The sequence below is a fragment of the Haliotis rubra genome, unplaced genomic scaffold (genome assembly GCF_003918875.1).
Source record: "Haliotis rubra isolate DU_JTF1 unplaced genomic scaffold, ASM391887v1 Scf616, whole genome shotgun sequence".
Taxonomy (NCBI): domain Eukaryota; kingdom Metazoa; phylum Mollusca; class Gastropoda; order Lepetellida; family Haliotidae; genus Haliotis; species Haliotis rubra.
In genome coordinates this window covers 590,345-662,433 of record NW_025767320.1, presented here as the reverse complement: position 1 = coordinate 662,433, position 72,089 = coordinate 590,345, and the positions used below count along the sequence as shown (strand labels likewise).

Below are 72,089 nucleotides of genomic sequence, written 5' to 3'. Positions count from 1 at the left end.
TAGGTTAACCATTTTCAAGATTACAGAAGTGGCTGGTCGAAATTACGTTCCGCATGCCCAGTACCGTCAATCCCTACTGGCAAGGATGCAGAACATTTGCCCAGTGAAGCCATGCTAACAAACGAATTCAACGTATCACCATCCCTCATGGCACCATTCAGGACGGAGACTTTCCCCGACAAAGATGTTATCCATCACGGGGTCGCGAGTGTCGCGCAGGCGCTGGTGTAGTGACGGGATACAGAGGCAGCCGGTTGCGCAGAGCGCAGTCAGTCACGCAGCGAGCCATCACGCGACGACCAAGAATAACATGCAGCAGATAGGCGTCAAAGTTTTGGTGCGCAGGCCTCGCCATGCTATGAAGGGTCATACGTTGCCGCCAGGTGGAAATGATATTGCTGCATTCACGGGTCACAGCTGATCTAATGCACGATGCTCGGCCTTCACGTCTTCTGCCATCACGTCGCTGAGCGAACGCGATTATCGACAAACATATAGGTCGCGTCGTTTGGTTGCATACCAGCATAGGCAGTACTGGAAATCGCCATATTGCCAGCAGTTTGCCAGACCGACATCATTTGCTGGCAAGCGGCAATCGACGGTTGAGCGTCGGGCGATATTCGGAGAAGACAGTGAGGTGATGTCGTTGGTTTGGTTAAGTAGCAGCTTTGGTATCGAAGAAACACAGTCCTCGCTTCAACAACCAGTTCATGATCCAGTTGGTTCAAGTCATGAAATAAGCGTCTTCAGCACCGCTGCGTGAAAGATCATGACGTCCTTCAGCCGTTCATCCGGAAGTTTCGATGATTGTGTTTTCGCCTAACGAGATCGAATACTGTTCAGCAACTCGAATGTGGAGAACAAGTTCATCGAGTTGGTGAAAGGCATTCATCGCCCGGTCATGAATATACGACTACAAAATATCAGACTAATAATACTACATGTATCGCGATCAGCCTGGATGGTTAATAAACCGATATTTCAGCAGTAAAGATTACACGATGTCTGTTCAATCGTCAAATAAACATCATTTCTTCTTCCCTCAACTGGTAACTGTTGGAAGATCAGATACGGCGAACGATGTGTTTGCGGAAGATACCGAAGATTATGGAATTACGGGCCACCAAATAGCCCTAAAACAGCTCCTTAAACATACAACCATTGTTTGCCTCGTTATTGCTGATAATAGATTATCGGCAGAGTCGAAGTTGAAGGCTGGCGCATCATTCCATCACAGCCATTCAATGGTCGTCAGTTGATTACGTCAATTACGCATAGCCATATCCATTATTTAACATTGCGCCGATGACGATGCAAATACACGTAAGGACAGAGGGTATGATGTCGCCGTAATTATCGTTACTCACGGTTCAGATAAAAACAGCCGCTATTAAATATTCGCTCAGGTTGAGTTGAATAACGCTTGTTCGTGCGTACCGTGAGCGAATTCCAGAATAACGCCGATTTAATAGTACTAAATTCACTGATAAATGAGTTTAATCCTTCACGAGCAGCAGCCCGTTGGTGATTGATAGTGATCGTCTGACTTTGTTGAACCAAACCGCAGGAAGATTCCGAACCGATAGATCGTCATCAACTACGTTCAGCCATCGTCACCGGTCGTCCTCATCTTTTTAACAAAGTTATCATGGTAGCGTCACTGGTCATTCCGCCGGTACCGTTCATACCGTTCTATCATATTTATCGCCAGATTGAACTTCAGGTCACAGGTTTACGAAGTTCCCCGCACTTCTGTTCCGTTGATGCTCGATTGTCGAAATGCGAATTCGATGATGCGTTAAAACGGTTATATTTTAACCAGACACTTTATCGATCAATCCTCCGTTTCGGGCAGAAAGCAACAATCAATATCAGCTTCTTTACTATAAGCAACCCTCAACACGACCGTCGGTTAATCCAACAGAATTATTGTTAAAATCAGCATCGGAAATAATCCAGCGGCGCACAATATTTAGTTCAGAAGCCGTAGGTCACGGAAAGCAAGCGGGAGTTTGCCGCAGCCGAAGTCAATACGCAGCCGACAGCGTCAGCAGCGATTACGTTGATCCGTTTAGTTGCAAAATGAGCGAAAGGAGTTCATCGCTAACATCCCAGTAATGGTGCGAATAGATCATTGAAATTGATCATCAATATTGCCTACGGGGAACAGGGTCGCCAACTCAGCATTGCGCCGAGCGTCTTCGAATCGTATTCACGATAAAGTCAGGTTAATGGGGAGACGAATACGGTTATACCGTGTTCGACCGCCGAAACAGTTTATCATCGCATGCCGTTACAAACCGAAAACATCATGTTCGGTGAAATCAGTGTCGCAAAACCGTGCGCATTCATCACACCATTGGCATATCGTCGCCGTCCAGATTCCGGAGATCAGGCGTCAATACAACAATCTTCAATGTCCGATGAAGCGTAACCGTCTGACAAAATCAAAACAATTTTTGTGAAAATCTTCAACCCAACAGCTTATGAAATTGAATAATCGTCCTCATCGCGTATCCGCCCGACGTTACACCATACCGGGAATTAGCGTATCTAGTCCCGATCAAGATATCGTTCAATGATCACCGATACGGCAGCCGAATATATCTCGCGATTCCAACAGATTTACCACATTATTCTTCGAAACACCAGCGTCGTTACCAAACATCAGATCCTCAGCTCGCGCTACCTCGAAGAACCGGTTAGACCGACCAGTAACCTCGATGCACGTTCACGGGATCAATCAGTCACCATTGGTCGATCAATATGCCTAACGTTGTTGATCACCGGATTATTTTTAGACGTCATCATATACACAGCACCAATCATCACCAGTTCCGCTGCAGCGTTCGACATCATTTTAGTTTCAACTCACCAGTTCAACCCGATCAATGCCAGACCGATACCGTAAAAGAAAGAAACATTATTTGTGGGCCATCAAAGATTCACATTGAAGCAAAGGTGGGGTAGAGCAAAGATACGCTAATGCGAGTACCGCAATAAAGCCGTTGCCCGGCGTAAATGCAAATCATTGACCAAAGAGTCCATAACGCCACCACATTATGACGATGTAACAGTAACATAATAAACACCAGTCATCAATGAACAAAACGTAAAACATCACGAAAACGACCGACATCGCCGTTCAAACAGCAACGACGCAGACTTCGGCCGGCTTCGACGGACCGCGGCATGTATCACGTTTAATCTACAAATTCCGGCCTGTAATTATATAATTAAAGCGGCTGAAATGGTTTGTTTTTCCCTTACGGTACTAGTCCTCATTTAATGAAATTCATATTTTACCATTTGAATGTATTCGTCAATAAAGCGCAAAGAACATTTACTTCGAAAAGAAGCGCTACGCCTGACCACTTTCGAATGTATCGGCGCACAGTCGGTCATTAGACGTCAAAACGCACCTCGTTTGTTGGTATTCATTGTCAGTGCGGTTAAGGAAAGCGTAACATTCGTTAGTCCGTCGTTTCCGCGGTAAGGAGTGACACGTGAAGAAATGGACTTTACTGGCGAGATTAGCGTAGAAGCACGCCATTTGGAACAAGCATCGACGTTTTTATGCAAAATCGTAAGTGCGAGATTATCATCGTTAAAGAACACCAACCACCAGCTCGAAACAGATTCCCAGCTTCATTATAACGAGCTGAACGATGCCAAATGACAACTCCAATAATGAAACTGATAGCAGTTCATTACGCACGCAACCACAACTTTGCAAATCAAAAAATGCAAATAAACTAGGCAGTTCCATGAGCCGTCAGCGCGAAACTGAAAGTTCGCTGATCTTCGAAAAATCGCTTCAACAGTTACCGGGTAACAGGAGCGACCGCGCAAAGTGAACAGGTTCGCGCAATTGGAAGCGGGTTTACCGGCGAGGTTTTGGCGTGAGTTTTCCCACGTTACGACATCTTCGCTATTTCATATATTATCAACAAACCGTTTGATAGGTTCTTCATTTCAACACGTTCTTTTCACGCAAACAGTTTCAGTTCGGTCGTTTTCAGCAATGTCAGTTATTTAGCGCCGACAGACTTTCATCCGGTGATAATGTTAAACAATAGCATCAAACTGGACGTTTTATCACCACCGTTCGTTCGAGGTCACACAAAGCCGTTATCAATCATTGTTTGAACTTCATCGTTGTTCTGTTAAAATGCATTGATTATAGTCGATTCGGTCATTAATATTAGCAGGTGACATTTCGAACAAGCGACGTTCGCTGACTTGTTATGTCAAAAATGGTTACGTATCAGAAACCATGGCGACATCGACATTAGTCGAGCTCTTACGCCCCGCCCAACCGTCACCCCGAAAGCCGACAAAGTCGCCGTTTCGGGAGCCTGCAACTTTTGATTTCCAGATTGCGCCTGAGTGCTCGCGTAAGCCTTTTTCATTACCGTTGGCATATGAATGCGATAATTTCGTTTTACCATCGATTTTGCCGTACGCATCTTTAAGCGATGGTTGGCCCCGGAAAGTCTGGTCCATCACCATGTTAAAACTGGGGAGGTCGCGCTAAACAGACGGCACGGTGTCAGTCGGCCGGCACCGATAACGAAGAATTACAATATTTAGCACCGGGCATGTCTACAACAAATTGTCAGTCGGTCATCCGCCGGTGGTTCCATGCCACCTGGCGAAGTATTTCGAGCATCATTTTTGTCGTTTTAGGCACGATTTGCCCTTCTGGCCTAGTCATCATACTCTTCACGAAGAATCTTTGTTGAAAGAACATCAAGACGTTAATCAATGTGATTTATAGTCGTGCCATAAATATCTGGATGGTCCCCGTAACATGCATGCCGAAATTGGTTTAATTCAATGTCACCATTACCGAGGTGAAACGTACGACGAGCTCGTTCAATACAATTCCAATTCAAAGTCCACCTCACCATCTACTCACACTTTGCTTCAAAGCGCACCACCCGTCGCCTCTTTACCGCCAAAACGACTCCAAGTGGCGATCTGCCATATTTTCATCGAGCCTCTATTTCATTTATCATGCTTTCGAATACCCCTTGAACATGACCACCGAATCAAGTTGTCGCGGATACGTCAATTGCACCGCGACAAGAACGTTTCTTCTTCTAAAGTCAGACGGAAACGGTTAGCCAGACACCATTTCGATTTAAACCAAAGATTACACTCGTACTTCGGCAAGTTTCAACTGTCATTCAGCCGTCGCCGAACACGTCATCGGTCGCCGACGAACCAGCCCGACCTTCCTCAGATGTTCCCGATAAACAAAGTTCCGGAGCATTTACCTTTTCTCAGCTCAGCGAAAGCCATTCATCTCGTGCCACCACCGTCATCACCAGCCGAGCTCATTGCCCAGCATGTTTTCTTCAACATGATGCCACAGCGTGACCGTGAAGATCCGGCACCAGCAACTCACGGCGACTGTCGTAATAGGCACTGGTGCTGCCGACTTTGCCGAATACGTCAAAGTCTCGATTGCGCAGATGCTGCCGCGACCGAATGTGGTCTGCGACCGACATAACACGCCGAGCGCGGCGTAAACCAAAGTCAACACCACCGCCATCAGCGCGCCAGCCCGCATTAGCACCAGTCGGGGAGCAATCAAAACCATACCAGTTGAATAATGAAAGAATGCGACCACCTATCGCACTGAAGTTACCGACTACAACATCAAATAATAACAAACAATTACCGGGCCTGAACAGAATGAGATCCAGCAAGGATGGATCTTACTATCGATAAACAGCAACAGACTGTGAATGCCACCATTCGACAAGACAAAACCAATACCGCCAGCATAAGCCTTTTCAGCTATTCGTCTACTAGCGGAAAACAAAAATGTTACGTAACAAGTACTATTTCAAACCGGAAGTCGCAACGTCCAGTTCGCAGCGGGGACTCAGGTTTTGGCACCAGTTTTCGCGTTATAGCCGAATCTCCGCGTAAGAACCATAGTTGGGAAATCATATAAACCGGAAGCCTGTAGTAAAGCAGTCAACCCAGTCGATGACGCGGGTGCGGAAAGTCGTTTCAAAGTATCTCCTTCCGATGCATAGCACCCAGCATCATGGAGATCGCAGGGTTTCAATATCATCGCGGTCTGGCGGCGAAACGCGTCATCATAAACCTTATTGTCGATCGACGAAGAAAGCTCGCTTCATCATACCGATTCAACCATTATAGTCAGCTTCGATTCGTTCTCCTCATGGACGATACGTATCAGTTCACTTTCGAACTGTTGGTATATGTCGCGCGTCAATTCCTCATGCGTTGACATTCCGCATCAGCCATACGGGCTTCATCACGAAGCGTCGTATCGTAAAACCGGTAATACACCAGATCGACAGAAATCGCCTGCGACGTTAACACTTCTTCAATTCCTTTGAGAAAACAATCGTTACGACAAGCGAGCAGTCAAAGATCGACGAAGTCGACAGCGTTGATCATATCGACAGGACCTTACTTCCCACGCGATATCAACGCGCTTCAGGCGGGTCGATCATTCATCTTTGATACTAATTCACGGTTAATCCAATAATTTCTTAACCGGTTTGTTTACCACATCAGTCATTGTTACCGATATTGACGGTTTACCAGATATCGCCATCCGACGAGGGTATCCGGTAAGTCGGTTATTTATGCCCGGTGTATTTCCGAGCGTTCCACATCGTCTTTGCACGCGTTTGTTTCGACAATATTGTTACCGTATATATGTTCATGTTCGGCAGTATAAAAGCACTTGAACTTGCAGACACGCACATACATAACATTAAATATTTTGCAACGGTAATACGAGGTTCGCAGGTTGGTATTGAACAATGCGAACGTAAACACAGCTGTTGTCACTGGACAAAATACGTCAATAAAGATGGCTGTTGTGACGCCAGTCGTTGAAGCCGGCGCATGAAAGGGTAACCGCGATTGACGAGCGGTGAAAGCCTGACTGGTTCAGCAATCAAACAAGACGCGCCGTCATAATATATCGCTATCAGTTCTTTAACCGAAGTGTTCATCGTCGATTCACCAAAGTTCATCGCCACCGGTTTCCTTCCAATACGAGTTGTATGACCAATTGTCGCGATCAGCGTCGGTATCATCGTCCGAGTTATTTTCTACAGCAGTTTTCGTAGCGCCGAACGCGAAAGCGATGAAAGACGAACAGTAATAACGTTTGCATTGCGTATCATTGCGCATAACATAATAGTGAATGCACGCGAATCCGCCCATATGCGACATATTCGGCGAGCCCGTGCCACCGCGCTATCAGCGGCATTTATCAATACGGTTTAGCCGCAAACCGGCACATATGAAATGAAGAGTAAAAATCGTAACAATATTTTCAGTCGCGAAAAGTCATTACGCGACAGCGAATTCCGGAATACAGGTTAGATTGCGCGACCAAACGAGCATCATTGCGTTGTAACCAGCCGATTTACATTTCGAAAGAATATTGGTAAAGATCGGTCACAACAATAAAAACGGGCCGAGAATCGTTGAAGCCGCGTCATCAACATACCGTAGTGACCATGATTACAGTGCCGCAGGACTCCCCAGTCGATTAATCATCCTCCGGCTTCGACGATATCGCACTCAACGTTCCCCGTTAAATTCAGTGCTACCGATTAAAAACCTGCCGATAATAACGACTTCGAGGTTTGACCCGGCATGTCCGTTAGTTTGTACGTTTCCAGAAAATATACAACACCATTGGTGAATGAATTTTAACGAAAATGCCCATTATTTAAACGACCAGACGACATCTTATCGTTAACGAACAACGCCATTAATCGTGCGATTATAGTAACGGATAGAGCCGCCATTCGATGTATTGGTATCGCATCATTAAATCGCTTTGCGAATATCATTATTCACCTAATATTAGTGGGATTTTACATCGTCAGTCATACTTTAGAACAGGTCGCTGGTCACCTTCCGACAACGCCCGAACGCTAACAGAACAAGAGCCAGCACAATCAGCCGATTGGGGATCTGTGGAAGCTCGTGTGTTACAAAACAGCCACGACCGCGCGAAGTCCTTCGGTGGCTTCCGCAGTGATATTGCCAACATTACTAAAGCGTAACACATCATCTTCCTTCAATTTTGAAGCAGAAATAATACCATTCGCCGTGACGATCACTGCTCGTTATTATCCAGTTGTTAACCTTCGATCATATGTTGCTTTTCCTCTCCATAGGGAACGAATGCATAACCGTATAGTTCAATACGTTACCAGTCCACACCATAGCAGCCGAAAGCAATGGTCCCCGTAGCTCAACATGTTAAATCTTCAGTTCATATGTACCGAAGTTACACCCTTTGTTGTTCACCTTCACCGATGCCGTTCTTCCAGTCCTCCCTATCAGATATACCGAAAGTTGGTTGTCTCGTCAACCTTCCACCATGCCGTCTTCTCTTCTTTCAGTCTCCATCACCATGGGGTACGAAGTTATCGAGCCATTGTGTCACCTTCAATATGCCGTTCTTCCAGTCTCCTCATCATTGTGGCAAGCCTATCGTCAACCTTCACTACGCAAGCCGTTCTTCCCCTCAGTTCCACTAGTGGGGTGTTCGAGCCAGCCTTACCGATGCGCTCCTTCTTCCATCTCCGTCACCAGGGTGCGCCGAAAGTTGTTTTCATTGTCAACCTTCCGTATTTTCCTTCAGCTCTCCATACCATGTAAGTGCTCGCTGGCCTTGTTGTCAACCTTCACCATGCGGTCTTCAGTTCAATACCAGTAGTGTTCGAAAGCCATTATTGTCACACTACGTGCTTCAGCGCCGGTTCAACTTTGCGCCGTCACCAATTACGCGCCGTACCGAGTTAACAACGAGCGTTGTTCATCATGCTCGGCATATCCACAATGCCCATTCCAGCATAGATCGGCAGACAAATTTCGTAATATATACATGCTCTTTTTCGGCATACACAAAATATCCTCCATTTCAATGCACCATAGCCTGCAAAAGTATAATGCAAGATGGAGAGAACTGCCTGACAAACTATCATTAAACATCGATATTTTGTACCGTTTAGGGCAAAGTTATCGTTCAGTTAATGCGCAGAAGTTATCGAAATAGCCGATTCATTTTGTTCAGTACAGTCCTTTTCAACTCGCCCGTTCCCGCCCTTCTTTTCACCCAGCCCGCCTTTACCAGACAGCGGGGAAAACCATATCCGACAGATCAGCGTTCATTGGTATTCCATATTGGTTGCTTGTATTCATCGAAGTGTCGACCATGCGCATCACAGACTGGCGCACCGCCCAAAATGAACACGTCACCGTTCGCACAAAATAACAATAAAATTTTGAACGCCTGGTGCTGGTCCTCTCCAACCGTCAATTTCGTCGAATTGTTCCGAGTCATAAATTTCAGAATCACGTCGCAGAATTGTTGTCCATTACCTCTGTTTGCGTCACAATATTTTTCGTAGCGACAGCCAGGTTGTAGCATATTCAACCGATGAAGACCAAGAATGGTGATGCCGTCGTAAGGCAACCAACGGGGATCGGGTGGTTGCCGACATCAGTTCACCGTTGTCGATTTCACCGGATTGTTCGCCCGTATTTACCGACACCGCCATAGCGCGTATGCAAAAACCAACCAATTCACCTAAAGCCACTACGATCACCGCGAAGTTTCATCATGTCCAGACGTTCGTTCCGTTTGTTCATACTTAATCTTCAGTAGAATAACGAACGCACCGTTCGAAGACGCAACATTTACGTTCGCGCATTTTCTGGTCCGAAATCATTATCGTCATTTAAAGCTTCTGCTTCAAAATGACGATTTAACGGAGCGCATTGTACCGCGAAGACGGGGTCAAAGACGTTCTTCCATCACTCCAGAGTTGGTGGGGATGCCTTTTCATTACTCACCAGCCACAAATATATATCTTACTGCGTAGTGTATGGGTAGTCTTAGTCGATTCCCATTACGGGCACAATGCATTCATTTTCGTCTTCTATATTGCCGAATATGCCAAAAGCGGCGTAAAAATCCAACCAAACAGCGGTATTGTGGAGTCCCCGCACAGGAATCGTACTGTCTTGAAATGCTTCTGAAATACTGATAATTCAAAGTCTCAATAGTTTTCTTCAATGATTTTTTTTACCGATGCCGATATTAACACACAGAAAAGACTTCACATCGTTATGTTATCAGTTTAGCGCATAATCATTCATTACAGTCCGCGCACGGTTAAACCGCATAAAAATGGGAAAATAACCCTGTAACAAACATGTTAATTTCGCGCTTAGCCTTATGTCATGTATCGCGCTTGCTAATGCAGTTTTGTGTCAATGAATTACCACTTTTTCCGCAAGAACCGACTTGTTATCACAAACCGAGCTCGACACTTGAATGTTAAGTAGTTTTTAACCAGCCGCATAAAGTTCAAACAATTCAAGTAATTCAATCATCAAACCAAATTTCACTGGCGCTTCAGCAATATTGATTCAGTTCATCTCTGGAAATGAGTTCGTGCCAAGCTACTGAAATAAAGAACGTTGATACCGCTCGGTTGTTCGTCGTGAAAACCACTGGCCCCAACAGCGGCAACATGTTGTTTGTCAACAAAACAGCCGCCGCCAAAGTTGCTTTAGCAGGTAGGCCGATTTGGTTTCCGTCACTTACATGGCGACATTCATCAGTCAATATTTTGCCCGAACTGACCAAAGCGCCAATCGATATTTCAACAGTTTCGCTGATGCTTCATGCGTCAATGAGCAATACGATTCGCCTATAACACAATACCATTCCTTCCTTCCATCGATCGAATATCCCGAAAGCGGCCGGTCAAATCGTTAACCTTCCTCAAAGAAATTTGCACAATTTCGCAATTAACATTGCGCGCCGAATAGCCGCTCTTCAGAGAATGTGATCAATAATTCGACAGTTGGGATCAAGAAGACCGGAAGAAAGCACAATTTCGAGCGATGTCATCAAGCCTTCACCGCTGAAAGAATGACCGACAAAGAGCACATGAACATCGGCATGTGCTGAAGTCTTCGATGAAATGCCTTTAACGAGTCACCGCAGTTATGGAAACCGAAATTCCTCCAACGGAGCGAAACAGACCGTCACCTGCGCTCGAAAAGCAAACATCTTTAGTTCGGCATGAAATGCACGTGACCCGTTTTGTAACATTCAATGACTGTCGCAACGGATGTTTTGTCAGATAGAACATATTGAATACCGATTTATTTAGCTTTAGTGACTCAATAATATCATTAAATTAGTAGAACGGGTAGTGTTGTAGAGCTGGAATATACAGTAAGAGAAGAGCCTGTGCACCGCACAGTGATAATCGTCGGGGTGAGTGAGTGAGTTAAAATTAACGTCACATCAGCAAATATTTCAGCCACACGTGACGAGAACAATCAATTTTATGCATAGTAAACAATGGAAACTATAAAGCCTGTCAACGATCCTACTGTGCAAAATAACTAGATTATCACAGATTCGAATTTAAACCAGCAACTGACCTTAAAACAGTCTTACTATATAACCAAGGTAAAACATCATATCTGTTATTATTGTGCCAAATTTGTGACTCTCTGTCTTAAATAACTGTGGTCGTCCTCAAAACTTCTGACCAAAATCTCTAAAATACAGGGGTTATGTTTCTTTTGACACAGAGTTTACATATAAATCCTTATTTACAGATGGGTCCAAGGATGGTGGCGCGGTGGCTTGTGCCAATTGTCATTGGATCCAGAACAATCTCCTCCTCGTTTACCAGTAGATAACAGCTCTGCCTTTACAGCAGAAGCAAAACGTCATATCAACAGCCTGTCAATATATTAAAAACTCCCTAACCATCAACAACAATATACTCATACCTTCCGACTCCACTTTCTGCCTTCAGGCTAATAAAACCATTTCTGTAAAACATCCAATTTTTATTAGAAATTCATTTAACAGAATAATAGAGCTTGCTACTTGCCAATGCGACATCGTCTTTTGTTGGTTACCCAGCCATGTTGGCATTTCTGGGAATTACACGTGCACGCTCAAAGGTAGCACTCAACAAATCTGTGGACACCACTCCCCACTCCATACACTCTGATTACAAAGCTAGCATTAGAACTTACATCCGTGATCTGATGTAGAAGAAGTAATAACCCCTAAGGAAGTATCAATAAATAACACGAAATAAAACCCTATATCGGTTACACTTACTTGGCTAAGTCAGTCCAGATTTGAAGAGAGGTCATCATGCGACGATGTCGTATTGGCTACACTAGATACACTCACGCATACACCCATTGGAAAGGTGAGGATCCTCTTGTTTTGTATCCCTTTGTGATGAGGAGAACGCCGGACAAGTGCAAGTCCCTGCTTGGACTGTGTTGAATTCTCTCCATCATAAGGGATAAATACTTCCAATGTGAAAACAGTTCAGGATCTTTTTAACACAGCTAATTTCTTCATTTAATTATTGGCTTTTTAAAAGAAATTGATTTAATGAATGAATATTGAATAATATGTTCTGCGGCTATATATGTATTTTAATTATTGGTAGATTTGATTAGTAGCTTAGATTGTTAGTGGCAGTGCCCTCAAAGGGGGTTGAAGTACCAGAAAATTATTGTCCTCCTGAGAGGGTACGTAAGTCCCAAAATTTTCAAAGTCAATTTAAACCTACTACTCTTTTAATCGTAGAATATATGTTCGTTCAATTTTTGGCTAGATTATCTAACATTGCTAATAGCTGAGGGGATGGTGTAAATCCAGCTAGGGTCCATGCAGGAAGCAAATGTACTATAAGTCCCCATGGTCCCTAGTATGGTGATCTACCTTCAGTTGTTGGCAATATATAGCCTGTTTTTTACCTTGGATTGTCCTATAGTAAGACTGTTTTAGATTTGATTGCTAGTTTTAAATTCGAATCTGTGATAATCTAGTTATTTTACTGTCCGTCGTTGACAGGCTTTTATAGTTTACCATTGTTTACTATGCATAAAATTGATTGTTCTCGTCACGATATGGCTGAAATATTGCTGATGACGTTAAATTTTAACCACTCACTCACACCCAAACGGTTCATCACTGTGCAGTGCACAGGTAACTATCATGAACTGCTCGTGTATTCTCTTTATGACCCAACACTGCCGCTGTTGCAGGTCATTGGCTCCTCCCTCTGCAAGACATTCTGCGTTCTGCTGTTTATTTTGTTGACAGTTACATAGACAGATTCCTTAAACAAATGCATAAAATCGGTGATTTTATTACAATGTGATTAGGTTGTCTCGACAAAACATCCAGGCTGCACAGTTTCAGATCGATTGGGCTCATTGGATGAAGAGATATTTACAAAAAAAAACGGGTCCACATGCATTTCATGCCAAACTATAAGATGTTTTACTTCAGGGTATAGGTGGCAATTCACTGTTTCTCCGGAGAATACAGTTTGTACAGGTTGGAGGAGACTTCTTCCGGGGTATTTTCCTCTTGCGCAGTGACTCGTTCGATGTCAAAAGGCATTTCTTCCAAGACTTCTTTGCCGAATGATTTCATGTGGTGATTTGTCAGGTTAGGATCATTCTTCTTATGAGGTAGAGGCTGATGGCTTATCTCTCAAAGGGTAATAGCTCTTCTCAGATCTTCTTGATAAGTCTAACAGTGTGTCAGGTGGTGATCACATTCTTCTAGAGAGCAGCTTATTGGTCATACGCAGGGTGAGGATGTTTGAATTGCAGAAATTGGCTTTGTAGGGCTGTTTCTTTGAGGAGGTTAGCAAGGTTCCAGTTTGTTATTACTTCAAGGATGGTGTTCTGATGAGGGAATATAGGTCGCCGGATGTTCCCGTGGAGGAGGAATGGAAATTGTATCCCCGAATTGTGGTACCAAAATTATTTCGAAATCATGTACTTTCATTGGCATTTGGAAGTCCCGTGCACGTCATCTGGGTGTAAGCAAAACTTGTGAGAAAATATCAATTGGCACATTTCTTTTGGTCCAGTTCGAGACAAAATGTGGCTGAATTTTGGAAGACCTGTCATGCATGCCAAATTGTTGGAAAACCAAATCAGAAAATTCCTACCGCTCCTAAAACCTATACCGGCTTTTGAGGAACTCACAGCCAGAAGCTGATTTTCTGTTAGCCGTGGCATGGCGTACGCGCAGTTTAGGTTGAAATGTTTCTCCACAACAGACTTAAGCAAACGAATATCAACTGTTCTTCAATTTAATTTCAAAATCTGCGCTTGAGAAAGCGCAGGAAAAATGCATTTCCCAGAATGAACTGAAATCAATATTACACTCAAAACATAGTAGAAATTTGAGTTTGGTGGTTAGATTACTTAAGTTGTTTGGGCTTTTTTATTTTAAAAATGCAGCTGAGTTAAAAATTCTGCTGTTTCAAATTGTCAAACTCAGTTTGAAACTTGAGTAAAACTTAAGTTTGTTTCGAGAAATCGGGGCCAGATATCAAAACGCACGGAAAAAAGTGAGTAAGTTCATTGTGCATTAAAGTACACGTGCCAAGCGCGATACATGACATAAAATTTCATGCAAAGTGCTTTGCTACATGTTTATTTAGGGTTATTTTATTTTATGCAGTTTTAACCGATGCACAGCTTTTATGTGATGAGATTATGCACTAAACTGGTACAAGTGTGCTTTATAACGTGTAAATTCTTTCTGTATTGACAATATCAATTTTATCAGTAAAAAATCAGATTTGGGAGAAAACTATTAAGCAAAGCCGGAGACAGTTTTATCGGTCACGTGGCTCCTAATTTGCTACAAGTATGTTCATTTGGAATTGCCAAAATACAAAGAGACTAAATATATAGAGACCGGAATTATCCAAGTGTATACTATAGAGAGACATTTCACCTGAGACACAAATTCAGCCTGATTGTATTGCAGGGCTTCCTGCAATACACTACACTGACTGACTGAGTTTAGTTTTACGCCGCTTTTAGCAATATTCCAGCAATATCACGGCGGGGACACGAGAAATGGGCTTAACACATTGTGCCCATGTGGGGAATCGAACCTGGCCTTCGCGTGACGAGCCAACGCTTTAACCACTAGGCTACCCCACCGCCCATACACTACACAGTAAGATCTCTCATTTGTGAGCTGAAGTTATTGATTTAATCAAGATGTAAGAAAACTCATCCCATTCCAACTCTAAAGGTGAAGAAATTGGAAGAATTGTCTTATTGTCTTGCAGAACACAATGCGCGTCCATTCAATTCTGTCAATCAGGAAGCAATTTTGAAGCAAAACTAAGTATGACAATAATAGTTCTAGTTAAGATACACAGACATAAGTATATTTACTGTCCTTGAGCAGACGTTATAGCACGTTCGGTTATTTATTGCACGTTCCTACTGAGATTAAAAGTGCCAGAAACAGAACCGTGATGTAGTTGAGAGACCACTGTCGGGAGAGCGGAACGTCTGGACATATGATATGAAACTTCTGGTGATCATGGAAGTGGGTTTGGCGGCTTTAGTTTAGAGTGAGTGAGTTTAGTTTTACGCCACACTCAGTAATATCCCAGCTATATGGCGGTGGTCGGTAAATAATCGAGTCTGGACGAGACAATCCAGTGATCAAACAGCAGGAGCATCGAACTGCGCAATTGGGAACCGATGACATGTGTCAGCCAAGCCAGCGAGCCTAACCACCCGATCCCGTTAGTTGCCTCTTACGACAAGCATGGGTTACTGAAGGTTCATTCTAACGCGGATCTTCACGTGTCCTTCAGTTTAGATGTAGAATGGGCCCTTCTTTTCTAACCTAACAATCACTACAAAAATATTGTAACAAATTTTTAAGTGAAATAGTTAATAGTCTCGACATGTTCTAAGTGTTCGCAGGTCAGATTGAAGCAAATTCCGGAACCAAGACAGAAGTGACAGTTTGGAAAGGAGAGTTAGCGCACTTGAGAATTAGACGTTCACTTAACAAAAGAGGAAATTTTATTGGTATTTTATTTTGAACAATTGACGATGTTCATTTTTTAGACAGTGCATGAATACCATGATACGCATGTTGACCGATGAATTGCTGTCTCACTCTAAAACTAATAAATATAGAATACTCAATGAAACGCTGATCACAATCAAAACATCAGACCAACTCTGTGAGGTTTTTTTCCAGAATTTATGTCCTAAAGATAAAAAAGGTGTGAACAAGATTGAAAAAGAAAAAAGACAGGAACAGACAGGGGTGCCAGAAAGGATGGAGACGGCACAGCACAGGTAAATGAATCAATAACTTTGTCGGCACTTCTGCACGTGCTTCGTGTACACCTGGCTGTTCCTCTCTTTTGCACCCCTCCCTCGTAACAAATAGTGAATTGTATCAATATTTTAATGATAGTTTGTCAAACAGTTCTCTCCATCTTGCATTATATACTTTGCAAACTATGAATTACGACCTTGAAATGGAGATGAAATTTTGTGTATATGTGCTATTGAAAAACATACAACATATATATACAAATTGCGTGCAATGCCAGTCCAATGTTAATGTTCAAAGTATATGTTGTACACGAAGTTAGTGCTTTCGAACACACTATAGTGTGGGGAGACTGGAGGAAGACAACGCATGGTGAGAGGTTGACAATAAAGTTATGCATTCGAACACCCTATAGTGTGGGAGACTGGAGGAAGACAACGCATGGTGAGAGGTTGACAATAAAGTTATGCTTTCCGAACACCCCATAGTGTGGGAGACTGAAAGAAGACAACGCATGGTGAGAGGTTGACAATAAAGTTAGGCTTTCGAACACCCCATAGTGTGGGAGACTGAAAGAAGACAACGCATGGTGAGAGGTTGACAATAAAGTAATGCTTTCGAACACCCTATAGTGTGGGAGACTGGGGGAAGACAACGCATGGTGAGAGGTTGACAATAAAGTTATGCTTTTGAACACCCTATAGTATGGGAGACTGGAGGAAGACAACGCATGGTGAGAGGTTGACAATAAAGTAATGCTTTCGAACACCCTATAGTGTGGGAGAGTGGAAGAAGACAACGCATGGTGAGAGGTTGACAATAAGGTAATGCTTTCGAACACCCTATAGTGTGGGAGACTGGGGAAGACAACGCATGGTGAGAGGTTGACAATAAAGTAATGCTTTCTGAACACCCTATAGTGTGGGGGAGACTGGAAGAAGACAACGCATGGTGAGAGGTTGACAATAAAGTAATGCTTTCGAAGACACCCCATAGTGTGGGGAGACTGAAAAGAAGACAACGCATGGTGAGAGGTTGACAATAAAGTTATAAGCTTTCGAACACACTATAGTGTGGGAGACTGGAAAGAAGACAACGCATGGTGAGAGGTTGACAATAAAGTTATGCTTTCGAACACACTATAGTATGGGAGACTGAAAGAAGACAACGCATGGTGAGAGGTTGACAATACAGTTATAAAGCTTTCGAACACACTATAGTGTGGGAGACTGGAGGAAGACAACGCATGGTGAGAGGTTGACAATACAGTTATGCATTCGAACACCCTATAGTGTGGGAGAGTGGAGGAAAACAACGCATGATGAGAGGTTAACAATAAAGTTATGCTCTGCAGGCAAGTGATCGTCACAGCAAAATGAGCATTATTATTTCTACTTCAAGGATAGAGAGTGAGTGAGTAAGTATAGTGTTACGCCGCTTTTAGTAATATTCCAGCAATATCACTGCGGGGGACACCAGAAGTGGACTTCGCGCATTCTACCTATGTGGGGAATCGAACCCGAGTCGTAACAACGCTTTAACCACAAGGCTATCCCACCGTCCCCGAGAATTGAGAGAAATCAACAGTTGTGCAATACATTTCTGTTAGAAAGCTGTTCATAATGGGCGTTGGATTCGACTAACGGATCCGAGGTGTGCCAGATGTCTGACCCTGTTCCCACCAGTATATGTGTCAAGAATAATGATGTGTGCCGTCCACTAATATTAGAGTCGGTGTGTATTGTCAGTATTTCAACAAGCATTTAATGATACAGTACTTGTTGTCTAATACATCAAGATACAGCGCTCTATCCGTTACTATATTTGTCCTTACACGATAATGAAAGCGTTGTCTCTTATTATACGTTAACGATAAGATGTCGTATTCTGTCATTTAATGTTACGGTGCGTGTCGCCTGTCACTGATAGGGCGTGTTTTCTATGATTCCACGATAATTCCTGTCGTTGTTCATTCTTCATATTTTCTAAGGGGGAAAATAACACAAACATACAAACAAAATACAAGGACATGCCAAAAGGTCCTAACCATGACCCTCAAGGAATGTTTGTATCAACCAGGTTTTTAATCGAAGTATACTTGTTCTTTTAAGAGACGGCTGAATTAGAGTACAATCGTCAGAGGCTGAAGGGATGGTGTAAATCGAGCTAGGGTCCATGCAGGTAGCAAAGGCACTGTAAGTCCCCATGGTCTCTAGTATGGTGATGTACCTTCAGTTGCTGGAGATCTATAGCCCATTTTTACAATGTGTATTGTTTACCAATATATTCTTTCAAATGCCATCAGCTAGTTTTAACTTATACCTGTGGTACTCTAGTAATTCTACTGTCCATCGCTGACAGATTTCCTAATCCTAATATATTAGCTATTTATATTCAAATTCTTGTCGCGATGTGGCTTTTCGCGATGTGGCTGAAATATTGTTACAGTTTTACTCGCTCGCTCACTCACTAACTCTTAACCATGTGCGGTTTATTTCGTGTTGTAATTGTCATGCCACTTTATGGGATTTTACGTGCGCAGTTAACGAATGCCAGTGCGTGGCGATAACGAATTAAAGATATGATTCGCGACACGTTCACTATTATGTATACTTTTTACAATGTCCCCACTGGTCTAAACGTTATATTACCTGTTCAGTGTGTACCTGCTCTTTCACGTTCAACCCCGAAATACCTTAAAATATTTGCACTTCAGTTTTTTAGATGAAGCCTCGATGTGGTACTGATCACATGACAAAAACACGTGGGTCATACAAGTGTGAAGACTCCATATTGGAAGAGGATGGAGATGATGAACGGGCAGATGAACGGGCAGATAATCAACGAGTAAGTAGATTCATTACTTCGGATACAATTAAAGGCTTGAATGTATAAAGCTGCTTAGTTATATTATATAATAAATAAATATATTTGTTGAATGCTGAAACCAAGGTGGAGCTTTTCGTAGGTTTTATGAATCTCAGTAATCGCGAAGTTGCCCTTCGTATAATATTTTGTACCAACCTCTAACGACAACATCCTATGCTGAATAACCGGGTGTGTTTGTATCTATGTATTATTTCGATATATTTTGTCCAAGTTATCTGTAACCTTGTATGTTTACGTTCTGTATTGTTCAATACCAACCTGCAGAGGCCTCGTAACCACGATTGCAAATATTAATGTATATATGTACGTGTCTACAAGTTCAAATTCATACTTTATACACCCGAACGCCCAGGCACCTATATACAAGTGTAATATGTATCAAAGTAAACACGCATTGCACAAAAGACAAATGTATATCCATGGAACGCTCGAAATTACACGAGGCACCCGCTAGTGGCCGACTTACCGGATACTACGCTCGACCGGGATTTAAGCAATATCTAGTAAAACAAATAATATCATCGAATAACAAAAGATGTATGGTGATAGGTAAACAAACCGGTTAGAAATTATTAGATTCTTTCATGGAATTAGTATCCAAAGAATGAATGTCATTGCCTGAAATACACGTTGTCACGTAGGAGAGTATATAAAGGTCCACAATGATCTATATTCAACGATGCAGACAGACTGTCGGTAAATTCGGAATGTCCTTCGTCGAATCTTTTTTATTTCTCACTTGGTCGTAACGGATTGTTTCCTCAAAACATTAAGAAGTGGAAAAAATTCAAGAAAGGATAGGGATCTGTTAACACCATCGCAGAACGGTTTCTGTCAGTCTTGTTCGAGGTATGTACAACATTCTGGTACTTCGTGATAGGGCCCATGCTAATGCTGTCGCAGAGAGTGTCAAAAGCACATATGAAACTGAGGAATTGACACTGACCACTGCTACCAACAGTTCAAAGTGAACTTGTGGTGCCACGGCCATCCGTCCATAATCAGGTCGGGGAGAACCGTCAAACGACCTATAATAGTTAGATCGAGCTATAGTAGTTCAAACGAGCTTTATGCCTATAGGTCGATCGAGCTATAATAGGGCTATGGTGGTAAAAGCGTTGGCTCGCCACGCCGAAGACCCGGGTTCGAATCCCCACATGGGTACAATGTGTGAAGCCCATTTCTGGTGTCCCCCCGCCGTGATGTTGCTGGAATATTGCTAAAAGCGGCGTAAAAACCAAATTCAGGTCAGGTCGAGCCATAATAGCATATACATGGAAGAGGCCCTTTAAGAACAACTTTCCGCACCGCGGTCATCGCATTGCTCCACTCGACTGGAATCGTCTGACCCATATTTGAAGCTACTTGCACCACAAACCCGAGCGTTTGTGATATATGAGCTGCTAAACTACCTAACCCTATGGACATTTACACTTGGGAGACAATATAACACACCTGAAAACTGAAAATATACCCCAAAACCTGGAGTCCCACTTCGTGAACAGCTGAACTGGACGATTGCATGACTTCCGGTTTGGAAATAGTACTTGTTACACATGTATTTTTTGTTTTCCACTAGAGTTAGACGAATAAACAAAAAAAAACTATGCAAGCCCAGTGTGGGACACATGTATCCGTCGTGCGAATTCTGAATCTGTTGCGTATTTATCAATAAATAAGGTCTATCCTTGTTTTGGATCGCATTTGGATGTGTTGTTGTGAAATTGTTTGTGTATTTAGTGGTATGGTCATTGCAACTCTTCGGAAGTACTTGTCATTGGTCACATTCACTCATTATTCAACTATTATAGGTCGTTTTACGGTTCTCCCCGACCTGATAATCTCACTGGATCACATGGCTATTGTTAGGAGTGCTAATGCAGACTGAAGACAGCACTGAATTTTGTGTTTACGATAGCAGTGAGTGAGTGACTTTAGTTTTACGCCGCACTCAGCAATATTCCAGCTATATGGCGGCGGTCTGTAAATAATCGAGTCTGGACCAGACATTCCAGTGATCAACAGCATGAGCATCGATCTGCGCAATCGGGAACTGATGACATGTGTCAACCAAGTCAGCAAGCCTGACCACCCGATCCCGTTAGTCGCCTATTACGACAAGCACAGTCGCCTTTTATAGCAAGCATGGGTTGCTGAAGACCTATTCTACCCCAGATCTTCACGGGTCCCGAACCCTGTGAAAAACATCATGGTAGAAAACATACTGGGGGGCAATGGGCTGTGAACATTGGCAGTGAAATTTGGCTGGATGTGATGGGCTTTCCTTGAAGCTGAGAAAAAAATCATCTCCAGAATTGATCAGTACGCTGTTTATCAGGAACAGCACAGGAGATCAGACTGGTTTCGTCAACACGTTGTAACATTACGTGGCATGATTGATTGCGATTGATTGTCTGGCGGTTGAAGCAGATGTCTGGATTAAACTTACCAAAGTACAAATTCTAGCAATCTTTGGGTTGAGTCCCATCCAGCTTCTGCAAAAATGGATGTCTAACAACCGGTCGTTTTGACCACTTACTTTTTGTCTCCATCTGACTAAAGTACTGTCTGAAATAGAAAAAAAACTGTTCTGTATCCCTAAAATTTACACAATTGCAATTGGCATATGTCGAAATCGGCCCACGGCCTAACTTGGCGTTCAGTGTTATGTTTAAAGGGGTATTCAGAAAAGCATGTTTACTCGTAAAATCTGGCAGAACATTGAAAAAATATGTATAGCTGCTTAAAGCAATAGATCATACTATAGTCTGTTTGCAGTAAAAACGTACCGGTGAATTGCACTTTAAACAAAAATGTAAATAGAATAAAGTGAAATTAAGATTGCGCTTTAGGTAAAATTATGAGGATTCGCAATCTTAATTTCACTTTATTTGATTTACTTTTTTGTTTAAAGTGAAACTCATCGGTACGTTTTCACCGCAAACAGACTATATGGATGGCAATTAGGTCGCTCAGGCAGGTATGACGACGGACCGTCGACTCACCAGGCATGAAATGCATGAGGTACAAGGGACCATCTCAAAGATATTTATGCTTTTTAATTCTCATCTATTGATTAACATCTTGTGTTTCTTTCTTTCATAAGGTCTTCGTGAAAGAGTATGATATTCGTAGAAAAGTCTAAATCAGCCTTCGTATTAAATGTCTCAAAATATATAGGTGGCATGACCACCCGAAGATCGACTGGATGTTATTTGTAATTTGTTATGACATGCCGTTTACTTTCCCAGTTTAATTCCTCTAAAGGATTATCTTATCTTAGATGGTATCTCTATCCAGATTTCTACCCAGCCCCGACCCCAACCACCGTCTGCGACACCCGTCCTGGTTTTGCTTTTGAGACGACCCCTCCTACCAGTTTCTTTTTATAGTGATAGTTAGACTCCAGGGTAGCTACATCCTTAAAGGTCACATGCAACCAAAAAATCAATCATAATTAAAACAGAATTATCACTTATTCATGACATATAATATACATTGCTGGTAATGAAAAAACACACAAACAAAATTATAAGCGTACAATCGCAAATCAAAAGTGCAAAATTGTGTACTTCGGTTTACTTCCCAAGAAACGAAGCAGCCGGGATACCGAACCCAGTCAGAGCGGGTGGGTGTGCACTCAAGTGTAACGGCTGGTTCATTTGCAGATGCCTTCACGGCTCATTGTGTGTGTATATATAGAGATGTTGGGTTTTGTAAATACATGCTCATTTTTTGTGTATAACATTTCGCAATCAACAGACATCATAACATGTCATGTGTTCAAGTATCACACCTGCCTGTCTGTGTAATTACATAATGTGATAGAGACCGAACTCGGGCCATAAATCAATGCATTTTGTTTCTGGTGTATAGCCTGATTGGTGTTAAGTTCAAATTGCATGTGGTCAGTGATAGCAGCTGTGTATTGAATATTGTCAGACAGGCAGGCAGACACACAGGTGTCAATAAAACAAGACATTGAGTTTTGTCTGTGACAACGACATATCTTTATCACAGTTAGAAATTCTGTCAACGCTAAATAATGACATTGCTTTTAAGTATTGAACTGAGAAAGTGACACGGTAAGAAGAACGTGTGGTGAAATAGACAAATGAAATTATATAAACAGTTTATTTACTGTCATAATATATAAAAAGCTCGCGCCTGTGAGATATCAACAAAACATTAGGAAAATAGCTCACACCAAAGCCTTCACCGAGTATTCACCGGACAGCCCGCTTCCAAGTTGCGCGAACCTATTTCACTGCGCAGTGCTATGAGCGCAGCCCAGCTGTTGAAACCAGTTTTTTCCCGAAAAGTCGGGGAAAATTAGTGAATCGTTTGAACTCGGATTTCGCGCGGTTTTTTTCATCGCGTTATTTTTCAACTTTATAAGTTTAATTTGCATTTTTGACGATTTGTTTCGGTAAGTCCATACCGGGATTGCAAAGTTGTGTTTTACGTTGCATGTGACCTTTAATAGTTTCATTATTAAGGTTATCATTACAACATCAGTTATCGTTTATAATGAAGCTAAGTCTAATTTCAAACTGGGCATTTACAGTGTTCTTTTTGTAATACAATGTCATCTCACACTGATTTGCATAAAGCCATCGTCTGTTCCAAATAACCGCATTGCTCATTTCTACACTAATCTCGCCTCAGTAAAGTCCATTTCTTACGTGTCCTCCTTACCACTGAGACTGTAGTTAGGCCGAACTTAGTTTAACAGATATTTCACACTTTCACATAACCACACTAATTGTAGATATAAATGTGAAAAAAACAACAGGGTTTTTTTAATTACTGTGTTTATTTGCACGGCTCCCATGGCCGATAGCTATGAATACGCAATGCAATTCAGAAAGTAGTCAAACGTAACATATCTTATAAGTAAATATTCTTGCACTTTTGTGGCAGAATCTATCCCGCATTCAAACCCAAACTGAGTGAAGTAAAATATAAGATTTTCATTCATGGGGATACAAATTGAATTACCATGGGAAAAACAAACTATTTCTAGCCACTTTGAAATTATATAATTACAAACCAAAAATTTGTGATTAAACAGTGATACATACCCTGACATCCGGTCATGCGCAGTTACCGTCGAAGAAGTCGGCCAGCCAAGAGTGCATCGTTTATGTTTGGAACGTAATGTCCAGTGTTTCGTGAGTATGTTTTTACATTTTGTGCATTGATGGTGTATTGTGACGTATATTACTTGTTATCTGTCGACAATATGTATGTGCATTGGCGATATGGAATGCACAGATATGAATTTGCATTTCTGTTCCACACACGCCAGACAACAGCTGTGCAGAGTACACATTAAAAGCACACTGTCTTGCTTCCTCTACCCCACCTTGCTTGTGACAGTGTCATAGTATCTAATGTGATCACTGATAGCCTAAATAATATTTTGTTTCTCTTTTTACGGGTATCCCAGTCCTGGCATTGATCAGGTTGGGCAGGGCAGGTTGAAACTAAAATGATATCAGGTTACTATAAGCGGAACTGAGTGAGTGAGTGAGTTTAGTTTTACGCTGCACACAGCAATATTCCAACTATATGGTGGCGGTCTGTAAATAATCGAGTCTGGGCCACAATCCAGTGATCAACAACATAAGCATCGATCTGCGCAATTGGGAACCGATGACATGTGTCAACCAAGTGAGCGAGCCTGACCCCCCGATCCCGTAGGTCGTCTCTTACGACATGCATGGGTTACTGAAGATCAATTCTAACCGGATCTTCACGGGTAAGCAGAGCTGAGGATCCTGATGTTTTGAAAGTATGTGCTGAAGAACAGCTGGAATTGACAAGGAATATGTAGTAAAATCTGTTGGGATCATACAGAGAATGCATATGTCCAACTGCTACATCGCCGCAATTGCGTCACAGTGAACGTCGCGATGTCCTAAGGGTTCGTCACGCTGAAAGTCCTTGTTCCATTCCCAATATGGGTATAACGTGGGAAGCCCGTTTCTGGTGTACCCGTGATATTCCTGGATTACTGCAATAGGGGACAGTTAAATCATTCTCCCTCATTCCAATATAAAGGCATTTAGATTTAAGATTTTCCCAAAATTGTTTTGGTTTGTAAAAGATTGAGATTATTCTTACACTTCATGGACGACAGAACCATTGTATTGGTAGCACCTGAATCTCCGGAATCTGTGTTGACAGCGACTGTTTGTCGCGTGTCTCTCCAATGGGTGTGTTCGAAACTGTGTCGTCATTAATAAGTACACGTGAACACGGCCGCAGTTATATGTGCAGAGTTATTCCCCTTGGCTTCACCAGACACCCGAGATCGAATATTTTTCTCGGTTTGTAAGCAACATACGTGGTCGCTTGTTTCAGCAGGGTGGTAAACGTCTTAGACCACAGTATAACCACATGTTCGTCTCCCACATTAACCTGACACATCGTGATGGAACTGGGATACAGTTCAAAGAGGCCTTAAACTCAGCCTTTTAATACTGAGTTAGCTACTGCAAACCAGGGGCGGTGGGGTGGCCTTGAGGACAAAGCGTTCGCTCCTCACGCCGACGACCCGGAGTCGATTCCCCACATGGGCACAATGTGTGAATCCAATTTCTAGTGTCCCCAACCGTTTTATTACTGGAATATTGCTAATGATGAGTAAAACCATACTCACTCACTCATTGCTGCAAAATAAACGGATCTTTATAATCCGCGCACTTTCTGGCTTGCTGTGGGCCATTTGGCTGCATATTAAGGCCACATTGACCAGTATACGTAAAACTCCACTTGCTCCACGTGACCCTGCAGCCCTGTTCAATAGAAATGTGTACACTACACGCGGATTGATATTGTCGCAAAACAGTTTAACAATGCAGATTTATATTCTGTTCGTTAAACGACCGACCCGGTCGGTTGTTGGGGTCCTTGCCGTGTCATATAGAAGGAAATTAAAAGCTGATAATTGTTGTTACTCTGCCCAGAACTTTGGAAGGGATGCAACAATGACTGATCAGTAAAGACCGTGTCTGAGTTAAATATAACCATTTTAAACTGCCGCATCGTACCGGGAGGGTCTCCGCATAGTGCAGGCACATTTTATTCATAGTTACTGAAGCAATCAGGCATGTCAAATAGCAGAACAAAGGGATTACCAGGGGGCGTATCAGTATAAACCTGTGACACAAAGTTCAATCTAACTTTTATTCTTCAATCGTCATGATATAGGGCAGGCATGGGCCTGGTGTCAGACTTGACTATGTGTTTCATATTGGCAAGGAATGATAGTGACTATACATTTTCCTGTGTATTATTATGCTGTTAAAAAGATGAAGTTTATTCAGTGACATTAACTGAACATGGATAATTGGTGAGTTGATATCAGTCTGACGATCTATCAGTTTGGAATCTCTCCCTCTTGAGTTTAGTTCAACAAAGTCATGAGACGATCCCTTTCCTCATAACATCATTACTAAACCTAATCCTGTACAGGCTGCCTGCACAGTGAGAGGATAAACTCGTATTGTAGTGGGCTAGTACTATTAAATCGGCGTTAGTACCGATTAATACGAGCACGCACAGGCGTTTAAAACACGTTATTTATCAACTCAACTTGTTCCACAAACGGAAATATTTAATAGCAGCTGTCTTTATCTGAACCATTTTGAATTGTAAAAACGATATAAGTTACTTTATCTGCAAACCCTTCCCCGTCCCCTTCTGTGCCCATATAAGTATTTACATGTCCAAGGTTGTCATCAGCACCCACAATGTTAAATAATGGATATAAACATGCATGAGTGGCCTTTATTATTAACGGCTTGACAGAAACCTACATTGAATGTATGATAGGTGTCACATAACTAACTTCAGGTAACATCTGCCGATGTCTAGTATCGCAGCAACCAACCAAGCAGGCCATATATTAAATGTCGTTCAATATTTTAGAATATTTTAGAATTTTAATTTGTATGAATTATAATGTAGTTGTGGCTGTTGATAAATAGAAGCGGCATTATCTTCCCACAAACACATCTAACGTTCACGCCAGCAGTTGTCTACGGTCTGCCTTAACGGGTTACCTTTGGATGAGGAAGAAGAAATAGTGTTTAATTTATTTGATTGGATACTGAACATCGGTATGAAATCTCTGCTGAAATGAGTTTGTGGCACCCATCCGAAACGATCACGGTATGTAGGTGTGTGAATCACAATGAACTATGAATCAGTATGTGTCTGTTGGGTGTCGTCTGCTCATTCCACCCAACTCAATGAACTCGTTCTCCACATTCAGGAGTTTACACTGAACACAAGTGGTGTCTGTGTTAAAGTAAACTGTATATTTAGCTTCAGTGAAAAAAACCCTGATAATCTCATCCAGAAGCCCTTGATAGACAGCTGGTTAGAAGGACAGTCGTATGATCTTTCCACACCTTGAGTGCTGTACTTTACGAGACATGTATAACGGATAACAAGATCACATAATTGGGTTGTTGAGAGCAGGGACTGGTGTTTGCTCGCCGATACAAAACTGCTCGCCTAAGCTAGATAGCTGACCTTGTATCACCCCTCATCTTTATCTTCTCAAGGAATATCGCAACAGCCTTCAAACCGTGAGTATGTTCTGCCTTGTATTAGCCGATGATCTGTATCTGTCGGTCCTAATCTGGCTTAAACCTACTGTAATTATGGCGGTCCTAGTGGACCTATGTCACAAATGCAAATAGCGTGACACGATGTATGCTTGTCGATGGAAGTCGCGTTTCTATGCGCTCAAGCTGACTACGTGATGTAGGACAGTGAGAAGGCCGAAGGCGAAATCAGTGCATTAGATATGTATTGTGAGATACAACAAATATCATTTCCACTGTAATAGCATGTGATTGTATCACTGTATATATGGATAGCGAGCCTCACTTTTAAAAAAACTGACATATATCGTCTCTCTTGCATGGTATTCACTAGATCGTCACGTGATATGTCACTGCGACCTGTTTGTTTCTGCACTCGTGTACGTGACTGAAGTCCACACTCAGCGTATCTGTACACAATGGCTGCCGCACTATCTAACGCCCCTTTTTCGCTATCCATGCATCCGCTACACAAACATATACGCGACCGCCTCCTTGGTTGTGTGGATAAAGCATCTTGTCAGAATGCAGTGGTCACAGGTTCGATCTCCGTCCGGGTTTATCAAGGGACATGAGATGACACCGGCACGTCAATATAGGGATGAAGAGTGGTCTGTTCGATTGGATTCGGTTTTGTGCTTCATAGTGGGGCTTCCTTGTTAAAACATGTTCTGCCCACGTCCTTGCGAAATGCAATTATAGGAATTAACCCGGAAGTGTACAAGCACAGGCATGCGTACATGAATTTCGATATACAGTTCTGTAATCTTGAAAGAATAGTTAAACTTAATTCACCGATATCTAAATAGACCCTCCCACTACGGTAGCCGAATGGTTAACGTGTTCGCTCGTCACACCGAGGGCCTGGTTCGATTTCCCACAAGGGTACACTGTTTGACGTTTATGTTTGGTGCATCCCTGCAATAACCTAAACGCGGCATAAAACCCTACATACTCATGAGTCATTACACACCCCAGTGATGCGGTGTTAATATAGTTTATAATTATCTGTACTGGTTCTCGTCATAAACTTGCAACATTGCTGAATGTGGCATTAAAGGCACAGTGTCACATATTTTCGACAATATGTTAGCCTATATAATATATATATATATATATATATATATTGGGGCAAATGCACTCACTTTAGCTTCGTATTGATTCAATAAAATACTTATTTTCCCTTATATTATACCGCCGCCATATAGCTCGAATATTGCTGAGTGCGGCGTAAAACTAAACTCACTCACTCACTCCTTGTATTAAAACTCTCGCACGCGCACGTCGGTGTTATCCAAACTGGTTTCAATCACAATTTGTGCGTAGGATATTCGTATGAGCGTTCCAAGGGACATAACTATGGGGTTCGCTTGAAATAATGTTTTTTTTAAAAATAAGTTATATGGTAGGTTCCCTGAGAACTGATAGTATTATTGAGGGAAATGCATTATTTTTTTTGAGACTAGTGTAGTATGAAATAGTGCCTTTAAACAACAAACACATTCATCCATGTCTGTGCTCAATCTAATGTCGGCCGACCGCCTCCGTGGTGTAGTGGTTAGAGCGTCCGCCCGGAGAGCGGAAGGTCGCGGGTTCGATCCCCGACCACGTCATACCAAAAGACGTTAAAATATGGTACATGTTGGTCCCTGCCTGGCGCTCGGCATTAGTGGGTACAACAAGGACTGGTCGGCTCGGAGTCAGTATAATGTGTCTGAGTGGGGTATTCATGCTTCACTGCGGCATGGTATCTCAGTGGGCTAGCACTATAAAACCAGCTTAAGTCTGGGCTAGTACAAGCAGCCGCACATACACATACACACGCATGCACGTCGTCATATGAGCGAAATATTCTCAAGCACGACGTAAAACCCAATTTCACCTCACCTCTAATGTCGGCCTGGCATTGAATATTCCACGTACTAGGTACCGCTGGAAATGCATCTGCCACTATTAAATTTTGTCCAACAGATCAATATCAGGTTTTGATGTGATCATGAATTTCGTGCGACTGTGTTACTTGGGTGAAGTATCGTAGCGCATCACAAATGCTTAGAACGATGCTCATGATGTCAATCACTAGATTGTCTGGTCAAGCCTCGTTTCCTTATACAGACTGACATCATATCTCAGGAATGTTGTTGAGTTCGGAGAGCAACAAATAAAAACAATCTAAAACCCAAAAATATCCTGTGCTCATGGTATGCGTAGGTATGTGTATTTACTGAGGTTCTGTTAACCCGTGAAGATCCAGGTTAGAATTGGTCTTCAGAAACCCATGCTTGTCATAAGAGGCGACTAACGGGATCGAGTGGTCAGGCTCGCTGACTTGTTTGACACATGTCATCGTATTCCATTTGCGTAGATCGATGCTCATGTTGCTGATCACTGGATTGTCTGGTCCAGCCTCGATTATTTACAGACCCAGCCATATGGCTTGAATACTGATGATTGCAGCATAACTAAACTCACTCACTGAAGTTCTGTTTCCGCACGCACAGGCGGGATCTATGCACTGGGGCACTTGGACAGCTTCAAGTAATTGTCCATTACCAAATTCATGGTTGTTTCCAGCAGTTGATCGACATGACTAAAGCCCTTTTAAATTTAACATAGCATTTCTTTCCAGAGCTGAATATTCTGCTCTATTGACCACTTGTTATTAACACCACGTCAATGTGTTTTGATTCATTTTTTCTGTGTAGACTGATGATGTCTGACAAGGGTTCCCCTCGGAAGGACGCACCTCTAGGTAGGAGAGACCCTGTATACCGGAAGCTGCGTGAAGTACATGACCTTGCAGAGGAGAAGAACATCGACGAAGCTATCACAAAGGAACTGGGGGGAGGCAATCGGAATAGCCGAACGACGTGAGCTGTACATTGACAAGCACTGTTCCATTGAAAGCGATACATTGAGGGAGATCAGGATTTTCACCCAGCAGAAGGACTGGACCGAGCCTGAGAAACAGGGACTCTGTGGGAGGATGGGGCCCGGGATGATGACGGGGAAGGTGGAAGGTAAACCTGATTGGCAGAAACATTGCATATAATCTGCATCCTTCCAAAGGAAAGTTGCCCTCTAGCCAATATCAGGGCCGGTGGGACCCGTGAAGATCCGGGGTAGAATGGGTCTTCAGCAACCCATGCTTGTCACAAAAGGCTACTATCCTTGTCGTAATAGGCGACTAACGGGATCGGGTGGTCAGGCTCGCTGACTTGGTTGACACATGTCATCGGTTCCTAATTGCGCAGTACGATGCTCATGCTGTTGATCACTGGTTGGTCTTGTCCAGACTCGATTATTTACAGACCGCGGCCATCTAGCTGGAATATTGCTGGGTGCGACGTAAAGCTAAACTCACTCACTCAGGGCCGGTGGGGTAGCCTAGTGTTCAAGCATTCGCTCGCCACGCCGAAAACTCGGGTTCGGTTCCCCACATGGGTACAATGTGTAATGCCCATTTATGGTGTCATATTGCTGGAACATTGCTGACAGCAGCGTAAAGCTATACTCACTGACTCTAGCAATATCAAACACTACTCTCCACCCTAGCCTATATCATAGTCTAGTTTCAAGCCTATCGCGCGTATTGATCAGAGTTCAATCAGAGAATCCAATACAAAATCAACATCCGGTTTCCAAAAACATTGTGGCTGCTCTTGATACATGCATCGCCCGCCTAATTTGCGCTCTTCCTATTCCAGTAAATAGGCCTTGACAAATATTTAGAAGTGGTTCAAAAGTTTCAACCAACTGGCCCAAGTGGTTTCAAAGAAGGCTATGGTATGGGCAAGTGAATGTTTGTACACATTCCAACAAGTCAGGCTAATACAAGTCAAAACATTGATTACACAACAGTCTCGCTTCCTGCTGACTGGGCTCCGTCCTATTGCGCAACTTGGTACAATAAACAGTCCAGAATTCATTCGAGTGGATATATAAATATTAATGTGTATTATTTGATACATCTAAGCACTTGTATATTGCAACACTGCGCTCCTTGTCTCTCCTAATCCTTGCAAACACGTCGTGCATCGTGCTCTATCTTACAGCATGCTATGACAAACGGAAATCTAGAAATCTCAAAACGAGGCTCGGCCGCTAGAAAAGTTTGGCGGTCTGGTACGGACTTTATCATATCAATCACAGTGCACGTTTCACAAGTACATTGAATAAGCGCAAAAAACACATAACAGGTGTAACCAGTGAGCCAGATGAATTGTGAATCATTGGACGACCTCTTTAAACGGGGGCAGTCTGCGGCGTCTTAGTTGCCTAAACCTCGCCATAAAATCTAAATCTAAATTTGTTTAAAGTTTAAAATAAAATTTCATTTGTAAATGCCATTTTCTTATGTAACAAGGAATTGGAATTCAGTCTAACCATAGTTGTTTGTAGTGTCTCTTTTCACTTTCACACGAGAAAATTGGGATCGGCTAAAAAGTAGGTCATTGTCTGAATTGGTTAATGAGAATCATTTTGTTATAAGACCTCCTAAATATAACATAGCAAACAAAGCCAATTGTGCCAGTATGATGGCATAAACAATTGTCCTTCGGCTCTTCACGTAGTCATAGGCGACGCCGCGCAATAAGTATCTGTGTCGTCATCATGCGTAGGACATTACACTTAGCGACATTAGAGGGAGACGTAAACTTTAGTCATTATGAGGTAACAAATACCCCCAACCCACACCCCTTGTGTGCGTGCGTGCGCAGATGTTTCACTTATTCTTACTTTTCCTCTTGCTAGGCGAATTCCTCAAATTTCTGGTAAGCATGCAACAGGCTAAGCGTATCCTGGATGTTGGCATGTTTACCGGGTACAGCGCCCTGGCCATGGCGGAAGCTATTCCACCAGAGGGCGTGGTGATCACGTGCGACACTGAGCAGTACCTGGAGCAAATCAACCGTAAAAAAGTTGGACGAGTCTCCTCATGGGCAAAAGATCGACATCAGAATAGGTCTGTGGTTTTCAATTCTTTGCGGGGTCAGTTCGTGGTTGTCCGTTATTTTCGCTAGTATTGTACATTCATCAAAATGCCGATAGGAGTTGCCTAGGTCTGAAATAGGAAGACGATCATCATTAGAATGTGTGTATACTGTGATATGTCTCAGGTTTAGGCGGGGTTTGTACTGGTTGTCTGTTGTTCGGAGGGGAGTATATTTTAGCTTAGTTGTCTGTTAAGGAATGTGCCCTGAATGAAAAGCGGTTTCACTGAAGGATCAAACACCAATACGACAATCTTAGCATTGGTAGTTAACAGGATCATATTGTCTGATGTTGTATGAACGAGTCATCAACGTCGATGACGTTGCTACAATTGCAGGTCATGCCAAGAACACGATGCTTAGTCTGGCAGATGAGGGACAAAAGTTTGATTTCATATTTGTGGACGCGGACAAAGATTCCTACGTTGACTACTACAACGTGAGTCATAAGCTGAGGCGTTAAATGACTTACGACGATGAGAACATTTCCTTGGTGACTTAACTGTAATCTGGCAATATTTATTTAAACATACTCATATAGTCCATGCATATGTAATAACCGCCAATGTATTCATAGGTATGGGTTTCGCTTAGGTCATCATGGATCAAGGTTTGCTGGCTGCGAATGGCACGGTTGCCTTTGACAACGCTTTCCGTGGAGGGAGATCCTACATGACTGAAGGTGGCCCAACTGACGCCCTGAACAGACTAGTTGAGAAGGACCCACGGGTCAGAAGGGTACGTGCTAGCTCACCCAACTTTATCTCTATCAACATTCACCAGTTCTTCAGAGAAGACCCTTTTCAATAAGATTTACCGAACTGACCAGATTAGGGTGGACACACCCATAAAGATTCTGATAAGAAATGGACTTCACAACCCATGTTTGTCATACGATGCGAATGTAACGGGATCTCGATGCTCGTGACAATCACTGGAATGTCTGGTCCAGACTCGATTAGTTATAGAAAGCCGTCATGTTGCTGGAACATAAAGCGGAATATGAAGCGGTAGGCAACAGAATAAAAGAATAGACAAACATAATTGCATCCAGAGGCACCCCAGTGAATTCACTCTCAAGACGGCGGTAAACGTAATAACATCGTGATAACATCCTTTTTTATCACTTAAGCCACGAACGTATTAAGTCGTAACCACAATAGCCAGCGGCTGGTAGCGTTGTCATCCCGCTTGAGTATAGAGGGGGACACCCCATTTTGACACCCCGAGTTTTAAACTGTACTGTACTTTCGTGAATCTACCATGGCTGAGGTCCAGCACAGCCCCTTATTCCCACTGTCGTGTAAACCGGAGGTCATGAAGGGATGGCTGAATGGTTAAGGTGTTCGTTCATCACACCGACAATCCAAGTTCGATGATTCCTTTTGAGGGTATAATGTGTGATGACCATTTCTGGTGAGTAATGTATACAGGGTCAATCTGGTGGGCAGTGTGTGTAAATCTGAGTGTGTGATTCCCGAATATGTAAGTTGGTGTGTGAAACTGAAACTGAAATGTGTAGACGAGGTTGCTATCAATGTTTTCCCACTGACGTCATGTTGTACTCTTTCCCCCTTGACGTAATTGCTACGTCATCAATTGCAGGTCCTAGTGCCCATCCGTGACGGTGTGCTGCTGGTCCGCCGTGCCGAGGAGACCCTACTCTAGGGGACGTCGCTGTCTGTACCATTTGGGGGAAAAGGGTCAGCTCTTTAGTAATTTACGTATATATCAAAGGAAGAAAGTTTTATTCCATACAGAATTTCTTTTGTACGGATTTAACCTTGTTGTATGTTGAAAATGTTGTCTTAATAAACATCGTAATTGTTTCTGTATTGTGTATTCGTTTTCACACCAGTCCCGATAAATCGTGTAAATAACAGGAACGGGATTAGTTGTCCTTAGCACATAAATAAATCCCCGGCCGCGTCATACCAAATGACGTTACAATGTGGTACTTGTTGGTTCTTGCATGGCGCTCGGCATTAATGGGTACAGCAAGGACTGGTCGGCTCGGAGTCAGTATAATGTGTCTGAGTGGGGTATTCATGCTTAATTGCGGCATGGTATCTCAGTGGTCTAGCACTATAAAACCTGCTTAAGTCTTGGCTAGTATAAGCAGCTACGCATACACACGCATGCACGTCGTAATATGAGCGATTTATTCTTAAGTACGACGTTGAAACCCCGTTTCACCTCACCTAGTACATATATACATGTCTGATGACATTGTCTATCAATACCGGTGAGATAATTGATTATCAGGCATGGTTCCGGCTGTGAAGGGTCATCGGGATCCGCACCTTCAGGAACGTCACGTGGGGTTTACGACGTGGACATGCTTCATCAGTATTCCCGTATTCATGTTGTGAATGCTAATCCCCTCCACAGTATGGCAGGAAATACATACGCTTAGTATTGCATGGGGAGTATATTTACTATGTAAGTAAATGTATTAATGCTATGCGTTGGCTAGACGAGCCGCAAAAGAAATGTTGCTGAAACAGGAGTCTCGATAAAGTCGCTTTTAACATGTCCGAACCAACCCGTGAATATCCTGGTCAGCAACCGTATTCAGCAGCCACATGCTTGTCGTAAGATGCGACTGATAGTGAAGCGGCTAAGAAAAGTGTGCATATAATGATAAAAGCACAAACGTTGGTCACAATTTCACGAACATTTTTAAAAATAATTTCCGATATGAAGGCACATGATGTTTTGTTTTTGTCTGTGTCCGTGTTTCCTCTTACATAGTCAGCATAGACAATCATTACGAACCTATAATTTCACAACTAATGATTTACATGTACAGGGAAAGAGAAGAAATAGTGAATTTACATTAGGATTAAACACCCCCATACGACTCAAGGCCAAGTGTGGCAGATAATCCAGATTTGTCTTTCGCAAGGAAGCAGTCATTATTTTATTATTATATTATTCCAGTAACATCTCTAAACCGCACTTTTACTGTTTAATATTTTTAGAAACCAATTAAATTATTGCAATTCAGTGACAATTTTGCCTAATTCCATTTCACAAATGTAAGATAAAAATAATTCTATAGTTTCCTTTACATGCCATTTCGACGTAATGAAGGTGAGGTTTTGGTTTCTAGAAAGTTGATGATAATATACTAGTATAGGTTTATGTTCATAAAATATTTTATAAGAAATTGAAAACTCATGGTGACACAATCATCTTCTATGTTACAATCCCCGTGGCAGTTATACTACAAATGATAAGTTACGCTATTGAATTTGAACTTCATATGCTCAAGGCCATAATGAAATTATCCATGAGCATTTATTATGCAATTACCCACTCTTTTAAGATGAGTACGAAAACACATGTTTGTGCATATGTCTTGAAAACCAGAATTACACGGAATACAATGGTAACTGCAACACATATTGCTCTGATTGTCGCATAGTTTTTAAACACTGTTTGTTTTGATTGTATGAACCATGACAGTATCAGGTGTAGCATCCGTTGAACTTTTAACATCTGCAAGTCTCCTCCTCATACTGTCAATCAAGCATCACATTAGCAGGGGCGGTGGGGTAGCAAAGTGGTTAAAGCGTGCGCTATTCACGCCAAAGACCTTGGTTCGATTTACCCATTTCTGTGTCCCCTGCCGTGATATTGCTAAAAGCGACGTCAATCTAAACTCTCTCACTATTATTATCATTTGATTCCTCTGCCATTCCCGATACAGTGTATACCTCAATTCTTCACTGATGGGTTCACCTGTATAGATCATTTCCTGGTGATACGACGTCTCTATGCGTGACAACGTGTAGAAGAAAGCGACTTTCATGAGACCAATGAACCCCACGCCAATTTACTAATCGCAGCCTCCTTCTGAGACTCACACTCCCCATTACTTTGGCAAGGTTTATCATACTGAGGTCTTACCATACGGATTTGCACAGGATCATCATGGTCATTGGTGTTCATCAGTCTGCCAGGACTTTGACAACACTTTACTTCCCCGTTGGCCACAACATTCCTCTAAGTGAACTGATGACCAGGTGGTTAATGTACATGTTAGCACCAATAGAACTGGATAGCCCTGCTTCATGTAAGTCAGGAGTTTGCCATCATGTATTTTCTGAACGTCAAAAAAGTTACTTTTCGTACTGCCGATTTCTAAATCAATTCATGAAATGATAGCGCACATAAGCAATTTTTGAAATTTATACTCCACTTTGTTCGGGGCCGTCGCATCATGTGAAAATGGGACCCACAGGAAAAAACAAAGCCGAGTAACAGTATTTTTACGTATTTTTGTTTAACTTTAATTGATTAAAAAAGCCGTGAAAAGGGACAAGGAACAGCTAGATACAATGAAGAGTGACGCAGAACTCTTTGCAGAGTGTACATTAGGCGTGGGGAAACTTAGATGATTCTGACCAGCATGAAAAGTAGACCCGTCCCTATCAGAAAATGGATGCTTTGGGACCGGTACAAACCATGACCTGATGGCACATATAGAAGCGTGTGTTGCACCAATTTCAGAAGAGCCAACTGTTACCAGACAGGACATGCAATGGTATATGGATCAAGTCATTTCTTCCACAGACTTAACTCTGGATACAATACGAAAGTGGTAAATATGTTCCCAAAAGGACGACACTCCATGACGCATCGACGTCTTGTCAGGAGGCGGTCTCTTGTGGCTGCAGAAAGGGGTGTAACAACATTTACATGTGCAAACAGTCCTCACTTACATACACTGGACTCTGTTGGTTTGAGGGCCAATATTCATAAAACTGAGTCTCCTTTATTTTCAAGACATTTAACCAGAATAGGTGGATAATTATTGGTTAAAATTTCCCTGTAATGCAACGATGGCCTTTCCAAAGCTTAAACAGTAGCGACAACAGGCAAAGTAGTATTTACCCGGGTTCAATTCCCCACATGGGTACAATATGTGAAGACAATTTCTGGTGACCCCCCCCCCCCGTGATATAGCTTGAATATTGCTGAGTGCCGCGTAAAACTAAACTCACTCACTCACTGGAAACTGATCGTGCCGCGGTACTCTATGCTGATCATGTTGTAATTACCTTTTATAAATGACAACCATTCATCTTCTAGCACTGGGTAATATTAGTTGCACCAGTTTACACTCGCAAGCAAACCAGTTGTAGCGTCCACATTGCACGATATATATTGCATGTTATGACTTATAGTGTGTGCACACATATTCTTGAAAGAGTAGCTTTGCACGTACATGTTATGTTGGACATACGAGAGTTTGGTTGTGGTTAGACATTTTAGTGATGTCTGTACTTATACCAGCATGAGAAAAGTCATATGGACGGGGTTATATTGTTAGCCATGGGCTAGTAGAGGAGAGGTGTGATCTGCGATAAAAGTAAAGTGGGTATTAAGGACAAAAGCCAATAGAGGCTGAGCTCCGGCTAAGGATGTAAACTGAACAGGGTGGAACAGACAGAGTTCTCCAGGTGCAGTCGCCATCGCAGTCGCCGTTGCAGCTGTGACCGTCGTTACTGAGTTCGCGTGTACACTCATGTTACTGTCGTATATCAATATGGCGCATGGAAATGACAGGTTAATAAACTTATTCACGTCACATTCGTTTTTTGAAATATAAATAGGTGCTGCTTCAATTATGTTAAATTCATTTTGGAATAATATACGTTTCAGGCTCCGTGTCAACATATATACTCTCTGTCAGAAGGTTGCTTCATATAACTATGTTCGTTGAGGTACTATTCCTGAACCCAAATGAAAAGTATGCAATCGTGATATTAAATGGACGTCTTCTCAAAACAATTTTGTTCACATATTTATACCAGAAAAACAGTCAAAACATTTCTGCATAAAGTTTTCTCATGAGAATCCCATTCCGAAACATCAAGTAGTTGGAGATGTAGTTGATTTAACAGGATTAACAGCGTACAAGCCAAGGCGAACCAACTCGACTATGTGATACCGGCCGACATGATCTGCAAAATAGAAAATACATATCCTATCTTGTTTCTGAAATAAAAGCGACAAAACCGTTTCCATAGCCCACGAAATCTATGCTAAAAGTTGAGTCGATTCTGAGATACTGACTTCATTAAGAGTATATATACTGGACAAAATAAGTTAGGGATATTGGTATTTTTATCATTGATATTTTATCAGTGTGTCAATGAATAAATAGATCATTATTCATAATTTCAAAATTTACATGTTTCCCTCACTATTTTTGTCCAGTATATGTGTTCAAGACTCACTATGAAATACTTGTAGTGACACCAGGTGTTTGCAGAAGGGCGAGGTGGTCAACACTAGTGACACAATTCACAAATCATGAAACGGTTGAAAAAAATATTACAGCCTTAAGACGACGATATGTGCAGAACTTCACATGGAAGCATCATGGCTTGCCAGGTCCGGTGGGGTGATCCAATGAGTGAGTGAATGAAGTTAGTTTTACGTCACATTCAGCAATATTCCAGCTATATGGCGGCGGTCTGTAAATAATCGAGTCTGGACCAGACACTCCAGTGATCAACACTATGAGCATCGATCTACACAATTGGGAACCGATGAAATGTGTCAACCAAGTCAGCGAGCCTGACCACCCGATTCCGTAGGTCGCCTCTTACGTATTGGGCGTTAGTAACATTTTGCAAAATGTAGAATCATAATGCTAGCCTGGATCCACACAAGGAAGAGCTTATGTTTGCGTATGGCAGACAAAAATAATTCTATTCACTGTCGCTGTCACAAAGGGACAAGCTGGTTCTATGGTAGTTTGTATTCACATATATCAGTCTCAGTTGAAATAGCAACACAATGAAAATACGTGTCATTAAAACCTGAAAATATCCATGGAAACTGATAGATATATATAATTACATGAATATGGATGAGCCCTCGGGACATAATGAATTCCATTGTTGTAAATAGCGTATGGCGGACCGTGTGAGAAGCATTCATAATCAATATCACGTCATATACAATTGTAAGTATTAAAGGGAGGTATGGACTATGGTCCTTGCATTTGACTTGATGCTCCTAGTGACACAGTCTTTGTGTAGGATTTGTTTGGTGCCTCGGCGTTGGTAAGTTACCCTTAACACATAAACAAAATACGAATACTTATTTTAGTTTCTTCATATTTACAATTCCTCACATTCATTCATCAAAGTACATTTGGTCAATGTTTGACTGACTTTTATACGCATTTATTTCTTCTGTTATTTCTCTGTTTGTGGGGCGGCCGGGTAACCGGGTAACCCGGTAGCCTAGTAGTCACGCCGAAGACCAGGGTACAATATGTACATGTACAATATGTGTAGTGTATTTGGTTATTGTTTGACAGTTCTATAAACACAAACGTTAATGCTATTTCTTCAGCCATGTTTTCCTATTTGTGGGGCGGCCTGGTAACTCAGTAGTTAAAGCGTTTGCTCGTCACGGCGAAGACCCGTGTTTGATTCCACACATGGGGACAATGTGTGAAACCAATTTCAGGGGTATGATATTCCTGGAATATGCCTAAAAGTGGTGTAACACCATACTCACTCACTCTACCAACGTGTTTACAGCGGCATCGGCAGCCGTGGTTAAGACCCTATTAAATGGCTATATCCATCTATACTTTCGGCATTAAGCTGCAAATAGCATCCACACATTCTGTAGATTTACACCATGAACAATGTTCGTACAATGACAATGTATATATGAGAGCCAATTCCAGATGACGTTTATCACTAAACATATGAATGAGAGAATGAACAGATGACCTGAACCCCCCTAACTGCATCACGACCGTGAACAAAGACGAGCAGATTCCAGGAATAGATTAACAAATAAAAGAACTGATTTAATGAAATGAAACTTGTTTAGTTGTGCTCACTCCGGCAGAAAAGAATAATCTATCAGTTTTGCGTCGACTCTCGTTTCACTTGGGATAATAGATATAGTCATTTGATACTCATTATCTGAAAAGACCTTGTTGTGAAACAAACCTATTTCCCAGACGTTTTTCACTTATAAGCACAGGATTCTCTATACTTCCACACAACACACGTATTTCCCAATTCTCTGACTGGACTTTTCTCCGGTTCATTGATCACTCGCTTATTTGGTTTGTATTACATGTGAGTGAGTGAGTGAGTGACTGAGTGAGCATGGTTTAACGCCGCTTTTAGCAATATTCCAACAATATCACGGCGGGGGACACCAGAAATGGGTTTCATCATTGTACCCATGTGGGGAATCGAACCAGAGTCTTCAGCGTGACGAGCAAACGCTTTAACCACTAGGCTACCCCATCACCCCTTGATATTCAGTAACACATGTGAGAATGGTGAACATATACTGTAGAGATGATTATGATTGGCCCCGTTTTCAAATAATGTCCTAAATATGACCAGCAACCAGTAAATGTTGAAACAGTATGAACTATTTTCCATCAATGTATGAACATAATGAAAATTCTTTGTTTTTCCAGATTTGTATTTCAGTATATAATGTGTCCTTATTTCTGTGGTTGTGCCGATCTCTCTGACAAATATGGTCCTATGTTCCGAGACCCTGTTTACCGGAAGTTGCGTGATATCCTGGACCTACCGGAAGATGAAAACTCGCGTGAAGCCATCATAGAACGAATCAATACGATAGTAGCCATCATGAAAGCTCGAGAGGAATATCTGGACACCCATTGTTCTCCTGAGAGTGCTACCCTTGAGGAGATCCGTTTGTATACAGAGGCATCTGACTGGACCACAGCCAAACTGAGACATGACCTGGAGAAGCCAAAGGGGAATGGCATGCTCACAGGCAAATCTGAAGGTAAGTGTGTGGCTGACTGAGCGAGTTGGTTCAACGTTATATGAAACAGTGTTTAGGTTATGTCATGGTGTGTAATATGTAACGACATTCCACTCAGATAAACATATACTTTTCATCAAAAGTTTACACTCACCAGTGTAAATATAGCCACTTACTTCAGGCAACTGTTCTAAACTAAATTTTGCAAAATATTCCATACCGTTTAAGAGTACTGTTTACACACGAACTGATGTATTGTAAAACAAATTCGTAACGTTGAAAAGATTATTGTCATCAGTTCAGTAAATGATGAAAATCAGTGAAACTTGGCGAATTCTTAACAAAACACAACGCAGCTGTTCACATGCTCGATATTTGCACATGCTTTTCAGCAATTTGATGCATGATCCTCGTGCAATTCATCTGCATAATGTGTGCAGTTGGTTCCCCCATGTAATACTATATGGTCAATCTTCGATGTAACCATATAGTATTACATAACATATAGTGAGTGTTTTAAGTGAGTCTAAACTTTTGAAGAGAAGTATAGAATAACCCGACAAATCTCTTATTAAAATCAATAGTAGCTCGCATTAGATATAAAATTTTACAGAGTGCATTGCGACGATTAAGATGACACTGGTAGTCTTTAAATAGTTCAAAACGTTTAATTAGTTTATCACTAGATTGTCTGGCCCAGACTCGATTAGTTACAGACTGTCGCTGTATGGCTGGAAAACAAAACTCACTCCTCCTATATAACATATGTTATATTTGGGATTACACTTTCTTAGTAAAGTACAGATTCTAGTACTTTTGTTGGGTTGAGTCCAAACCGGGATTCGAGCCCGCACCCTCAGAGTCAGGCACCATATCGTCAGCACACAAAGTCAGCGCCTAACCCATTCAGCCACCGCCCCTTTCACAAAATAAAAGTCGGACAACTGGTAGGCTAGACTGCGGACTTTATGTACCCCTCCGATAAGTGTAAATTGGCACGGCTTCAACGACCGAAGGCTATGATTACACAATGCCATTTAGAAAGTGGTTAAATGTAACATATGTTATATTTGGGATTACACTACACAAAAGTACTAGAATCTGTACTTTACTAATAAAATTTAATCCCAAATATAACATTTAAACACCATCTGTGATACTCTAGTTATTTTACAGTCCTTCGATGACTGTTTATTTAACAACATATATTCATTGTGTATGGAAAACCTGTCTCGTCACTATATGGCTGAAATATTGCCGAGGTGACGTTAAATCACTCACTCACTCACTCACCCAAATATGTAACATTTGACCACGTTTTAAATGGCATTGTGTAATCACCCACTCCTTGTCATGACAGTGTTATGTTCGTCTGCTGGTTACAGAAACCGTCCATCAGATATGTACTAAATGTGCCATTACCTTATGGAAGACACAGCTCTGATATGCAGCTCGTGTATGGTGACGAGGTACGACTAGCCTAGATTCCTGTGATGGGAATTTCTGATTTTACAGTTGACTTCCCATCTATTAGTCGGCTTGATTTTTAGTTTGCCTCTATTCATTCCTTGGTATAATCTGACGGAAACTTCTATGGCCTTTTCACATTGGTCATCATGTAACTAATAATATTTTTATGGATGGCATTATTATATTCGGATATGTAGATATCCTTATTCTTTCGTAAGAAAATTTTGTGACAGCTACAGCAGATGGATCAAGCACTTTATTCATCCTCGGAATAAATAGAATATGTTAATACTTTACTCTTTAGGCTTTGATCATGTTGTGGACTGTTGTGTTGTCGTGGGTGCCCTTCTTCTTCTGAACTTAATAGTCAGGCATAGTATTATGTGAGGACTTGACTGACGAATAACTGCTCTGTTTAAGGTGAATTCCTCAAGTTTCTTGTGAACATGCAACAGGCGAAGCGTGTCCTTGACATTGGTATGTTTACCGGATACAGCGCCCTGGCAATGGCGGAAGCGTTGCCCCCAGACGGGGTGGTGGTCACCTGCGACGTTGAGCACACTACCTTGAGAGTAATCAGTCGGAAGGAGTTCGACAAATCTCCTCACGGAAATAAGATTGACATTAGAATAGGTGAGTTTGTTTCGGAATATAATTCATTATGTCAGGACGAGTAGGATTTCTTCGGTGTCTATATTCACATCAACATTTTAAGGGTCCAACGAGGCTGGCTGCTCATCAAATATGTTTATGTCACAGGGCATCGTTTCGCCTGACTGAGTGTATTTGCAACAAATTTGCAAATGTGGCGCAGCATACGCTTTCCGTTAAGTGAACACCCGGTGTCAACACTATTTGATATTAATTCATAATCTATATATAGATAATGTTGTTGTTTTTCTTGTATGTAAAGATACTTTCCTTTACATTAATCAATGTGTAATGAGTAATCTCTTTATATAATCAGTGGGGGCTAATTACAGGTAAACCGATGTCTGAGTATTCAGCAATATACACACATTCTCAGTTCAGGATGGAATACGTATATGCGCGAAACTTCTTTTATTTGTCTAATACATAGTGGATGAAGTCATTGACAAGACGCTCCAGAACCTGCATTGAAACACACATTAGTTAAAACATCAAACGTTTACTGTACCCATGAACAATTATTAATTCTCTTACCATTATTCCGTTCGGTCAGTTAACGGTTCATATGCATAATAGGGCCGACTATAAACCGTGTATAACGGGGATCTTTATCATAACGGCTCTCAGCATACACAGGTACAGTGATTCAGCAAACGAGGCACTTTTAACAGGAGGAGTTAACATCATATTGAAATCAACTTCATAACGCGGTTTCTAATTGCATGCCTATTGGGGCATCTGATGCAACTTCCTAATTGGATGTCTTTTATGTATCTAAAGCAGTATAACTTATACTCAAAGGCAAACGGTCTTAATAAAGGAAATAAAGAGACAAGAAATATAGTTTCGTGCACGTGTTAATTCTAAGCAACATACTGCTATACGACATTTTATGACGAGCTTGTTTAGAACAAGCAAAGATTCAGCTTCATCGCCGTGTAAGTAAGTGTTATTCATTGGTTCAGTCTGTAAGATAGATACATGTCAATAAATGTCAGAGAACTGATGTTGTTCATCTAAACATGTGACATATTTTACATGTGTGAAACGAAAGATGAAGTACTGAATTTTAAACTCGCATGGTGTCTCACTTTTGACCGTGGTAGTTGATTGGTTTAGGGCACAAAACTGTAAATATCATGGGGTTGTGACACACAAAATATAACGACACTTTGAAAGTATTTCATCAATATTGTGAATAATGTTCCAGGTAAGTGATTGCATTTAGTTTTACGCCGCACTCAGCAATATGTCAGCTTTATGGTGGCGGTCTGTAAATAATCGAGTCTGGACCAGACAATCCAGAGATCAACAGCATCAGCATCGACCTACGTCACTGGGATACGATGACATGTGTTAACCAAGTCAGCGAGCCTGACCACTGATCCCGTTTGTCCTCTCTTACGGAAAGCATCGGTTACTGAGGATCACTTCTAACCCGGATCTTCACGGGTCAAATGTTCCAGGTAACGCCAACGATACGATGCTGAATATGGCGAAGGAAGGACAAACATTTGACTTCATCTTCGTGGACGCAGATAAAGACAACTACGTAACGTATTACAATGTGAGTAACGATGACACTTGTGTTGTTTTGTCATGGTGTTTGATACTTTTATCCATTGGTGTTTGATTGGCGGGACCCTGCCAAGAATCCACGCTCAGGAACCAAGAAAGGCAATCAGCTGACCACTTCGATACATCTGGTCGCCTCTGGCACCAAGCATAGTTGATGGGTACCTCTAACCCAGAATATCTACCTGGTTTATTTACTGTACATAACTACTGTACCTATAGTATGAACAGGTGGACAGTAACGTGGCAAGAGGTTCAAGTTTGACCCGTAACGTGAATAAATGAATGCTATCGCCTTTAACCTTCGTAGAACGAGACAACTTCTTGACATCGTCTGGGCACAAAACTCGGCTTTGACGGTGGCCACTCCTCTTGTAGAGCTCTCAAATATTGTTTTGCAGCGTCATTAGTGAGTGAGTGAGTGAGTATGGTTTAATGCAGCTTTTAGCAATATTCCAGCAAATATCATCGACGGGGACTGCAGAAATTGAGCTTCACAATTCTATCCCGTGGGGAGAGCGTGCGACGTGAGAGCGAACCACGAGGCTACCCCACCGTTCATTAGGCGTTATAGGACATTTGGACTTTGGTCCATGTTCACCTTGTATGTTCAATCTACACTGAGGTAACTACATTTAGTTGGCCCAGGGAATACCCAGATGTGCTTCCCAAATATTAACCTGACTGGCGAGTTTATCTGAGCTGGCGAACTAACGACAAAACCTACGCGGAGACCACACGACAGGATTCAAACCCATCACGTTAACCAACCATTAGTTATCATCAAAATGGATGGGGTCTGTCCCATAGCTCGCTGGCGGGCCAGCTCACGTACCACCATTCTACCGGATGGCATATCAGTTGCGCTTTCAGGAGTTGCTGCTACTGCCCACAATGAAATCTCCAAGCCATCTGTGATGATAGATCTTTCAATCTTGCTGTTAGTTCAAGCAGGTAATCGTCTGTAGCCAATGGGCCTAACGCCGATTTTACGAATGCCAAAGGTCTGGAACTTTCCGGAATACTGCGAGAACACCATCTCTGCACATCCCCGATTTGTTTCGCGTTATTAGGTTAATACGATTGTTAGGTGTCTGTAAATAAGAACAAGGAGTCAGTATGAATGTAATACCAAGATATATCCCCTTGACAAACCGTTGACATGTATGTGCTGTTTTTGTCAGACCATCATGGATCACGGCCTTCTGGCGGCTAACGGGACGATCGCCTTCGACAACGCTCTTCTTAGTGGCCTTGCATATCTTAATACTGACGTCCCTGTTGATGGCCTCGAACAGGGCTCGTGGGGAATGACTCGAGGGTCAGAAGGGTAAGAATGACTTAAAGCAAAGGACGTTTTATTTATTTAAACTCATAAACTCATATGTTTAATATGCTATGGGATGTTAATTTCAAGGCAGTAAACGTTCTGTTTGGATCTTATGCTTTCTGTTTCTGTATAATCATATGATTCTGTTTCCAGTAAGTATGTACATGTTTCGAATGTTAAGTCAAATTTCGTTTGTATACATTATTATAAATCTGACATTAATTGCAATGCTGGGGTACTTTGGCAAATGACGTTATATTTACTTTATGGGTGAAATGCTGGGGTATATATTGGGGGCTTCAATTCCTAACATTCCAATCAGAACTATGGACTAATGTCTTTTGTGTTTATTAATAGGGATATATGCGCGAAACGGATAACTGACAGAATAAGAGAAGGATTTTGATTTCGAAGCTTGCTTAATTTTATTCGGGTGTATGAAGTTAGCTTAATGATTGGAAAGAAGCTGTTATAAAATGTGTTTAATATGAACTGAATTAACCCTGTCCACGAAATGTAGAATATCCTGACTCAATATTAACGACGTTTCTCAGTTTAGTGATTTCATTTCTCAGCTTTCCGTCTTCATGTAGTGTTACAAAAACGGTAAAACTCCTTTCAAGTATTAGTTTGAGCCGGGGGAGATTTGTGAAGATGGTACTAATGCCCGACATATAGGAAACGGAAATTGAACAAGCTAAGGGGTAATTCACGCAAGAAGAACAGCCGCTTAAATCCATTGCGTTGAAGAAGCGTACGTAAAAGGTGAAAGCAATGCCTGTTCGGAGGCATGACATATATAACTGGTATATAACTATGCGCAAACAATACCAATGTTCTTTACTAGGTACTGTTACCAGTGCGAGATGGCATACTGCTGGTACGCCCAAGTGAAGCTGATGTGACGGGACCACGCTAAGACCAGGGGCTCCTTTCAATGAAGCAACCTTTACTAAGGTTAACCTTAACTCCCATTCTTTAACATTACACTAAGGCTACCTTAGTGACTTATTATCATCTTAGTGCTTTAGGTTAACTTGTTGCTTCTGTTTGAAAGTTTTTCACAACGCAACACACAATTCCATCCCGAAATTCCTCCATTTTTGTCAACAATGAAAAGGAGCGGAAACTCTACTTTACACTCTGTAGATGCACTCGGTAGTTTACAATCATCACAAACAGCCTCTACAACCACATATCAATATGCACTCTGAATTCACTTATTGGAACGTATATAAAAGAAATACACCTGGTCATGTAAAAACTGACACTACTACACATTAGTACCGTAAAAAATGTGTGCTTGGCATTAACTTTATCCGAACATATTTAACCTTTCCTTACGAACCGGACATCTAGGTAATTTTCTTATACCAAGCGAAGCAATACAACTCGACACGTTTTTACTGTTTAGATTTAAATGTTTTAACATTTGCTGTATTTTCCCGGATGTTTCATGTTTCAGATATATACAATCAGATGTATCAATCACTAAATGATCAAAATCAGTAGAAATAAAATAGTCAAATGAATCTACGTATGGTGTTGATTATCTTGTACGTTTTCCAAACAACGAACCCTGAAAACATTGTTTGATGATGCCCTGCGAATCAAACTGACATCCAGTGTAGTCCTTAAGACGTTTAAATATATAGAAAAGTCAACAAAACAGTGACGGCCACAATTACCCCTATAGTCCTACAGTTAGAGCCAAACACACCATCGGGCGACTGCAGACATGGGACTCGTCTCCTGTCATAGCTAGTTTCTCCATGTATCACCAAGCACCATTACAATACTACGGGACTTATGGAACGCAGGAGGGTACAACACGTGCAGTCCCTAGATCCGGTCGACCACGTGTCACACCTGCAGTGGTGGGCACGTTCATCCGATTCGTCACTTATACACATTAAACATGAATAGTGTATCGGAATATGCTGCGATGAATATATGTACACATTATGTGCCCAAATTGTCTCAATTTTCATGATTGCAGACATTTCGGTCGCGTCTGGTTATGGATAATAAAGAATGCGTTGCTTACCTTATTGATGTCCTGTTGCTTTAGTATTTTGTTATATGTACCATGGAGACCAGTACTTGTAAACGCTTAGGTAGCGACCCATAAAGTACATACTTTGCACACATATTTCCACACACACACACACACACACACACACACACACACACACACAACACACACACACACGCATGTTAAAGGTAGTAACCGGGGACACTAAAAACACATGCAACTGGGGACTTTTTCCCTTGTTGGTCTAGAGCTATAAGATTTACAAGAGTTGCCTACCCGGCTATGTAACGTACTTCGGGATGTTGACAGAAACTCTAGGAAATTTTAAAGCAAGAATGATTTTTTACATTGGAACCGGGGTCACACACGAAGAGTGTGTGTGTAATTTTCACCGTGCAACCGGGGACAGTGTGTATAATTTTCACCGTGCAACCGGGGACAGTGTGTATAATTTTCACCATGCAACCGGGGACAGTGTGTGTAATTTCACCATGCAACCGGGGACAGTGTGTGTAATTTTCACTGTGTAACCGGGGACAGTGTGTGTAATTTTCACCATGCAACCGGGGACAATGTGTGTAATTTTCACCGTGTAACCGGGGACAGTGTGTGTAATTTTCACCATGTAACCGGGGACAGTGTATATGTCTTCACTAAGCAAATGGGGACAGTGTGTATAAGAAACGGGGACAGAGTTTAGAGGAATTTGCTAAGCAAACGGGGACGTGTGTATAAAAATTGTTCTGGCAATCGGGGACACTTTATAATGTTTAACAACCAAACCTGAACAGTGCTTATTTGATTTACTCAATACAACTAGGGAGTGTGTATAGGAATTTGTTCTGAGCAGCCGGAGTTCGTAAAAATAGAGTTGATTTGTGAACCAATGTCAATATCTGATTTAAGATCCCTCCTCGTTTATGCTTGGGGAGAGTACACCCTCGGGAAGAAAGCATCGGAAAGCTACTTTGGAAGGGAGATCGTGTGTGGGGACTATTTTCGAGACAAAAATTGTCAAATCTACTGTATTTTAAGGTATGTTGTATGAGAAAAATGAAGAGCGGCCTAATGCAGCACACAGAATATATAACTGAAACAATACGGACCATTGCAGGCAGTCATCTAGTCCCCGAAATATTTTGATATTATAATTATATTTTGATGTTATATAATAAAGTTTAAGTTAAGACATTTACATTTTAATTCTTAGGCGCCTCAACTGGAGGCAGCTTAGCTTATACAGACTTTCTTGAAACTAATCTGGACTTGAAATTTTCTCTCATTTATCATAAACAGATAAATGGATGGCAAGACTAGAAAAGTCCTAATGGCTTAAAATGATTAATGACAATTATATTAATTAACGGCTATTAGGCATGAGTGTCCAAGGTGACCTTGTTGACGGGAATATATGTTGCTGTTTGATGTTATTGTTGTCGCCAAAGAGTGTTCAGTAAAAGAACTGTCCTCGGTCAAAAAAAGTATCGGTAAAAAGTCCTAAATGTGCCTTGTTAAAAAACTTCCGGTAATAAGTCCTCTTTTCAGTTATTATTTTTCTATTGACATACATACAAAAGATATATGATATGTCGTGTCATGACGACAGCTTGTTGATATGACTTAAAGTCTGCATCTTGATCAAGACAGTTCTATTTGAGAGTTCTTCATGTTTTTATCAAAATCTTTGATGTCACTCTTATCAAAATACATAAGTTTTTTCTGCATTAGACTTTTTTAACTGGTGCTTTTTATTACCGAGGACTTTCTTATAATTTTTCTAATAATCTCGCCAAGGATCTTTGCTCACATTGCATCTCATAGGTGATGATAATTCCGATCACCAGACAGTATAAAATGACAAATCAAAGGCAGAGTCAAGTTGAACAATGTATTGTAGACTTCAGGCTTCCAAATTCAGAAACTCCAAGACGAAGTTATAGTTCTAAGGTCCTATGTCTAAGTTCAATCTAACTATCAAAAAGTCTCAGCTGTTCGTGTGGCGAAAGCAGACCGTCGGTGTGCATGCGTCAATTAAAGTCGTGCATCACTGTAATATTTTAGATAACTTATTTATCAATTTCACAATGCCATTTCAACAACTTACGGCCAAAGAGGTGTGCATACAAAGGTAGCAGGACAATTGTAACCGTGACATTTCCCACCCAGTCAAGTGCTAACTGGACAATTGTCATCTTGGACAAATGCCACCAAACCAACATATTAAAACATTCGATTTCATGACAAGAAGACACAGACAACTGTATCCAAAAAACTTATAACATGGTGACACATCATTATCTATCTAAATGTCTATTGGTATATATCTGCATTCGGGAGCTGTTTTTATAGCTTATATTACAAACATCACCTGATATGACAAGCTATAGAACACATGTTCAATATACATTGTTTGTATTTGATCAATATTAACGCAAACATATACACTGTCAAGTGTATATTTGTTTGTTAAGGAACTTTCTTTGCCAAAGTACGGTTCCTAACAAAGTCCTTGACGTTTCGCCACGAACGTTCTCTCAGACACGGTTCCTGTGATAGGCACCTATCAATCTCCCGTTTTCCGGAAGTTTCTTTAACATAATATTTCTCCTCGAAATGTTTGATAACGGCAGCTTTCTCGATTTCGACCAGGGTCGTTTGACCAATTTTGAAGAACCTGTTAAATAGAAAAGGATACAAATTATTCATTGCCGACAAACCTACAAACATGTATTCCATACCCGTGCCAATGACACGTGTCGCGTAATACCAACTCGGAGCATACCCAAGGTAATAAATAAATGCAGAAACATACCAGTTTGATTTTTAAGTAAATGAGCTGCATTGTCACTTATAGTGAGTGAAATGGCCAGTAATCAGAAATTATTGTTCACTTATCATTAACAAACACGTGAAATATTTTGTTTTGTAATAAATGTTCATCTCATTCACCTTTCGTCCTACGTTTTTTGCTTGGTGCCACTTCGACGCCAGGGCAATCCTCGTCACTGGATTCATTTCCGTCTTGAATGATAGACAATAGGATAGTATTTAGTGATGGCAATAAATTATGTTTTCTTTATACATACACTTGTTCCATTATCCATGTCCCATGAAGTTAGCCAGGATGTTCAGTTCGTGGTCTCTGAGATTTAGAATCTGTGACAAAGTCCCAATTTGTTTCCTGAGTTTTGTTGACCGAAGAAGTTCTGGCTCCTCTGCGCCACATTGTTGACTGACTTCTCGCAGTACGTCCGAATATGGCCGAGGGAACCATAGTGGTTTCTTGCAAACACATGTGTGTTTTCATGGTGGACGCCAGCTATGTCTCTCTTGGCTAACAAGAGATTGACCCAACTTGTTAATTCTGATGTGAAGATCATTGGAACGGTCCTTCCTCGCTTACCGATGATCTCCACCCTCTGTAGTTTATGACAAAGGTCCTTCTCAAGTGGGGAGAGACTTTCCATTGCATCTCCTTGGCGTGTAAGACTTAACTTCTGAAAATCCTCAATTTGTAACTTCGATGCCTCACCTTGTCTTCTCCGATTAAATAGAATGACTCGTGCCAGTGAAGCTTCGTTGAGGATCTGCCATGCATTGACATCGTCAGATTGGTGTAAGGTAGCTGCCGCCTTGTTGCCAACAGACCGGAGGTATGCTGATAACAACATCGTATCTTTGACTAAAGGTACAAACTTAACCTTGTTCCTGCTTCTTTCATTGAGTGTCCTGTTAGCATGGGCGCTGACTTCATAAGGCCATTCCATTTCGATTAGATCAAGGAAATCATGGGCTTGCTGCTTTAGGTATTCATCTTGTGAAATCATGGCGTCTCTTCTTACAATGCCCGCGCAAGTCTTCAGTGACCCTCCTAGTTTTTTGGCTAATGACGGAGTGTCATAAGTATGAGTTCTGTCATTAAAACCAGCTATTTGTCTTGCTGAAGTCACAACCTGTTGGAACGAACCTGGATTAATGAAACTTTGCAAGTCTTCACCTGATGGCCCGACAGTAGCTCTTAGATTCAACAGAAGTCTCCCCAGTTCCCTCAGTGTATTTCGGATAAAAGCAAACTGGTCATTGTCGTGTCCATGTTTAAGAAAGAGTCTTTCTCCAAATTTCCGAATCAAAAGGTCACCTTTACAACAGAGACCAATGCTGTCTGCCCTCATAGTGGTGAATATTGCGTTGAATCCTCTTGATGAGCTCTCTGGGGCTGGTAACAATAAACGAGCTCTTTGAAGTACCCGTTTATGTTTTTTTTGTGATGGAGCAAGACCACATTGTTTAACGTGTTGCCAAAGTTCTTTCTTTACATAGTAACCCAGGCAGTGTTCACAGGGAACATAATCACTCCAGGATGTATTTCCACTTGGTCTGTAGGCGACTATTATTTCTCCTGAACCCCTTTTAATCACCTCTGTGTTATGAAGGTGACTTCCTAGATTCCTCAGCTTGGTCATGATTCTGGTTCGTTCGACTTTGTTGCTAGTAGCAAGATACTTTGCTACCTCGGCTTCTTCTTTGTGCTTGCCTTCCAGGTGTCTTGGTAACTTTGACTGTTTTGAAAGACAGTACGGACAGTGAAATGGTTTGTCGTATGACCGGCCATTTGCATTGTTCGTAGTTGTAACTAATATATTTGGAGGAATTGCCGCTGTCTCACACGGCAAGGCTTTTGCTTTTTGAGACATAGGATAGATGTACGAATCCCCTGAATCGCTTTCAGAATCCTCTATCTTGTAACTGCTCCCCGAATCACTCCATGCTTGTTCCGAATTTGTTGAACTTTCCCAAGTGTCTTGAGTCTCCCCTCGAGAAGTTTCGTCAACTGCAAATGGCGCTAACGGAACTGGTGACTGTTTGATAGAATCATTTGCAGTTGTAGATATTTCCTCAGCAGTTTCCGTAGTGCCTTGAGTCTCCCCCCGAGAAGTTTCGTCAACTGCAAATGGCGCCAACGGAACTGGTGACTGTTTGCTAGAATCATTTGCAGTTGTAGATATTTCCTCAGCAGTTTCCGTAGTGCCTTGAGTCTCCCCCCGAGATGTTTCGTCAACTGCAAATGGCGTCAACGGAACTGGTGTCTGTTTGCTAGAATCATTTGCAGTTGTAGATATTTCCTCAGCAGTTTCCGTAGCCCCTTGAGTCTCCCCCCGAGATGTTTCGTCAACTGCAAATGGCGCCAACGGAACTGGTGTCTGTTTGCTAGAATCGTATGCAGTTGTAGATATTTCCTCAGCAGTTTCCGTAGTGCCTTGAGTCTCCCCCCGAGAAGTTTCGTCAACTGCAAATGGCGCCAACGGAACTGGTGTCTGTTTGCTAGAATCGTATGCAGTTGTAGATATTTCCTCAGCAGTTTCCGTAGTGCCTTGAGTCTCCCCCCGAGAAGTTTCGTCAACTGCAAATGGCGCCAAATGAACTGGTGTCTGTTTGCTAGAATCATTCGCATTAGTTGATCTTTTCTTGGAATTTATGGAACCTTGGTCTTCATTATCCCCAGGCGAAGTGGTGGTACTAGTCCTTTCAGCGGCATTTTTCTACAAAAGATTGAAATGCTATATATCATGAACGACTGAGAGCCAACCCTACAAAAATCTTTTTACCTTTGCTGTCTGAGCGATTTGTTAGAGTTATCTTATTTACATTTATTGAATGAAAAAAGTATGATAATGATAGATACCTTACGCCAAGGGTATGCTTGGAATCCTTGCCATAACAATACCGCAGCTCCTGTCCTTTAGTGATTGGTCTAAGAGCAAAAAAACCAATGCCAAGCCTTCCTTCCTCTTCTAAAACCTTTGGCATGCAGTTTGGCCTTTTAGGTTCATCATTAATCAGCCTTCCTAAGGTTCCATCTTCTTTTGTTGCATCAATCCTGGGAGTGCAAAATATATCTGTCAAGTGACTTAGTAACTTTCAGTTTTATTTTTCAATGTTTATCAGTTATTATTAATCAATCAGATATTACAAACTCAATATGTATTAACGTCATATGATCCCTAAAATACCGTGAAGCCGATTAACGCACTGTTCTTTAAATAAATGCAAGTTTCCAATGAGGCAGATGATCCCAACTCACCAAAATGTGGACCCTTTATGTTGTACCTCAAACACGTATGTGTCATTGTCTTCGGGGCTTTTTGTAGTGACGGTACCTTCATATTTAAGCAGGAACTGACCAGTTTCAAAATCTCTTCTGCTGTAAACACCTCTTCCTGTAATGAGTAGTTTATCAAAGCTACATCGTAGGAACTACCCAGTTTCACAATTATTTTCAGGATATATTATTTTATACTTTGTTCATTGCGTAAATGTTCTTTGTCTTTATTTCAAGGCATTACATTTTACATACCTGAACCATCCGTATTAATCTGTACTCGAAAATCCTTCTTATTCCAAGCATACTGCAGAACTTGTCCTTTTTGCTTATTTCTTTCGGATCGCCTTGTCCCTGTGAAATACCATAATCAGTATTAAATCCATGCTGGTAAATTAAATGTAAAATACATTACAAGCATTTTGGGATGCTATCATTGGTACACAGTAGCCAGTATAGCTTGCTACCATGCGATATTAATTGCATAAAGCATGCACTATCAGGGTACATATTAGTATTTCGGTGCGTGCAGTAAATGCAGGTAGTATTTATATGACAAACCCGAGCAGCCAGTCACAGAATGGGTACTATATTAATCAAAATAACACCATAGAATGGTTTCCGTGCCATCCAAGATTTACCTCCACATTCAAAGGCTTCGCTTCTGGCACGAAACTATGTTGCAAATTGATATTAGGTTTTGAAGAACTTATGATAAAAGTAATGAACATATTAATTCAGTTTAAACAGAAACATGTATTATGAAACAAAAAAAACCCATTACTGGTGACCATTTAATTATTAGAATAGGACTTCAAGCAAAGATGTGAAACAAATGATTGTGCTATGCCAATATTCCAAGTGGGTCGTTTTTCATTATACTGTGCCTGTAATAATGCATGTGCCTGATTGAATCCCTTTTGAGGTTTCAATGCACAAATGCATGTAGTGTCAACATGTACATGTATGTATGTATGACTTCACCTGGCTTACTCCCATCGCTCTACCGTCCAGCAGTACATCAACAAAATCAACCTCAAATTTCAGATTCTGTCCAACAACTTTGCCACGCTTAAAATAGCTGTGGAATTCCTTGTTTTCATCGTGAGTCTTGACATTTATCACCAGAGGATCAGCCGATAAATAAGTATGTGCAAAAGTACATTATTATACTATGATTATTTTTTAAAATAATATTATGCATGGAATTGTGATTGTATCAATAAGAATTAATGTAAATTGGGTTAATGAAATAGTCTACAGGCTGGTCACTTGTAATATGATTGTACTTCTTTAGAACTAGAAATCCAAGATACGAACAATTTGTTCACTTGTAACGGACTTATGTTTCCTTACGGTTAACATCTGAACACATAGAAGTTATTTGAAATACAAGGAATGAATTTGCTTCCAGTTGTACTTCAAGACAGAAGCAATCGTGTCGATAAATAGTTAGAGAATACCTACGTCGGAGGGGATAATGTTACAGCTATCTACCAGGGACTAACATCATGTGTATATCTACCTATTTCGTATTTCAAATTAATTAAGATTTTAGGTGGGGAAGGTGAGATAGGTTGAAATGAGAGGGCAAGTGACTTGAACTTAGACTTGGGGTCTGAGCTTGACTTCAAGAGCGGAGCGGAAACACCAACCACCCCTTTTCATTAATGCATTTTCATTATCTATCTACCCCCTCCACATATAGAAAGTTAACAAAAAACCCAATACATGGAATAATATTTCATAAAAAATGTATAAATATCCACAATTATATGTGAACAAACCCGACGTAAGAGAATGGTCCCGTGTATTGTCTATTTTCGTCATATCTTCCTTTATTTCTGCGCATAGAAGAAAATACTAAGGACATACGTTTGGTATACCTAGATTGCATGCATATACATAGTAGCATGCTTGTTTCCATTAGTTTTCTAAATCACATTTTTATCATTCACAGATGCACTTTCACCATACCTTCTTGGACGTTGACGGTATCTTAGTTTGTTAAGTGTTTCTGAAGACATATTTTTATTGACATAAGCCAAATATCACACCTTGACAAGCACTATTTCATGAAATATACATGTCTTATGCTTTTAGAGGTGATATAGACATTACGTCCCTTGAACAATATTTCGGTCATTCTAGGTGTGTCATCCAATAGAGAGTGGGCTGACCATGATTGATTGACATAGAAAAAGACAGATACAGCAAGAGAAAGACAGTGGGATTACGAAAGATCCCTATCTAGTCTAGATTTTAGTCTACCATTTGACCAATGAGAATGGTAGGCACATACCTTAACATTTGAACAGTTGCTGTGGTTTAAAGTTCAACACGGTCGCTTCTGTGAGGTTCTGAGCATTTTACCACAAAGAATATTAAATAATATTTTGTCAAATGTTTTTGTGAAAGAAATAATTTTTTAAAATTGGGAATTTCTGAAAACTCACACTTACCCGAAATGCCTTCATCTTCCCTCTTTCTAATGTCTTTCTGAATGTACACAATATAAGTTCTGCCTTCTGCCTGATGCGCCCACAGTAGGCAAAGTGCCGACACTGCAAGTCAATATGCCATCTTTATTACTTTATTATTGTAGCTTGAAATAAAACGGTTAATTAGCTCGAAAGCTTTTGAAATTGAACAACAAATATCGAACAGTTTGTTTAGTGAACAATTATCTTTTTCATAAACACATAACAATGAGAAATACATAACAGTCTAAAACACGTTGCTTTGTGCTAATAATTATACGTACCTCCTTCACAGTTGAGATAATTTCAGGATACTTTCTTAGTGCTGCTCCATACACAGTCAGGGTTCCCAACTTTGATATAGCTTTCAAACACTGTGGCAAGTTCTGTAATGAAAGACTTCTCCTTGCGCTAATCCGTTTAAACATTTACGCAATGATGACGTAGATCAATCACCATTCTAAAACATGGTTTAAGAAAAATATGTGAAATATAACCTTGCGTGAATAACAAGATATTTCAAAACTAAACTATGATAGCTCAAGGCAAAACTATTCTTTAATGCAAAACGTAATAGTATGATGCCTGAGGCCACTGCGTCTTGAATAAAGGAAACCTGGCGTCACTATTAAGTTGTTGTATTTTATCGAACTATGTTTAGTTATTATCATTTAGTTATTAGCTCATTATTATTAAAATGTTGCTGAATAAACTAAGATCAAAATCAAACCTGTTTTCCCAATTGAAGAGAATTCCTAATTTCTTTGTCAATGCAGCTTAGCATGATAACTGTTTGTTGCACTGAAATAAATATTTATCCATAATTATAAAAAGTGTGTTAGCGGAGGTTATCAGATTTCTTTGTCATAAATATGTTTGTATATAGACACTATGTGTAGATCAAAGCTGACTTTCACTGAGCAGTTTAAATGCATGGAGATACAATCAGGTCCGGGATAAATACGTGTAGATATTTGGGATATAACCTATGAATACATATATTTTACAGTACCTTCCAAAATGAGGAGCACAATCATATGCTGAGATTATCAAGCACCTGCATGTATTTTCTCTTGCTGTTAAACTTACTTGTTTGACGTTGATATGTAGCCTAGCAACTAACATTTAAAATTACGACTGAACATGTTCAATGATAATGGTATATCTTCTTTAAACTACTTGACACATTTCTTTATCAGCGGGTAATGTTCCGCCAGCAAGTTATCAAAGTGGGCGCGTCATAGCGTATCAAATTACAACACTGCCTTCGCAATTCTTCCATACTGCACTAAAAACATGGGACTAAACTGAACCTGAACGTATTACTTGATATTGTAGCCTACAATCAGTATTAATAATGTGTTGTTGATTGTCAAGAAGATGTAAATACAATGTGATAATACGATGTAATAGCCTAATTCAATACATATATCTGTTGAATATTGTCATTAGTACAGGCAGAAAAAAAGCGAAAAACATAATACTCGACTTATTTAATGAATTCCCGTCACACTTACACTACAAAAACTACATCTACAAATAATTTACCTTGACAGAGCAGAAACTGATCTTCCTTCATGTCGGCGAGTCCATGGCGGTAATCAGTGCCATTCCGTTTAAGCGGGGACACGTGTGTATAGGCGCGAAAGTTCGACCAATGCTATACACGAAGCGTGTGTGTAGGCGATTGTGAAATTTTACATGCAACCGGGACAAGATACAGTTTCAACTAAAAATACATTTTCTAGCCCTGAAAGGGTCGCGGAAACCATTTTTACTCAGTATCTCAACCGGGGACGTCCCCGGTTCCGTGTGTGTCCCCGGTTGAAGGGTGTGTATAGATACCAATGTCCCCGGTTGCTACCTTTAACAAACACACACCACCTCATCAAATCATAGACCGCCCTATTCCCTGAGTGAAATACCCGAGACACTCGCCCCTCCATCGTTCTCATCGCTTTCCCCTCACTTTAACTCTTCCATCACGTTTAACAACAATAGTCATGTCATCGGTCAACATGACCTTTTTCCAGTCCCTATCAAGAGTCCAAAGAATGTTTCCTCTACACCACGCCACACGTTTTTTCCTGTTGACCTAACGTATTTGCAAACGGCTCGTCGAAAAAAACACAGTGAATGTACATTTCTTTGAACAGTTCTTCTGGAGACAGGTTGTGGCACAGACCGATTAAAAATGTGAGTAATATCCTCAAAAGATGCTCATGCTGTTGATCACTGGATTGTCTGGTCCAGACTTGATTATTTACAGACCGCCGCCATATGGCTGGGATATTGCTGAGTGCGGCGTAAAACTAAACTCACTCACCCACTCCTCCAAAGATTTCCGGCGATTTACTTTAACGATCCTCGAAAGTTGATTACTGCCTCGTGCTGTGATTTTTGCAGGTCTACCAGAATGACGTCTGTTTTCGATATTTTCCCGTTCTCGATATCTCTTAAAAATTTGAAAATAGTAGAAGGATGGATGCCCAATACTCTTGAAACACCGGCTGATCTATATCAATCATTTATCATATTGATAATGACCTGTGTTGTGTCATTACTCATCTCCTGTCCGTGCCCGGACATGGTTGGTATTGTTTATGTCTCACACCGAAGCAGACGACAAATCAACTTCCGGAATTGCGTACACGAACGTGGATGACGAGAAATGATATCAACTATTAAAGTAGGAAAAGACTGACGCTACCAAGAGACGCGACGCGAAATAAAACAGGTCTTCAAATTCATCTCCTTCAACTCATCGGTAAAAATTCAGACAATTTTGGCACATGAGTGTAGGTGTAATATTGATACAGAGCGATACAGGTGGTTGTCTTTATAATCTGATGCTGCACTTCAGACTATAGCTACATGACGTCTGTCTGTAAGTGAATGTGGACCAGGCAATTCTGTGATTGACATCTTGACCATCAAACAAACGCATTTGTAACATGATGGATTGAATGAGAGAATAACAGCCCAGTCCCTGAAGGCGATAGTAAGATCTCACCCCAAGCATGGATTGCTTTAGAATTATTCTAAACCCAGATCTTCATGTGAATTACAGGTTCATGACATTAACATGTTACATAAAGATGAAGAATATATTGAGATGAAGGACACTGTGTGCATGGTTCGGTTCAACGAGGTATGAATCGAAAACCAGATGTGCAAATGTTAGGAAGCTAGTGGATTTTAGACATGTTAAGGCATTCTTGTATGTTGAGAACGTTAAAGCACTCGGATGTAAGCTTCCACGTACTTTAGTTATAATAGTTCAGGGCAAAAGAGTACTTTATTACACTCTACATGGGGGTAGAGCGAACTGTATTTCTAAAAATACACGATGACTTATTACAGATAATGGGTTCAGTACAAGATTTACTACATAAATGTTTACATAAGGCATGCATGATATATCTGCGCATAGTGATTCTAAAACGATTGTGAAATTGAAGCCATGTTAGCATCGGTAAGGAACGCTACAATGCGTGGAATGAAGATGACCATGATCGAATTATACAGCCGATTGGAAATATATTAAACCAACTTCAATGTTATTGCTATTATACCTAGCGGATGCAGAAACAGTCGCAAAATCAGACGATCCAATTTATTAAGTAAAGCAAAGGTTACTAGCTATGTCATTAAATCCGGAGTTCCAAGGGACAAAAACAGTGACATTGGATGAAAAATCACATATCATCGTAAATCATAAATATGTCCCAGTTCTATACAAGGAGTGTTGGATTTTGATGAAATGAAGATTGATGTTACCAAACTCCTTCATCTCTGACAGATTTGATGTTTTGTCCTATGCCAAACAATCTCTGCCATCAGTATCAATGTACTGCTTCCCACTCCAATTCCGACAGCAAAGAAGATACTCTGAGTCTTGATCAGCGACACAGACTTGGGGAAATCCTCTACACGGCATGTCTCTTCTGGGACAGATCGAAGCCATTCTTGAAAGGTTCGTTGCAGGATGCCATTGTCGCTGAGACGGGACATGCTGTGGTTTACAAACATTTAGAAACTGTTAAAATATGTTACAGTTTTGCTGAACACCGAATCATCAAGGTTTGTGAATCATAATCAGTTCTATTGCAAGGTAATATCAATGAGACTCACATCATACATAATAGCCATGTCGCAAGTTCAGCACAATCTGACCATAAAGTTTTGTGTGTTTCCCAAAACACAAAGGAATTCTAGGCAGCATGTGTTGGTCTCATGGCAGCAACGATAATGTTCAATCACATAATCATCCTGATTAAACGTTTAAACTTCATAATACGCTAACAATTCAGAAGACAACATATAAACGAAAAAAGGGAAATGTTATTGTGATTGACTTAAAGCTAGATATGTGAATTAACAACTGATATTTTTATGATGCGACTTTTTCAATATTGCAAGAAATTCATTCCACAATAGGATTGCAAATGGTACATTTTAAACTTTTCTGGCGGACACATGCTAGTGAGGTAACAGTGAGAGAACGTTCAAAACGAAACTGATGCAGTCAATAACGTGTATTTCCTCCATGAGCATTGATGCATTTTTGACACCTGTACCTCATAGAGCCAAACATTCCATATCCGTGGAAGCGCCCGTCGACGTCTGACCAATGATTTGGGTGACAATGATTAGAACCACCCTTTTTAAAGGGCACGTTTATACCTTATTTCCACGGACTTCAAAGCACGAAAAACGCATGCAAAACAAAAACTACTAAAAGGGCCCTGTTTGGGTTATGAATTAAGTGTATTATAAAGAATATCGAAAAGGGTTATAAAAATGTTCTTATTTTTTTTAAACAAATGTGTTGATCACAAACTTTTGCCTTTGAGTATATTATTGGAGTAGTGGACCATATAATATATCAATGTGAAATGGCAACCAATCACACATCATCAGTTGTGTACTGTAGACAACAGAAAGAACACACATGTTGATGTTAAACAGATATATCCGCAACTCGTTGTCAAATTGTTGAATTTACTTGAACATCGTCAATATGCTAAATGTACTTACGATTTCTGTAGCTCATGTTTTAATGGTGATGACTTTGGTAGATAAAAGGCCGTATAAGCACTGCTCAGTCCGGAGTCAATGGCTTCTAACTGGCACTTAGCATGAACCAAGGGTACAATTAACATGCTTGTGATAAAAGCGTATTTCCCTCCTGTACCCTTTGCAAGTGCGTGGTGATGTTGCTGCTGAGTAGACCAAGATCGTTGATGGATTGGCTATGAATTCGTTCTTTGAATGCCACCATATATGATAGATTGGAATTCTGAAAATAATAATGAATTAAACCGCAGTCAATGAACTAAAAATGTCTCAGATTTTTCTTAAGTTTTTAAAAAATCACTTACCTAAGTCAGAAACTTAAGTTGGTATTCATAAAGTGACTCTGTCAAAAGCTTAGCTTAGTCGGAGGTTAAGTCGATCAGAAACTTAAGTTCATAGCTGATGTACATGCGCATCGTTGCTAATGGGAAAATACCAGCAACGGAAAACTTCCGGTGGAACTCTTTAAATTCAAGAAAATAAAAACTGAGGTCAAGCGGTGATTCCTTCTGTCATCGTGTCGCAGACGACAACAAAACGATCAAAATGGCAGAAACTAAGATCAATAATGCAAAGAAAAGAAAACCAAATTGAGTCAAGACGAATGTCTGCAGTTAACAGAACTTGTAAAGCAAGGAAGACTGATGGTTACTATGGACAGCGTGTTGTCCAGGACATTGCAATAATACAACTCTTTGTACCTGAATGATGCTTTCAGTGATGCTAGATGAATCATATCCGATCGTATAATCCATTCTGGACACTAATTCAGCCATATTAGAAAATGGCGGTGTTTCTGTTTGTACAGCTAAGGTTGCCATGATAGTCCCACAGTAGACAGCAGAGATAACAGTTGTAAATATCCACCATCCCGCCACCAGGATCCGCTCTGAGTCACTTGATGAAGTTCCTGTGGATCCTGTAACAAAAAATGACTTCGTGAAACATCATAAATGGTTTGAAGACATATCACATTAAAGAGACAAGGTATTTAAAGTCAGGCGAATTTTGGAATATACACCTGTGAATCCTGGGTAGACTACTATTCATTTGAAAGAATTAATGAGATTGAATTCATAGCTGAGTATCACCTTACATGCACAAGTTGATTTTATGATATTATAACAAATGCAAATGAAATTGTTGTGTTTAGGTTGTTGGATATCAGATGAAATAAAACTAATATTGAGAATTTCGTAATAAGAGCTTACTTACCTTGCTTAAACGTTGCTCCATAAACTTCAAAGCCTGTTTGCATAACATTCTGTGCACATGTGTTGTTTAACCTCACATTTCCCTCAAGTTTATTGTTTTTTGAATTTGTCAGGAGACCAATGATTTTTGTAATTAATCTTACTGAAGACAGCAATACAAAAAACTAAGATCAGAGACAATCCTAACATTAACATGACAATCGGTTGGAACGTCCGGAGGAAGAGAAGCAGATGATCCCCATCGGCGTCCTCCTCTTTCTTGTACAGGATCATGCGTTTGTTTTCACCAATAGGAGGCAGGATGTAATCAAAGGCTGCAGCGCGATCATAGTGGATAGTTAGCATGTCCGATGCCAGGTCTGCCTCCTACAATAATGACACATGATTGTGTCTTAACAGATTATATGACCTGTGTCATCAACTTGTGCAAAAAGAGAATATATTAATAGTGAATGTCCTGAAGGTAGATGACGCCAAGACGGAATACATAATCCTTAACGCAAAACAGCAGTTGAGCAAGGTACCTTGCAGTTAGCTCGCGGTAGGAGATTCCCTGAACCTACGGACAGGGTAAAGAACCCATGAGTAGTGTTTGCAAACACAATGACATATGATTAGCAAGTGTTCCATATGTGAAGGACACCCAACATTCATCTGCATAGCATAAAAACTATGAGGAGGTTGTTAGACACTGCGATACACATTCCTATGTGTCTTTATGTAATAGACTATTGCAACCTTGTCGTAAACTAATCCGGTAATATTCACAGTCTCCAACAAGTCCAAAATCGCGTCGATAGAATCGTTAAAAGCAGCTAAACCCGAGATAACAAAACACCCATTTTCAGACAGTTGCACTGGTTAACTGCCCAGCAACGGATAACATTTAAGATCCTTTTTCTAACACATTAGGGCAGGATACAAGAGGGCCTTCCTACATGAGAGAACTGATGTCGTTCCTTAAGGAGTCTGAGATCTGAAGGTAGCCAGCTGCTATCAATGCCACCAACAACATTGGCAGCCACTCCTTCTCCGTGACAAATCCAGTCCTGTGGAACTATAACCCTCACAAAATCCGGTGTGTTGAGAGCATTGCGTCTTTCCAATTCCTCCCGAAAAAAAATCGAGTTAGACAAGTTTAAGCCACGTTGGACAGCTGGAAGTTGCAAAACAGGGACTATACAAATCTATTACTGTTATATATTTAGTTATGAGTTCTTGTATTGTTTTGAGAAAAATGAAATAACACCTTACCCGTCTCTGCAGCATCCCGAACACACCTGTCCAAGAGCCATTAATGTCCTTGCCCCATGCATCTTCTTGTGGTGATATAACTGCGTAACTTTCAATACAAACATTCTATAATTATATATTAAAATGTTGTTTGGGAAGGCAGTCGGTTCATGTGTGTAAAGGAGCCTGATTTAGACTTAAATAGAAATATTCTCAAGTATTCTTCAAAACGACAAGCCAGTATTCTTGTTGCTGTCATTTTCGTCGCCTGTCAGTCAAAAGGATTGAACATATCATTTACCATTATTCATCACTCTATTTTTCTTGCAAATTAATCATAAAGCAACAAGAACAACAAACTCTTGTTGATGATATTTTGGTTTCCGAGAGACACGCCTTACCCTTCCTGGTGTCATCACTGAGTTTCATTGGTCTACTCACATAATTTCCACAGCTAATGTGCCTTTCACACAAGATTGAATCAACATGTGGAAAATGAAATCCATTTTTTACTTGTATGTCCTTTTTATAAAGAATTGCGTACGAAATATATAGCTGAATATTATCTATGTACCTGCATTAGCTTTTAAACTACTTCTTTCACCAACTGACCAGCATGTAATAATAAAGCTGTCGTACTATATCAATTATGCTCTTATTAAACGTAACAATATCATATAAAGTTTTGTAGACCCATCGTATTTCACTACTGGTACGTAATCTACTGACTGTAACATAGTTCGCTGTTTGGACCACTAATTACTGCTTATTGCAACATATGTATAATGTATATGTATAACTTCAATGTATATGGGCTTGAGGCCTTTTGTACAATAAACATCTTTGACTTTTACTTTGAATCTATTCTGATATGATTAACCGCCGAGGAAAAACAAACGGAAACACTACGTATTTGGCTGTGTTTTTAACAACTATAATACATATACAATTAAAGACAAATTCTGTGTCGTATCATATACTGTATGCAGAAGGTACCTGTTTTATTTCAAAGAACGCAAGACAGATCTCAGTACCAAAGTGTTAGCATGACGTCAAAAAAATACCTAATCCTTCTTTGCCCAGTAGGGCCATTTAATAGGAACCTCCTCCAATTCTTCTTCTTAATTGTGCTTCAACACCATGACTTTGCTGTGGTAAATCCAACGAGCTTTGCAAAGTAAACCCTTAACTCAATAACTGCTGTATGAATTAACTTAAAATCTAAACGATTTTCAAATGAACTGAGAGGTGCTATGTACAAAGAATATGACACGAGCTTAGCTACAAGTCGCATTAATGGTTTCTTTGTTTGTTAATAACCATAAACTCACCTGAAATTCATATAGTTGGCCAGCATCTTCATGATACGAAATGGATAGCTAAACACTCTTCGCCCATTCACCGTCTCAAAGCCATATCCATAGCTGTTATGCTGAAGACACCATGGAAAGATCAACATAATTATGTTTTACAGAACTCTTATTATAAAAGCTACATACATTTCATCAACAGCCATCTACTACTTGCATAAAATCTCATGTTTCAGAGTTTATTCTTACTCCTTGTTTACTATAAAAAGGCCAACATTCCTACCTTCTCGCCTTTATGTGTATCGCCTCTAAATGACGTTCAAAGACTGTTCGGGTGGTGGGGTAACCTAATGGTTAATGCGTTGGCTCGTCACGCCGAAGACCCGGGTTCGACTCCCCACATGGGTACAATGTGTGAAGCCCATTTCTGGTGTCCCCCGCCGTGATGTTGCTGGAATATTGCTAATAGCGGCGTAAAACCAAACTCAGTCAGTCAGTCAAAGACTGTTATGAATTTGTTGTTGTATGCTGTTATGGATTGTTGTTGGAGTCAAGCAACGCATCAACTGTATTTGTGGTTATATCCAAATGAGGATAAATTATTTGGATGAACAAATCCCTTAGTTGCAATGTTTGGGGGACTTAAATGGTCTAAACATGTTGCATATAGAAGTTTCTCTACATAGACTGCTACTCTATCACCCTTGCTGACCTATCATTTTGTAAAGGTAATTGAAGTCCGGAAATTTCTAAATCAGAATTTTCATTTAACCAAGCTTTGTGAAATACAAATAACACCATACTCGCTTTAATCACTTTCAATTGAATCAAGTTTTCTCTTAGACTACCATTTTATACAAGAAATGTTTTGCTAATTGTACTGATCCAATAAAACATATCGAACAAATTAAGATTGGTAAACAGCAATCTCTAGAACCCAACCCAGTTAATGTTAAATCAGCAAAATATATAACGTCATGAGTCACCTTCATAACAACAGTAAGCCGTCGACCGTTGTAGCCATACTTCACATTGGGAAATACTTCTGTAAGATTTGTGTCTGTTTTATCAGAGAGAGTGACATCGGTGAAAGCACGTCCATTTGAACGAAACATCAGTGTCCACATCCTTGGCTTTGTGTTACTGCCCTATTATCAAATCCATGAACAGAACATCCCTGTACAAGTCTGGTATATGGCAAAGGTAATATAATTGTAATGAAAGTTCTCAGTAATATGCTTGCGTTGGTTATGATTATCATCAGGGATATAGTTACAGATCGGTTTCTGTACCCAGTAATAATTGATGTACAATCACATGTCTGTATAAAGATGGCGTTATATAAGCCATGATACAGTTGGAATACTGTTAATACTTGACAATACATAAACATCTAAATAATGAATTGAAAACCTTGATAGTTTTCTCAGCGTAGACTCTAAACGTTAAGAGGCACACTTCAATTCATATGAAATAGTCATTCTGATGGAGATAGAGAATACAAAACCAACCTGTCTTTTTGGTATTTCCAGAAACGCCACGTTCTCCACCTGAATGTCGCCATCTAAGAGTACAGGTAAGTCATCTGCAGTCCCAACAACCAAAACCCGTGAGACGTGGCACCAGTCAACTGAGGTGTTCGATCTTGTTCCACAGAGTCCTGACTGGTACGAAAGTTGGTGCTCAACATTATATATATTCTGGGTGGTCATGTAACACGTGTGTAAAGAATTATCCATATTATTATGTCATTATAACATTCATCTTTAATTTGTAAATGAAAAAATTTAAATGGAATATGGGACACCAGATGTATATTTTGCTGGTATATATTCAGTGCTGAATTATTTCAAAGTTTTCATATCCTTATGCTGTTTATAGTCTGTTGTTTGATACATAACTTAATTGTGATCGAAAACATTTTTATGTTTGGAAGCTCTTCATTATGCTGTTCAGAGGTATCCGGCCAAAAGAGGATGTATTTCGTTGACTTGCTCATCCAAAGCGTTCAAAAGGAATTCAGTTTGCAGAAGGTATTTAGTGTTCCGTTTCATTTCTCTTTTTTTCATATCATGTTCACTACTTTAGTGCATATCACGTAGTTATTATGATTTAGATATTTATTGAAATGTTAAAAGTATTCTGAAATATATATTACTCAGAGTAAAAGTTTTACACATTAGAAGTAGTTGGATCATGATAACAAAATGATATGCTTGAGATATAGGGAGAATCTAACTAAAGACTTTGCGTCTGTTTTAAAAACATTCTCAGTTATGGACACCCTCAGTAAATTTGTGTTTGAGTGGCCAAAGCACAAGGACAGGCCACATAATTACTCTTGGAAAGAAATGTTGGAGAAAGGTTATAGTATGGTCATAGCAGATATTTTGGAGTTGCTTAATTATCCTTCATAACAACAAATACGCATCGCCGTTTCTGCACAAACATCGCTGGACACCTGGATATTTAATAAACAGGAGATTATCTGCTATGTGTCATCAGGAACTAGTGCATTGAATTAAACATTTGATTATAAAGTCTGACTTCAATATGGGGTCAACGTACGATTTCGGTGGATCGACGTTAGGTTTCAACGCTGAATCAACGTCCCATTTGAACGAGTGATTTCATCATTCATGCCCAACCAAACTGCAACGTCATTTCAACGTTGAATGACGCGATTTCAACGTTGATACGACATTGTTTGCATACTGGAGTTAAGTTCTTGATTTAATTCTTGTACATGTAAATATTGCCTGACTAACCAATTGACGTAAGACGAAAACTGTGTCTGCGGCATCACAGAAGAGCAGCAGATGCAGTTGGGGCTTGAGCACCTTCTCCACATCTCGCACGATTGTTAGCATATGTTCCCCTGTCGAGGAGCTGATATCATAGTCCACATATAATATTCCTGATGCTTCCAAGGAAAACAGGAAGGGTTGATCTGAAACATATTATCCTGTGTAGATAATGTCCTGAGGAGGATGATTTAGTGCTGTTAGATGAAACAGTCAGTATTTTCTCAGGTATGAAAATGTACTCTGTGATGCACAGACCTAACGTAACTGCATCAGCTGATACCATCATAACATTGTGGCAAGAAATGTACACGTTCAACCATCCACATAATCGCAATATGTATGATTTGACACAAGGCATCGTGACACGCCCTTGAAGAGACGTGGTGTCAAAGTCAGTCCACAAATTCAGCATCGTGTGTGTCCACCATTTCATGTCTGAACCAACGTCCCAATTCAGTTAACGTCAATGGCTGATTCCGGCATTATCTTTGCTGAAGCGTGAAGTTACGTCTCTGTCCTTGAATGAACGGCTGCACATGAGGCCCAGTGATCTCATCATCGCAGGCCTGTGTGTCCGACCATGCGATGTGATGGCTCCCCATACCATAACGCCCCTGCAACCAAACTGTTGACGTTGAACAACGCACTCGTCAGCACATCGTTCACCCTCGCCTGCTGTACACCCTTGCTCTGCCATCTGAGCTGCTACATGAAAATGTCATTATAATGATTATTTTGTATTATTCCGTACATGGGCCGTTGGTCTTTGTACTGATTAAATAACTGTATTGTATTGAAGATGAATTCGCGACACCATCCTAATCTTTTTTCCTGCACCAGGCAAGACGTGCCTGTCAGTGACGTTGGAGCAAAATTGGACGTATTGAAGGCCGCCGGGTCGGTTGTCTTGCTCCCTCAGTCGGTTCCCTACAGTCCAGGAACTGATTGGGCGTAAGCAAGAAATGATCCGAGCACACAAACTGGCAATCTGGAATAGATTCCTTAGATGGGACCGCCGAATGTGGTTGTCTTGCTGACGTGACGTCATGCGTGGACGGCCGATCCGAGGCAAATCTCTCGTGTTCCCATTATACTGAATCAATAGAGATAGGGTCGTGTTCCGATGGACACCAAAATGTCTGGCCACTTCATTTTGGGCCATTCCAGTCTCCAACATAACCATGGTGCGGATACTCTTATTTTCTATAAGCCGTGGCAAGACGTACGCACAGTTTAGGTTGAAATTTACGTGTTTTCCACAACATTCAGAGGCAAGAGAATAATCAACCGTTCTTCAATTTTCAATATCAGGTGTGCGAACTTCAGGTGTCAAAAAACTCATTGTGCACAAAGTGCACGTGTCACGAACGATACGTGACATCAAATGTAACGCAAAGTGCTTTGATACATGTTCAATTAAGGGTACTGTTATATCTTTTCAAATACGAGTAACGTTTATTTTATGCAATTTATGTTATGCAAGCTACTTTTTTCCGCTTGCACATGTCATCGTATTTCAACGGCGTAGATCGATGTTCATGGAGTCAATCTATGGTTTGTCTGGTCGAGACTTGAATATTTACAGACAATAAACATGGAACTGGAATGTTGCTGAGTGCGGCGTTTAACAACTTACAAACTAACACCAACAAAGGAATGCATCTCCTGCAATGTAAGTTTGTTTCAATAAGCATAACCATTATTCCTCCATCGCATCCATTGCAATAAAGAAGGTGTCTATCCATAAAAACCGTCCCTGTTCATCATATCAGCTTCTAATTGCCACTCAAAGAGTGAGTGAGTGAATGAGTTTGGTCTTACACCGCTTTTAGTAATATTCCAGCAATATCACGGCGGGGGACACCAGAAATGGGCTTCACACATTGTACCCATGTGGGGAATCGAACCCGCGTCTTCAGCGTGACGGGCGAAAGCTGTAACCACTAGGCTACCCCACCGCCCCGCCACTCAACTAAATCATGACATAAGGATCCAAGACCACCCTGAAAATACTTCACGTGTCTAATCGTAGCTTTCCTTCAACCTTTGATGTAATGAGTGTGTTTTAAGTTAAATGGTAACCTAAACGACTTACCTAGCTCCCGTGTGTGGAGGATACAAACCGACTGCCAGTTGAGTGAAAGCAGAAGTTGAACCAACATGTTGAAAGATTTTGACAGAAGAAGCAAGATAGTTTTGCACACCTCAGTTTTGTGCGTATTGATGAAGATACACATAAAGGAAACTGCATTTACCTTGAGTCAACGTTGACACTGGGAAATGTGTTTGTTTTGTTGTCATGCCCTGGATATACAAACGTTCAACTATTTGCAAGTGATTAATGTCTGTCTGAACTGTGTATATATGATAAACAAAACGTCGCTAATGGTGTATTGGGTGACAATTTTAGATCTAAATAATTGGTAATGCTTTACCTGAAACCCATATCATTAAGCATACTCTGGCGCTGGGAATTAAAGTCATGAAACTAGCCCGCTTGGCTTGAAGCTGGGGCACCGTGTCTGAGTGGAACCTTCATGCTTTATCTACTGCTGTGCTATCTCAGTGGGCTGCAGTACGTGCATTAAACCGGCCTACATTAAACCACGCACGCACTCACAAGGTATATAAATATTCTTAAATGCGACGTTAAACCACTTTCCACTTCCACTCCTAAACAAAGTAACATTGTATGTAAACTGCTACTATGGTTACGTCCTGACGAGCAATCTTAAGCTAAAGTCGTGACGTTGCTATGTTCTTTTTCCACAGAAGCTTTGGTCTAGACAACGCATTCTTTGATAATATAACTTACCTTCCTGTCTTGGCCACTTTAAAGACTCAATCGAAGATCCTTGACTTCATCCGACAGTGTTTGTGTTCAATAAAATAGGAGTGTGTATTTTGGGGATACTGATCTGATCAAACATTGGTTGGTAGAGCATGCTCGTTAGCATGCGTTTCAAATATTGACCATACATACACATAATTTGCAACTTTAATAACCTGGCAATATTAAGGGGCAATTATCAAAACCGAAGACACTGGCATTGCAAATATATTGCTGCTGACAGTCAATAAAATACCGGTAAAAAGAAAAATATGCTTAATTTTACACACCCAGGTTATCGTAGGTTATATGTTGTTTGTAATGAAATCATAGGGACTCATCCTACTAAAAAGTACCAGAATCTGTATAGTTAAAATGTTTTAGATTTAATTACTAGTTTTAAAATTTATATCTGTGATAATCTAGTTGTTTTACTGTCCTTCGTTGACAGGCTTTTATAATTTACCTTTA

At 40.8% G+C, this 72,089-nt stretch overlaps 2 long non-coding RNA genes across 7 annotated transcripts; both read left to right on the top strand.

Moving 5' to 3' along the window:
- Positions 1-18,916: 18,916 nt before the first annotated feature.
- On the top strand, positions 18,917-34,534 carry LOC124256064. Of its 6 annotated transcripts, none has more exons than XR_006892813.1 (7): positions 18,954-19,048; positions 27,584-27,693; positions 30,417-30,731; positions 32,467-32,677; positions 33,044-33,144; positions 33,300-33,443; positions 34,311-34,534. It is a non-coding gene; the product is annotated as an uncharacterized LOC124256064 (long non-coding RNA). The 6 variants fall into 6 exon arrangements; XR_006892815.1 differs by lacking the exons at positions 18,954-19,048; positions 27,584-27,693 and adding exons at positions 19,578-19,593; positions 24,197-24,264; XR_006892814.1 differs by lacking the exon at positions 27,584-27,693 and having other exon boundaries at positions 18,917-19,048.
- Positions 34,535-43,549: 9,015 nt separating this feature from the next.
- Positions 43,550-46,483, top strand: LOC124256063. Its single transcript, XR_006892811.1, has 3 exons — positions 43,550-43,607; positions 45,092-45,192; positions 46,385-46,483. It is a non-coding gene; the product is annotated as an uncharacterized LOC124256063 (long non-coding RNA).
- Positions 46,484-72,089: the final 25,606 nt, after the last annotated feature.